At 43.7% G+C, this 72,089-nt stretch overlaps 1 protein-coding gene across 1 annotated transcript; it reads right to left on the reverse strand.

Moving 5' to 3' along the window:
* Positions 1-23,362: 23,362 nt before the first annotated feature.
* LOC307151550 (uncharacterized protein) lies at positions 23,363-28,296 on the reverse strand. Its single transcript, XM_079859650.1, has 3 exons — positions 28,123-28,296; positions 25,349-25,452; positions 23,363-24,997 (listed from the first exon to the last, which is right to left on the reverse strand). The coding sequence occupies exons 1-3, from the start codon at positions 28,204-28,206 to the stop codon at positions 24,019-24,021; spliced, it is 1,167 nt and encodes a 388-aa protein (XP_079715776.1). The 5' UTR covers positions 28,207-28,296; the 3' UTR covers positions 23,363-24,018.
* Positions 28,297-72,089: the final 43,793 nt, after the last annotated feature.

Consider the following 72,089-nt stretch of genomic DNA (forward strand, 5'->3'; position numbering starts at 1 on the left):
TGTATAGATATTAAATGTGTACATAATATAGTATCAAAATGTGTTAAAAGGTCAAAATATTTAATAAACTTAACTATTAGTTATAAAATATGTATCTAAGAACATTATTTACGTATTTAAATGCAATTCATATCATATAGTGTGACAAAATAATCATATGGTGTGACAAGAAAACCCTGTCACACCTTATGATTTTGTGTCACACCATATGAGGTTTTATGTACTTAGCATGACATTAAGCAATGTGCTTTTATGCTAACATGCTAAAACCATGCTAACTACAATATGACAATATAGTTTTGAAGGTAATTTTGACTGAAAAGTAATTTCATTTGGGCATTTTTGTGTAAAATGCGTCACACCAAAAGACAGCGCAAAAGGGAACTGAAGCAGGAGTGCCGGATATACTTGATTTTTTTTAAACCATGAAGAGAGAACTCTAATTGTAACTTTCATTGTCCTTCTGAGGTGTTGTTCTTCCTCCTGAAAGAAGGAGGACCCCCACACCCCAAAGATCTCCAAACAATTGCCCTTTTAAAAAAGGGAATATGGCGTCACACCTAATGATATCCATTTCCGGGACAAAACGTTTTAGTTAAGGGCTGATTCAAAATATTATGCCTGAACTTTTAGTCAAGCAGACTCACAAGTAGACATCTGGGATATCAATATATGATTTAATAAACAGAAAATGAAGTCATTTTCTTGTTTTTATTCAAAATCAAAATTTGTGAAATGTGCTTGGGACAGTCACGTCATATGAGTTTATTCTGGTTTGGCTGAAAATTGTGAAAAAATGGAAGATTAAACCCATGAATGCTCTGTATGTCCATATAAAACAGCACTTTCTGAACAATATCATCACAGTTTTTGATATATTTTTCTATAATTTACTTAACATTGACACATTTGACCAAAAAAAGGCCATGTAATGTCAACCACCCATATATATATATATATATATATATATATATATATATATATATATATATATATATATATATATGATTAATTTTTAAAAATGTCCTGGGCCAAACGTCCGACCAAATGTAGGCGATCTCTAAGTAGGAGCACATGCTGCACTACATTTTTGGAAAAGCCTTTGTGGTCTTCCCACCCCTCTCTCAACAGATCGAGGATGCCGCGAGGCTGTCGGCCATACAAGAGCTCGAAGGGGAAGAACCCTGTCAAACTCTGCAGCACCTCTCTCACTGCAAAAAGGAGGTAGGGGAGAAGTGATGCCCAATGTTTCTGCTCCTGATTCACAAATCGTCTCAGCATCGCCTTCAGGGTCTGATTAAAACGTTCCACCAAACCGTCCATCTGTGGATGATAAACAGACTTCCTGATGGGACGTATTTTTTATATTTTGTACACTTGCTGTAACGTATTAGACAGGAAGTTAGTTCCGTGATCAGTCAAGATCTCCTTGGGGATCCCTACTCTAGCCATAATCTGCACTAGCTCTTTGGCTATCACAGCGGCACTAGTGGACCTCAATGGAACTGCCTCCGGGTATCATGTTGTGTAATCTACCACCACTAATATATATGCGTATACCCGGAGTCAGAAGGTAGCAGAGGGCCGACTATGTCCATTGCAATGCGATCAAAAGGAGTGCAATGCGATCAAAAGGAGGCGCACTCGACCCGGCGCTACTCGCTGGCAGTCTGGGCATGTGGCTACATATTTCAACACATCCTTATGAAGTCCTACCCAATAAAATTGAGCCAATATTCACTCCCTTGTCTTGTCAGCTCCGAGGTGCCCCGCAAAAGGGATATCATGCGCCAGCCTCATGACCTCCAGTCGACAAGACGGGGGAACCAATAATTGTGGTACAGGCTGTCCTGTGCCTGTAGCAAGGTTTACCCTATACAGTAATTGCCCCTTGATAATGAAATGTGGAAATACTAACGCCCCAGCGCCTTCAACAACCTTACCTTCAATGGACCGGACCTGTCCCCAAGCGTGCACTAGTGAGGGGTCATTATTTTGGCCCCACACTATGTCCGCGCTTGAATGCCACATGTCCGGTATATTGAGAGGGGTGGGAGTAACATCTGCCCTTGATGGCCCAGTAACCTCGCCCTCTCGGTCACACTGCGTTCCGACCCCCTTTGACTGGCGTTTGTTACCATTGTAGCAGGCTCCCACAAGGCCCCAGCCTTGTCTCATTAACGCTCCCTCCCATTTCCGCATCCTTCTCTCTTTATTTGTTTTTCTCGGGCGGAACAGAGGAGAAAACATTTCCGTTTGAAAGGGAAACACATTACCAATCATTTCCGCTTCGTCTTTCTCTGCCACGTTTACGTGTGCTGTCAGGACTGCCATTAATTTCACCAATTCTCTATAGTTCGGCCAGTCTCGACCCAGAATAATGGGGTATGGTAACCTTTCCACCACCCCCAATATCAGGTGACGTTTTATCGGACTGACCGATAAGTATGCTTTGACTGTGGGGTATGTTGCCGTGTCTCCATGTATACAGGAGATAGCAACCTGACCTTGTGGCTGCCACAACACACCGCCCAAAAGAGATGCTCTAATTAAGGTCTGCCCACACCCTGTGTCCACTAATGCATGGGTTTTCACATTACCCAAAAGTACATTAATCATACATTTTCCCCATGCTTACCCGCTTCTGATGCCAGATTGCATGCGGCCACGTCACACTCCATCGCAGATGCACATGACTTGGTCTGATGACCTGGCTGGTGGCACCTAAAACAGGTAGAGGGAAAGGAGGGCACAGCTGTTAGATACCTGTCCCGCTGCTGGCATGGCAACGGGGCGGGGGCAGCACTACCCCAGCTGGGGGCCGACCTGGGTCTCCATGGAGGGGAGGCAAGGTTGCCCATTGGGGCCGGTGGTCTGGGAGGTCGTTGACCCGGTCCCGGTACAATTTTTAGGTGGGCTTGCGTGACGACGACGGGGATGGGGGTGTTAATAAGACGTGCGCGAAATGTGATTGGAAATATTTCGTGGGGATATCGCGGTGAAATGTGATTGTTGTCCATCATTCTGCGCAATTGTTGAAAAAGAAAAACGTCACGTCGCAACATTTGAAATATTTGCGTTTTAAACTATGAAGGCGAGCACTTTAAGCAAGAGTTATGTCGGTGGAGAAGTAGCCTACTATCAAATCCCATTAAATTTTTCACTAGAAAGTGAAACTAAAAACTGACCGATGAGAGCTGAATCTACTTAACATGTGCTGATAACGGATAGGCCTAACCTTAATTTATTTTCTTAATATTTCTCTTGTGGCCCATGGTGTAAAAAAATAGAATTATTTCGTGTTAAACAGGTTGTTTTTTAAATGGGGACTAATACAACATCTTCATCGCTGCGCGTCGGTTATGCAGTGATGCGCTATGAGATTATTGCGGGGCTAATTAATTGTAATATTGATTTGATAATAAAAGTAGCCTAATAATTGTAACATACCTTATGTTTGATTGTGTATATGCACATTAATTCTGGATGTGCTGGCGCTCGTTCTATGTTTGCAATGCATTTTAACCTCGGGGCTAGTAGATAGGCAATTAATGCATTGCGTACTTGGGGTGTCACGGTCTTCGGATTTTCCTCACATGTGTGTGAAAAGACGTTTAATAGCCTAAAGTAAAGAACAGTTCAGGCAGTTCTCGTTTATTGTTATCTTATTCATAAAGTTTTTAGGCGAACCCTGCACGAACGCTCAGTCACATAATCATCATTCAGATCACCGCAAGGGGGGCTTGAGATCATCTTAGGGGGGGCTAAGCCCCCCCAAGCCCCCCCTTGACCACTCGCGTAGCTACGGGTGGGCCTGGGTGGGCCTGGGCCCACCCACCTATCAGTCAGGCCCATCCAGTCAGTGGCCTCACAAGGTAGCCTAGGAAATTATGTTGCGATTATCACAATACCTGACCTATAAAAATAAATCTTAATGTTTCTTGATTCTTGTTTGGTTGTCACGGTGATGAGGAAATGCCCGCGTAGCGCATTTCAGTCAGATTGCGAACAGCCCATCCCCCCTTCACAACGACAAGCACATTTCACAGAAGGACACTGAAGTTTAGCTAAGTTATGTTAAACTAAAATGAAAGAGAGCAACTAGTTCGTGTCAAAAAGACAACGGCCGCCGCAGGAGGAAGATAATGCAGATGTTCAGGAAAATTGACTGAATCGTTGGACTATAACAAAATCATTGCAGTGTTCAACTCAAGGGGGTAACGTTAGCACACCGGACGCGTCGCGTCTAGGACAACTCTCACCTGAAAATCCGATAACGTCAGCAATTTTCATTCAAGCAGGTCATTTCTGTAAATCATTATAAAACTAAATGTATATTGCAGCCCAGGGTGAAGTCAGTATATGCATTAACTACAATTTGAGACAAATAAATGTAAATTTAATATAAAACTATGTAAATGGCGCTCTGTGGCGCGGCAGGATTGAACAAGGTCCTGAGCCATTGGTGGGCCCCGCGGACAGACGCCGCCGATGTGTGTACACCTATTTTTTGTGTACACTCATAGAGAATAATGTGTTCGAATTTAAAAGACGTGGCGCTGCGCGTCCGGTGTGCGACCTCCTAAGCCCCGTCGTCTCCTGTTATAAGCTAGTCATCAAAAGTAAGCCAATCTACGTTTACTATGTAGTTGCCTAGTAAATGTTGTTTATTTAACGTGGTTTATGTGGCCGCTGAGCCAGACTATGACCAAGCATTGTTTTTACACACTGTCCACTACTGTCCTGCTGATTTGACGATGGTGTTGTTTTGCATCTGTCAGATGCGCGTGTGTGTGTGGTGTGGCCTGGCCGCGCGCAGTGAAATGCTGTTCTTATCGTTATGTTCTTTCTTAACACTGCTTATGATGACATACGCTTGTGCTCTGATTAAACTGGTGTATTCAAGCAGGTGTAGTTGTGTTGGCCTATTTATTTTGATAACAGATGCATTTTAGGCTGTGCCCACCTGATTTTCTCTGGGCCCACCCACATTGTGTTTCCTGGCTACGCTACTGCCCTTGACGCCGGGCCTGCTGCTCCAGGGTGTCGGGGTTGTCGCACCGTACCCATCCTTGGGTCTCAGCGCCAACCACATGGCAGAACTGCTCAATCACAATGGCCTCTCCCATCTGTGCGGGATTGAGCTGGTGCACCATGTGATCACAAGAGTTTTTGCGCGACCACCCAGGGGGGTGTACTCGGGGACCTCTTATAAGCCCTGAACCTCACACGGTGAGTTTCCTTCGGAATGTTAAGATGGCGGAGAATGGCCAGCTTTACCAGATTGTATTTAGCGGCGTCGTCATCAGCCATTGCCTGGTATGCTGCCTGTGCCTCACCAATCAGGCAGGGTCCCAATTGGCTCGCCCAGAACTCTCGGGTCTATGACGCGGTGGTAGCCATCCGCTCAAACGCCACCAAGTATGCTTCCGGGTCATCCTCCACCGTCATCTTCTGTGTCCTCGCCTTCGGGGCCATCATTGTAGGTCCCGCTGATACTCTGGGCGGCATCCCTAGCCCGACCCTTTCAATAAGCGCGGTGTACCTCTCCTCTCTCTAGTCCATCTCCCTTCTGACAACCACGTGTGACAAAGTGGTAAGTGGATAGAGGTGAGTGCAGTGCAGATACAAATCACACAGACAATTACTAACAGGTGCAAGGGGTGTTTATTGATGAAATTCAATGTCCAGAACCGTAAAATGCAATAATCCTGTAAATAATAGTGTTGGAAGTGACTACAGTGGCATGTATCACTTCGGTTTAATTGTATGATCCCACGGGTTTGACCCGCAACCAAACCAAAGTCCAGTCCTATCACCCACACAAAACACCCACACAAAACACAGTTCCAATAATGCGTGATTTAAGTGCTTGTGGTGAAAAGACAGTACGTTAGTGCAAACAGCGAAGTGCTGGTGTCCGGATTTGTTGCTGGCCCTCGGCTGCAGCTCCGGGTGATGTTAGTAGTCTTTAACGACACAAATAAAGTTACAAGACAAACTATAAAAGCAACACTCACAGTTTGTTCACTCTTTCGGGGTTCCTTCTGGTTCTCGCTAACCATTCACAAAGGAAAAGATTACGTCAGCTATGACCCCTATTTATATCCTTGCACATGACCCCTACGTTAACGAGCGCCGTGAGAAACAGGGCACCCTTAAAGGAGGTGAACACAAGTCTCTCTCGGCGGTGAGCTGGGCGACCACTCATGATCGCCCCCCAGCCGTGAGGGAAGCAACGGTCGTTAGCATACGCGACGACAAGGAGCTCCCAGCACGGGTTAATGTCTCTAGGCTGGAGTATGGACTCAATGACCTCGGTCGAGAGACCTGATACAATGAGCTGGGCCCCCTCAGGAGCCAAGCCCACAGTCAACTCCGGACAGGGGTGAAGAGGCTCGGGTACCACCACCGCAGGGAGGACCCAATGAGATCTATTTGGCAGTAGCTTTCACGCTGCCAGAAAAATCTACTAAGGGGACCAGTCTCTCGAGACTGGCCTCTGGTCAGATACACCCCTGCCTTTCGCCGAGCAATCACTCATGATCGCCCCCCAATCTGTGAGGGAAGCGTCTTGTTGATAGCAAAAGCGTCGACAAGAAGCCCCCAGCACTGGGCCTTGGGCGAGGAACCAAGGTTAGTCCCACATGACTAAGGCACGTAGGCATAACCGCGTGACCTTGATCATGCAAAACGGATTTTCCCCTCGGAGAAAACCCCTTGGGTCCTGAGCCAACACTGCAGGGGTCTCATGTACAGGAGGCCAAAAGTATTACGTTGGGTGCACCTGTCATGAGACCCCACAGTCCGAAACTGTTTCACAGTGAGTGACTGGCCTAGTTTTTCTCTTCTTTTTTCTTTTTTTTTTTTTTAATTTCCATTACCAGAGTCTGCTCGGGGCCCACCACGGTGGGAAGGACTCCCTAAAAATCGAAGCGGACGAGACCTGAATTTTATAGCGTAACCTCTTTTCGATCTTACGCAATACCCACTGAGACACATTGAATTTTTTTTTTATTTTTTTTTTTCACCAGAAAATCTACTAAGGGTACCAGCCTCCCGAGGCTGGCCTCTGGAATGTTTTGAGAAGCAGACACAGCGCCCTGTAACGGTGCACCGGCAGGAAACGACTGGTCTGACCTCTCTAGAGCCCTCCTCGGAGGGGGAAAGCGTCCCTCGGGAAACACTCGCCGGGCCCTTCTACGCCCTGTTTTTGCAGGGTTAGTAGAACAGGCCCCTGAGGGCGCTGGGAGAGACAGGGCACCCTTAAGGGAGGTGAACTCAAGTCTCTCTCAGCGGGGACTTTTTTTTTTTTTTTTTTTTTTTTTTTTTAGCTTAAGTACTCGGCGGCTGGGGCTGCCCTCGCTCAGCAGCCCCAGAGATACGAACTTTGAGGGGAAAATATTTGTTTTATTAGGGAGCATTTAAAAGAAGTTTTTATCTTTTTCTTTCATAGATGTCTGACTCAACCATAAATGTCTTTCTGTGGCCACCAGGGCTCTGGAGAGTAAAATCAGCAGTCTGCCTGAGCTCACTGACCACATCCAATAAATTTTCTCCCCATCACACGCATCTTTTAGCAGGTCGGCTTGATAAGCCTGCATAATAGCCATAGTGCATAAACATGCAGCCGCCTGGCCAGCCGCTGAGTAAGCCTTCCCCACCAGCACAGATATATATATTTATTTATTTTTTAGTGGTCTGGAGGGAAGGGCCGGTGCTTTAAGTGACGATGCCGATTCGGGAGAGAGATAGGTCGCGAGCGTCTCCTCCGCCTTCGGCAACGTCACAAAAAACCTGAAGTTTAAGCTCAAATATATTACCATAAGCACTAGACTGTGGTGTGTATATTCTGCTTGAAAACTGGAGAAGCCCAGGTCTTCGGCACCTCAGTGTGAAGATCTGGGAAAAATGGTAGGCACCGGCGAGAAGGCTGAGGACGTGCCGACAGAAAACGGTCATCTAGTTTACTTTTTATATCTAGACTCCTGCCTGTCAGTTGGCCACTCGATGCTGAGCTTTTCACAGCACGAGATAATACATCAATCAGCTCATTTTCAGCAGTATGCTGGAGTGACGAGACTCCAGTCTTTCTGATGTGAAACTTTCGACATCCAGCTCCTCAGAACTGGATAATCTAAGCTCCTGAACATCGTGTGCCTCAACCCGGGCAAAAGTAGCCGCCTCAGTGCGCGCTTCCAGAGCCGGGAGAGAGGCACTGGATCCCGCCGGAGATAGCTGAGATAGGGCGGAGCCCGTCTCAACGTCGCCGGTGAGATCCATCTGCGAACCCCAAGTCAAGCGCCACCGCTCTGCCTCAACAGCAGCGGGACCCGAGCCTTGGGGAGCTCGCAGCAAACCACTCTCCTCGAAGAGCGATCGCCGCGAGCGCAGAGTTCTAGTGGGAAAGCGCTCGCAACGCTCACAATCAACCCCCTCGAGGGCTGACTGGGCATGCTGCACTCCCAAACAAACAACACACAGTTGATATGAATCCCCAGGGGGGAACACACTTTCTGTAATGCTGCTCGCTCGTCATTTTGACACTCATATTGGTTTTTATATATATATAGTGAAAAACTCCTGCCTAGATTTTCTTTTTACTCTAGAAACAGACAAACACAATCGACAGATTCAGACACACACAGAGCGCTCGCTGAAGAGCAGAAAGCTAGTAGCGTTTTGGACTCAGGGGATATTAATAGCTTCCTGGTCGGTGACGTCACTCGCTATGACATATCTCCATTGACTGATTTCATTCATGCTTCAGACGCGTCACGCTGGGGGCGTTCCCACAGCGTTTACGCAGCGGTAGTCCCTGAAGGGGAACTGGCATATTCATTGTTTCACATCATTTCTTTGCAAATGCATTAACTAAATTCAATTCACTGGTCGCTTACAAGGGCTTGAGAAGTGCAGAATAAGGGGGGTTTAATTTGAGGAACGGGTGTGCTTGTGTAACATGGAATTAGAGACATAAAGCTGGACAGCTTGAGATGAGAAGAGCTGGACAAGACGTATGACGTAAAACACTCTGAATTCTCATGTCTCACCAGGTCAGGACCAGGCAGCGTCTCTTAGCTGCTGGACAAACAAGGAGAATGAGAGGACAAACATAAAAGACACTCTCGATGAAAGACACAAAAGATAAAGGGATAGATCCGTCACTACTCAGTGCAGCATCCCCAGGCAGCGTGGCTGGCAGCTGGGCGGAGTGGAGAGTTAGGATAAAGAGTCTTGGGTCTGTGTTGGAGAGATGAGAATAGAGAACCCCCCCTTCCTCTTGGCAGGGCCTGGCTCGGCAGGTGGAGACTCAGCCAGAAGGGGCAGAAAGGTGCTTGGACCTGAAAAGAACCAAGGTAGATGGGATAGCAAGGTTGTTGTGTTCCACCATAAACTTGCATTGACGGCGTGTGCGTATTCATGTATTCACTTAACATTTGATAAAGTAACGTTAATACAATCAGAGGAAAAGGTGTAAACTATTATTGAATAGCAAAAGTGGGGCTTAATATAAAGAAGTTTAAGAACCCCTGAAATTTAGCATACAGGCTTACAAGCTAAGATTTGCAATATGATATTGACACAATGCATCAGGTGGAATTGTTTCTGCAAATGCTTGTTTGGTAGATTTGCTCAGCAACAAGAAGCTGGAAGGAAAGGGCAGTGAGCTTGGGCTGTAACTACAGGAAAAGAGTATACACGAGAACAACTTTGCTAAGAACGTCAAACATTTTCTTGACTCTCCGCTTTTTTATCTTTGATTTGTTGGTATAAATTTCAAGTTTGTTATAACAAATAAATATATTACGTTATGTTCAGGACATATTTACATTTAATATTCAGCACTATACTCTAAAGTGAATAATACAATACAGTCAAAACTGCTTGTGTGACCACTTTAAATTCTTCCCAATTATATTATATTGTACTTCACTTTACCTGACTAAAAGACCACCGTCTAATGTGACCAGATTTCTCTGAACGAACAATGGACTCAAACCTGTATCAAGCAACCATTTTAGTCAGCTTTTTCTTGAACATATTGAAACAGAAAGGAGAACTGGGCATATTCATTGCTTTCACATAAAAATGTCTTTGTAAATGCATTAACTAAATTAACGTCATTTACTGTCACAGTATTTTTAACATACATAATTACATAATTAACATACATAATTACAGGAAGGCATGTAGGAGAACATATACGGGCTCTCTCTTTTAAGAGACCCCCTGTGTTAAGAGAACACTATTTGACTGTCCCTTGAGTGCAGGTCTCTTCATACAGGTTTGACTGTACATGAGCAAAGATGCTTTCTAATTCTTTCTACTTTAGTTTTATATGCAAAACTCACAGCTGTTGTTAGGAATCAGATACACGTCTCTTCAGCCCTTATATAGTTAAAGAAAATCCATGAACAAATGAAGAGGGACCTATAAAGCAGCTTATGTAGAATACACTAGCCCCTCCCCCCACCATCCACCCATATTTATTTTCCTCCCCTAGTACGTGGGCGTTGGAACGTAACATTGGTTTACATAATGATGATCACGGCCACGGTTTCTCAAATACTACTGAATTTGTCCAGTGTGCATGAATTACTTTCCCAGGATTGGAGGGGGTCTGGTCCCCTGTATACAAGACCGACACAATCCAACCCAGATTGGTCAAAATCATCAGCTGCCCATTGTTCCAGTACCTGAAAGAGAAGGCAGGCAATGCCAGTCAGTATCTCACGGCGTCAGCAGAAGATGACTAGATTGTTTTCTGCTGTATCCTTTCAATCCTCAGCAGTGGTTTCAGAATGAGATTGAGGCTGTTACTGTGTTTTGTCATTGAGAGGAGTGCTGTCCACCCAGAGCCACACCCCTTCAGTAACAGCATCAGTCAGGCCCATCCAGTAGTAATTCACTGTAGTCCTGGATTTTTTCACTAAAAATCTCTAAACAGAAAACAAACTCTTATCAGTTATACTGGAGATCTTGAGACAAGGAAGACAAATCTGTCTCTAGAAAGCAGAAACAAATGAGCATGACTTTAGCATGGCAGCAGCCAGGGGCCAATGTCATAGTCAGCTAACCCTACTATGAGCTTTTTGAACAGTGACTCTGATTGCTGTGCTGTACCTGCTCTGTTTCGCTCTCTATAATCACCTGGTCTGCTCCCATTGACTTGCAGTTATTGTGGCTGGAGTGCCAGTCTTTATACTCAGTTGAGAAGAAGTAGCACTTCCCATTGAACAGTTCCCAGTTCTGTAGGCAGAGATGTTTACAAACCTGCTCTGCATAATGAGAGACGCAGTGGTCACAGATGTGAAGAAAATGGTTAAACATTTATAATAATAATAACTAACAATGTGACTGTGTATCTGTTCCCATTCTGAACTCTGTGAGTCTTTCTAAGCTTTGCATTTAGTATTGAATCTGTTGATCTTAGCCGTACATTCAGATTGCTCTGTGTTGAATCTATCTTCCTGACCCTGCAGGTTGCTCTAGTCTGGATCTCAGTCTTCAGTTGAAAAGCTAAGAGAAATGATTTTGTTTGTCAGCCCAAAAAACGGTGTGTGGACCGCCACTACAAATTTGTTAACTCAATTACAACTCCAGATATTCTGGGGAAGTGGGGGAGGAGTGATTACACAAATAAAACAAAAAACACAGATAATAAAAATCCTAATAAAACTAATTTACTTTCTAGTTTCTTAAAGTACTTAGTTGTGCTTTGTCTCATCGACTGGCTTTCCTTTTATGAATATTAGTCTGTAGCACTCACAACGTGTAATTCTGCTGCTTATTATTATGAAAATAATCCACCAGCATATTAAAGCTTTAGATTCCTTTAGGAAGCATTGAAATCGCCCCCCATCCCCAGCGCATCAAAAAAAAAAAATCAGTCCAGATGCTGGCATACCTTCAGCTCTTTGTTGATTTTTCCCAATCATTTAAGTTTATTCACACCCATATTTGCATTTACAATGGCACTGAGTGATTAGAATTAACTAGGGGTGTAACGATTCGTTTTAACAACGATTCGATTCGCGATTCATGGTTGTCGATACGATTCAAGGACGATATTGGTTCATTTAGAACGATACGATCCGAAACGATTCATTGACTTGAAATCGATTCAGTGACTTTTTAGCCAAAAATTCTTGTAAGGTAATTTGTGTTTTACTTGTTTGTTTATATCCATAATTAATTGATTAATTATGGATATAAACAAACAAGTAAAACACAAATTAATGTCAAATGCATTCACACTTTATTTTAATAGGTAGGACTGAACGATTATGACAAAAATGATAATTGTTGATTATTCCCTTGAAATTATAATTGTGATTATTAATTACGATTATCACAACATTGAATGATGTTTTGAATAGTTTGGCTATGGGACCCACATTTCCCCATGGTCATCAAGCCGCGACCCACCTTTTTAGGAATTTTATAGGCCTATTATAATACATTTGTTTACACAAAAATTGTTGACACACAAGTTCTGTCCCCCTTTACTTAACAAAAAATAAATAAAAAAATAAGAATATGACAAATACTGATAGACAGTAGGCACTGCGAGGTTAAGCTATTAAATAGCATTCCCAAACTAGTTTGTGTTAATGCAATCTTAGTATGAGCCACCACTGTCATATAAAAATATACAAAATAACCAGTAAGTGGCATTTTGTTATGGAAACAAACAACAATTAGGCTACCATGGTGATACACAATACTTAGAAGAACTGGTAAAGAAACATGGAAACTGCTCCTGATAAATAGCAACACACATGACGTACCAATAACGTAATTTATTGGTATTTTACTTTTATTTCTTAACTTACTAATTTACGACGTTGCATTCTCTTATGACTTTAGTGAAGTGATACAGCGCGCGCCGGCGCATTTGCGAGTGCGATGGAAGCAAGGGCGTAATTTTGGGTCTACCATTGGGGGGGTTAAACTCGCGGCATATTTATTCATTTATTTATTTATTGAATAATTTTCTTGCGTAAAAGGTAACATGCTAATTTGCCGTTCCTGTATTAGAAATACATTGTGATACTTTTACTGATTTAGGCTACTTAACGTAAATGCAGCTGTTCACGACTATTTATGCCATAATGACACACAGTAGTTAAATTAAGTGTTTAAGCACTAGCCATCAGTGGCAGCTTCCATTTAATTGATTTTTTTGTGTGTGTTCAATATCTTATGAAAAAAAAAATAACTTAAAGATTAATCAATTGCATCACTGTATTGGCACCTACATGCAGCAAATGTACTATGCACAGTTCAACTCTCAATACATTACACAATACAGGGTGGCACACTGGAGTGCAGCTTGCACCTTTATTCTAAACAGATTTCACATATTGATGAGCATCACCAAAACTCAGTGTTTCTCAAACTTCTTCTGCCATTCCCCACTTCGGAGGTAGGAAAGGGGTCCGAGCCCCACCTGTCCCCAATCACCCCAACAAAATGTTAATAAACTAGGCTTTAAGTTGAACTGTTAAAATGTATTTTATTAACATCACATTTTAAAAACTTAACATCAAATAACAGCATTAAAAACTTTCAAATAGAGAAAATGAAAGTGAAATTATATTATCACTTTGCATGAAATAAGACTCAAAAGTAGATAAAAAAAATTGTGTTTGCATTTAGCCTCTGATAACATCAAATTCAGAAACTGAGAAAATACAAGTGTGGACTAACGTTAGTTTTGCTTTGATTCATTTAGTCACTTTGCAAATTCCATGCAAAAAGAACAAAAAATAAATAAATAAATAATAATAATAATAATAATAATAATCTCAAATTGAGCCGGAGGTAGTAAATAGTAAAATCCTAATAAAAAAAAAACGTATTTTTTAAGTATTTTTGAATAAGATAACGTTAACGTTACCTAAAATACGTTGCACATACAGCTCAACTAACGCGATCGTTATAAAGGTGTTTGAACAACAAAACACATCCACTTGCACATATTTGACAATCGAAAATATATGATATATCCTGCTATAGCTAACAAATTTGTGAAATTTTGAATAAAGAAGGAAATAAAAGCAGATCATTGTGGCTGCGGTGTGACAAGCAATGAATGACGCGTCTCCATGGGAACCATAAAGTGATACTACGATCAAAAACGGTCGCCTTGAACAACTTTTAAACTTACGTGTGAAAAGGTTAAGCAAGGCTTACATTAAAATGTGTCTTTGTTATGTTTTGAGTGTATGGTCAATAAATAAAGGAATTAAATAGATGGGCACAAAACCTGTTTGTCGCGCCCCACTTGTCATGTCTCTATTCCCCACCAGTGGGCCGCGCCCGCGCCCTTTGAGAAATGCTGAGCTAACTTAACAGCTAACTTGGCAATAAGGGTACCTCCGTTTGGTCCGGATTTTTCCTCTTTTTGGCTGGTGTCGACCAACAATGAAAAATCGTTGTCTGGCTGGCTTTCAGTGTTGTTTTTCATCTTTCCATCCGTTAGCATGCACCGTCAGCTTTCTCCAACCATTTCGACTGCGCAAAATAGTGTGAAAAAACTTGGTACAGAAAGCGGATTGGGTAATACCAAGTAGTCGGTGCGGTGGGCGGGGGGGACATTACAGATTATTTAAAATATGATACTGTCTTTCTTGCTGGCAAATGAAATTAAAAAAGAAAACGAACAAAAGTATTAATTCGGAATATTTCATATTTATTTTAATCTGAATGATATGATGATATTGGGGGGGGTTATATTAGCTGGATCTGATTTTTGAGGGGGTCATGACCCCCGTAACCCCCGTGCAAATTACGCGCATGGATGGAAGAGTGCGCGCTCCTGCAGTACAGCGGCTGAGAGGACAGGAAAATCTGTTTTTCTGAGGTGAGAGACTTTGCGCCACTTGACTGTTGTCTTTGCGCTGCTGCTGGCGGCTGGCGCGTCACGCATGGCGACGACGACAAAGACAGGCAGACTGAATCGAGTCACGTTTAACGCCTTTATCATTAAAAGTGCAAAGAAAAAGCATCCATATAAAGTCTGACGTGCTTAAATCCAATGCGCTATTTCCTAGTATCGATACAATCGATTCATTACCTTTTAAAACGATATTAGATCGATATATGTCGTCCGGAAGGCCAACTTGCCGAGCACAGATCGATCCAGTTGGATCGTAGGAATATAAATCGATACATCGATGTAGTTGATGAATCGTTACAGCCCTAGAATTAACCAATGGAGCATGCATAATATTTTTTTCTGTTAGCACAGGTGATCTGCAAGCTGGAACATCTGGCCACAGAAAATCGACTGTGCTTTCACCTCGTTCCACTGGCTCAGCACTTTTCATCATAGTTACTGCATAAATGTTAACCTATATGTGGGGTTCAGGGGGCGGAGCTAGACACCAACAACCTATCATCTGCTGTCATCAATTAAATCTACCTTATTTAAACATTAGTCACCTCTACCTACAGTGCCTTGCAAAAGTATTGACCCCCCTTGGCGTTTTTCCTATTTTGTTGCCTTACAACCTGGAATTAAAATGGATTTTTATTTGGATTTCATGTAATGGACATACACAAAATAGTCCAAATTGGTGAAGTGAAATGAAAAAAATAACTTGTTTCAAAAAATTCTAAAAAATAAATAATGGAAAAGTGGTGCGTGCATATGTATTCACCCCCTTTGCTATTAAGCCTCTAAATAAGATCTGGTGCAATCAATTACCTTCATAAGTCACATAATTAGTTAAATAAAGTCCAACTGTGTGCAATCTAAGTGTCACATGATCTCAGTATATATACACCTGTTCTGAAAGGCCCCAGAGTCTGCAACACCACTAAGCAAGGGGCACCACCAAGCAAGCGGCACCATGAAGACCAAGGAGCTCTCCAAACAGGTCAGGGACAAATTTGTGGAGAAGTACAGATCAGGGTTGGGTTATAAAACATATCCAAAACTTTGAACATCCCACGGAGCACCATTAAAGCCATTATTAAAAAATGGAAAGAATATGGCACCAGAACAAACCTGGCAAGAGAGGGCCGCAACCCAAAACTCACGGACCAGGCAAGGAGGGCATTAATCAGGGAGGCAACAAAGAGACCACAGATAACCCTGAAGGAGCTGCAAAGCTCCACAGCGGAGATTGGAGTATCTGTCCATAGGACCACTTTAAGCCGTACCCTCCACAGAGCTGGGCTTTACGGAAGAGTGGCCAGAAAAAGCCATTGCTTAAAGAAAAAAATAAGCAAACACGTTTGGTGTTCGCCAAAAGCCATGTGGGAGACTCCCCAAACATATGGAAGAAGGTACTCTGGTCAGATGAGACTAAAATTGAGCTTTTTGCCCATCAAGGAAAACGCTATGTCTGGCGCAAACCCAACACCTCTCATCACCCCGAGAACACCATCCCCACAGTGAAGCAAGGTGGTAGCAGCATCATGCTGTGGGAATGTTTTTCATCGGCAGGGACTGGGAAACTGGTCAGAATTGAAGGAATGATGGATGACGCTAAATACAGGGAAATTCTTGAGGGAAACCTGTTTCAGTCTTCCAGAGATTTGAGACTGGGACGGAGGTTCACCTTCCAGCAGGACAATGACCCTAAGCATACTGCTAAAGCAACACTCGAGTGGTTTAAGGGGAAACATTTAAATGTCTTGGAATGGCCTAGTCAAAATCCAATTGAGAATCTGTGGTATGACTTAAAGATTGCTGTACACCAGCGGAACCCATCCAACTTGAAGGAGCTGGAGCAGTTTTGCCTTGAAAAATGGGCAAAAATCCCAATGGCTAGATGTGCCAAGTTTATAGATACATATCCCAAGAGACTTGCAGCTGTAATTGCTGCAAAAGGTGGCTCTACAAAGTATTGACTTTGGGGGGGTGAATAGTTATGCACGCTCAAGTTTTCTGTTTTTTTTTTGTCTTATTTCTTGTTTGTTTCACAATAAAAAATATTTTGCATCTTCAAAGTGGTAGGCATGTTGTGTAAATCAAATGATACAAACCCCTAAAAAATCCATCTTAATTCCAGGTTGTAAGGCAACAAAATAGGAAAAATGCCAAGGGGGGTCAATACTTTTGCAAGGCACTGTAGCTGTCCTGTGTTTTTTCATTTCTTCCTCCTCTAGCATCTCAACCGCCTTTGCATCGGTCTCCTCTGGGGGGCTAGTGATTCCACTTTCTCCAACCCTTTGTTAAGCTCCGCTTCATTTACCTCATAGAGGAGGGTGTAACAGTCTCCCTATCCACTCTTAGTGAGACATGCTACAAGATAATTTTTGAGGGAGGGACTAACAGACCAAACTGGTTTTTAAAATATAAAGAGTGTAAACAGTTCAAAGATAAATCTCAACACACCAATAGAAATGCTTTTAGTTTATATCAGATGACCCATACGAGTATATTTACATAGACACCACCCAGCAAAGCTTCAATATACAATAATATAAACCCCAAAGATTCACACAAAAGCAATACTGTCATTGATGAGTAGCAGCAGTAATAATGACTGATAACATTAGTTCTCAATTGTCCTGTGATCCATAGAGTTCATCCAATGTTTTGTATCATACAATGAATTGTTCCATTGGCAGTGATGGAGAGGAACAGAATAATAGTCCCGTGACTGAGATGAAGCAACAATTAGTAACAATCCACAATGACTTTCATCCAAACGAACACAGTCAGGCCTTGAAGACCCTGTCCATTAGGAACTCATGTTCCAGTTAGAATTTCAATCTTGAGCCTCATCACCAAACAGGAAAATAGATGATACTCAAAGAGTCCTTCTACAAACAAAACATACATACTAGCATTAACACGCTGGTTTCAAAACAAACAACATCTGAAAACCCAACTAAATACAGCTTACACATGAATAAACCACCGTTGACATAAATCAGAAAAAAAACACTTACTTGGTTGAGCTTGAAACAATAGTTTCTCAACCTGGACTCTAAACAGCTTGGGTGAACTAAGAGAGAAGAACCATGCTTCCCTTTCCACACCATAACCTGACTTCTTCTCTCACATGGCTATATACAAGAGAGCATGATACATGGAGCCCCCTACTGCATAGTAGTGGTACTACAAGACAACAGTAACCAAACTTTGGGTGGTTACAAGGGTTCTCCATGAGTCAGAGGGGACCCCCGGCCAAACCCTTCCATCTGCATGTATGTTTCTTTGGATTCTTCATTTAGGTCTGATGCCTCTATGTGAGGGTCCCCAAGCGGTGGCATCCCTCGTGTTTGTCGGGTCTCCTCAAAGACGGTGGCCCCTCTCCTGTTTGTCGGGTCTCCTCAGCGACGGAACCCCCCTTTGTTATGTTTGGCTTTGAAGAAGCGCAGCACCACGCACTGCATGTTTTAACAAATACTAACTTTGTTTTCTCTTTCTGGTTCGCAAACCTCGTATGTCGGGTAACCTCAGACACTGTACCCCTCTTGATGCCCCTACAGATGCCTTGACATGACTGCACCCAGTTAGTGTTAATTTTGTCACCTATTTTTAATTTAGTCTTAGTCTTAGTCTTGTGCCAAATGTCCTTGTTAGTTTTAGTCATATTTAGTCATTCACATATCTTTTTTTGTTAGTCAAGTTTTAGTCGACTAAAAGTCTTTTCATTTTAGTCTAGTTTTAGTCAAAAGACAACTCAAGGTATCTTAGTCAAGTTTTAGTCGACTAAAAGTCTCATCATTTTAGTCTAATTTTAGTCAAAAGAAACTCAATATATCTTTTAGTTGAAACTTTTAGTCTGTTTTAAAATAAATTATTTCTGAGATTATTTTTCATAACCATTTCAGTCAAATAGTGTTTCACACATCTCAAATATTGGTTAAATGTCATAATTACCTGAAACAATTTTTGAATGATTTTTGTTGAATGCAACTAGTTTGTTAAATGTGTCTGGTTATCTGATTTAAGAGAACAATTCACAAATAAGGAACTTGTTCTGAAGAGTATTTTATTTTGAACCAAAACAATTCAAAAGCTGGGGCCCAATAGACTCCGATTGACAAGTACAAAGGTTTAAAAATAAATAAAAAATAAACTATCTTAAAAGTATTATAAAATAAAACTTAAAATAATATAGGCCTACTGTAGGCTACTGTAAGGTTCAGCAGTTCTAAGCTCATCACATACAACAACAACATATATTGCAACAGACCAGACCAGAGCTGGTTGTTGCAGCAGTTCTCTGATCCACCAGTAGGCTACAGAAGCGAACTGTTTCTTTCGGACACGTTCGATACAGAGAACCGACAAGCTGGAGATACTGCGCATGAGTAAAAGCACCGTCTCTGAACCATAGAACCGAACTTTCTTTCGGCCAACTGATGCTGTGCTGATAAGAGCACGGGTGAACCGAGGACTTAAATGAGCGGCCGAATTCGGCGAAATGTAAGTTTACTTAATAACAAATAAAATCAAATTGATGAAGACCAGTTTATTCACTTTATATCTTTAAGACATGTTAAACATCCGTGTTTGCTCATCGCAGGGTTCATTTGCAAAGAGGATTATGACGATGATTATTCTAATATTATTTAACTTAAGTTATGATTACTTAATGCCTTTATTTGAATGTATTTTTATCCGCCGGGATGATAGAATTGACGTCATTATGCAAGGACGTAAAATAACTGGTGAACCGTTTTTTTAACCTGTTAACCGTTGCCAGAGCGCGGGCGCACTGAAGCGGTTTTATTTATACATAGTTTAAAGTTACTATCAGATTTAATGTTATACCTTGACAAACTATACATCATTAAAAAGATATAAGACTCAAGTTTCAGAATTTGACCACTATTGTATTCTGAGAAACTTATAGCGACAGTTATTTTTTTAATTTGTGTCAGGAGTTATGAAATGAAAAAATGAGTCGATACCTTTGATATGAATTATGCGCGTCAGCCGCTTTCATTCATAAAAAAACTCCCGTGCCGTCGCCATGACAGCGATACACAAAACAACGTCCTGCAGGGCTTTAGCTCAAAAATGTGCAGATTTGGAGAAATATTGATATATTCTCATAGGTTTACATCAGATTTCTATAGACAGGAATAATATTTATTGAATTTATACCCAAATGCGTCGATGTAATCATTATGAGCGTTTGCATAACTCTGATACTGTGTTTTCAATTCATACCAGCAGCCTGAGGGCGCCCTCGCCGCCCTGTGCACAGTATAATCCATAGAACACATGAAGAAGTGCCATAATCATGTGACAATCCAGGAAGCCTCGAACACAAACACACAGCTAACAAGAGATCGCGCTGCAACCATGGCTGTAACATGCAGATACAGACATTTTGAAGACAATAAACATGTTTGCTATGATATTTGAGTTACCTGTGTTTTTCAATCCATGCCAGGTATTTCCATAATACCATAATACCATACCATACATATACATAATAATAGATTATATTTATAATGTAATGCTAATCTATATAGAATCGTTGTGCAGAACACTATCCAATAGTATATTTTCTGTCTGATTTTTTATCTGAAGCCAAATTAGATCACAGAAAATTATTTAAAATACTCGATTTGCTTTATAAAGTAAGTTTATAAGCACAAACATGGTTTTAATCTCATAAATTGTCGTGTATTGATGGTGTGCTAAGCTAACATGCTAGCTAGCCTAGGTGCACCTGCCAACTAGAAGTTATACTTTTATTATTTTTTGAATGCTTACTGAAATGTTTCTTTATTCAAGAAATGCATTTGATACAGTTTAAAATGTGTGGTGAACTTTGAGAAAAGAAATTAGGGACTGAAACCCTATGAATAGCCTGTGAATAGCCAGTCGTTAGTAACTATAATGCAGACAAAAGAAATGCATATTTACATCCATAACCAGGCTGGAGAGGTGTGAATGTTTGCAGGGGGAGACTGAGACTGAATGGGGCTCGTTTGCACCACAAAACAATAGAGACAATATACTGGATAGATGCTTAGAAGATGACAATAAACATCAGTAGCATTTTAGCGTCAAATCAAAATAAAGTCACATGACATGGTCTTGAAAAACATTTCACTAAATACAGAGTTTTGGACTTATTATCTTAAGATTTTAAACATAAAATGTTTAGACATGTGGCAAAAATGTTTAGACATGTGGCTTTAGCTGTAGTGCATTTCTAGATTGCTCCAGTGCCAACTTCAATTTTATTTTCATGAGGATGTTTCATAAAAAATAATTTCTAATAACTTTAAAAAACTTTGAAGCTATTTATAACAATTTTTGTCATTATGACAATAATTACTTCTACATTTACAATAAACTGCCAGGTGTCAGCTTTCAAATGAGATCATACTTGTGCTTTTAGTACAAAGGGTTCATGAACTGTATCTGTTTCAGTTTGGGTATGTCATTTCTTGGGATTTTTCAAAAGTGGGGTTGCAGCTTAACAGGTTAACCTGCTGAGCAACAGCGCCAGCGCGAACTCATTCATAAAATTTTGAAGGCGTGACAGATGAGTATTCTATCTCATGATGAAAAAGTAGAGACGATTGAAGACGAAAATGATGAGAGATTGTATCTTAGTTTATATTTTATGCAAAACATTTTAGTCTCGTCTTTTTTCGTCAACAATAATGCATATTAATTTAGTCTTAGTCAGCGTTTTTGGACATTGGTGCAGTCTCGTCATCGTCTCGTCTTAGTCATGGAAATTTTTTTTGTTGACGAACATATTTAATCTCGTCTCGTCTGACGAAATTAACACTACACCCAGTTACCTCCAGACCCTCATCTCTCCCTACACCCCTACTCGACCTCTGCGCTCCTCCTGCACTAGAAGACTGGCTCTACCTCCTCTACACTGGGGCCTCCAGAGCCCGCTCCTTCTCCATCCTTGCCCTGCAGTGGTGGAACGACCTTCCTACAGATGTCAGGACTACCCAATCCCTGACCACCTTGAGGCGCCTCCTCAAGACTCATCTCTTCAGACAGCACCTGTAGAACTCCTCTTTTCATCTGGACACTTATCACTCTTCCTTAAATTCACTTTACTGGCTCTTATCTGCTCCCTATTTTATGGCATTTAACCCTGTACTTTAGAGTACTGTAATCTGTCAAGTGTCATTTAATCTGTAGTATTTTGTATCTAATCATATCTTGATGTAACTATCACTGACACTTATCTGATCCATTATTGAATCGTATTCTGTCAGACTTATACCTACCAGAACCAAAATGATTGTATTGTATCTTGCTCTTAACTATATTAATAATTGTACTGATTCTCAAAATGTATTTCTTGTCTATGACGTAAGTCGCCCTGGATAAGGGTGTCTGCTAAGAAATAAATATGTCGGGTCACCTCAAAGACGGTGCCTCTCCTCCTGTTTGTCGGGTCTCCTCAGCGACGGAACCCCCCTACTGTATATGTTGGGTCAGGAAGAGCCGGAACCTCTTTTGTGTTAATAATACTAATTTATGTTTTCTCTTTCCGGTTCGCGAGCCTCTTCTTATGTTGGGTATCCTCAGAGACGGTGCCCCTCTCATATGTCGGGTCACCTCAGAGACGGTGGCCCCCCTCCTGTTTATCATGTCTTTTGATCAAGTAAATGTTGGTCCTTGAAGAGGTGGAGCCCCTCTCTCCATGTGTATATGTTTACCAACTCTGTCAATAAACACTATCGGGTGACATAGCTCCGCCCCGTCAAGTATTGATTACATGCTTCCATGTGACTTGGATCTATTGCTTAGTAACCACTGACAGACTGTGATTGCTTCGAGTAATCACAGAGCTCAGCCACCAGGTGGTGCAGAGGAGCAGGCCATCTTTGCAAACCCCTTGACAAATCTCCTGTAGTAACTGGAGGTATTGGAAACCACATGCCCCAGGTACTTTACCTTCTCCGGGTCCATCGTCACCCCATCCCTGGAAACCACATATCAGTCAGTCTGTCTGTGTATCAGTCAGTCAGTCAGTCAGTGTATCGGTCAGTCTGTGTATCAGTCAGTCAGTGTATCGGTCAGTCTGTGTATCAGTCAGTCAGTGTATCGTTAAGTCAGTGTATCAGTCAGTCAGTGTATCGGTCAGTCAGTGTATCGGTCAGTCAGTCAGTGTATCGGTCAGTCAGTCTGTGTATCAGTCAGTTAGTGTATCGGTCAGTCAGTGTATCGGTCAGTCAGTCAGTGTATCGGTCAGTCAGTATATCGGTCAGTCAGTCTGTGTATCAGTCAGTCTGTGTATCAGTCAGTTAGTGTATCGGTCAGTCTGTGTATCGGTCAGTCAGTCAGTGTATCATTATTTATTACTGTTACTATTAGTTTTTTTGTCTGACAAATTAAAGCATTGATATTTACTGTACAACAAAATAAAGAAATGCACAGGAATGCTGTTTTGCTGCAGTTTAATGGTGATTACACAGAGGAGTATGGCAGTTCCAACAAGGTAGACACAAGAGGGGGACACACACCTGCTGCTTACACTATACAATAGCTTGCTATGTATTTAATTTAGTTTGTTCTTGGTAAGCTGTATATTAAGGTTATGCTTATTGAGGCTATATTAACTTTTTATTAACACGTAATATATATTTAATAATGACTTTATAAAGTATTATTAATTTTGTAGACATTTATCAGACACCTTTATCCAAGGTGACTTACAAGGTTTATCAAGCTGTAAAATGCTATAAAAAACATCAACAATACTACAACAAATTCAGCCACGGATAAGAGCAAACCCTGACCAACTTTATCCCTCCCTAATCCTGCAGTGCTTGGCCAATTATACGCTGCCCTTTGGGAACTCCTGGCCAAAGCTGTTTGACACAAGTCTCTGAGTCGCCTATAGTGGTGCACCTTCCCATCCGGGTGCTTTTAGAGTGTGTATTTTTTAGCCCTGCCAATTTCTGACTGACCAGACTGATTTTGTTCCACCAAGGCAGACAGACGGACTGAAACCAACTTAAGAGACTAAAAATAAACATTAAAAATTGAGCAAGTAAAAAAGAAAGCAAGAAAGCTCAGCTCATTTTTTCATCTCCTTTTCTTTAGCTCTCCACTTGGCACTCGATGCGCTGGTTGAGGCAGTTGTAGCAGTCTAGGTGTCTGCTTCGGCAGCTCTTACAGGCAAGTTCCCTGGCATTCTCGCATGGCAAGCACTCACTCTGAACTTTAGAGCAGTTGTCGCAGTACACCTTTTGGCACTTTAAGCAGTCATTTCTGTGTTTCAAGCAGTCCCTGCATTTCAACTGTTTCTCCTTGGGGATATTGTCGCAGGTGCACTTCCCTTTAAATTCTGTGCAGTCATTGCAGGTATTCTGGTAGTCAACAGACTTGCATTCCAGGCACTTCCTCATCCTGTCTTTGCAGTTGTTGCAGAAGGTCGTCTTGCTCAAGCATTCTGTGCAGGCGGTCACGGCTTTACAGTCGGGGCAGGACAGCTGCAGCTGGTAAGGGCACTTCTCGATGGTGAAGCCCAGGTTCCTCAGGTTAGAGAAACCTTTCTGGACCAGTGTCACGTCGTCCTTATTGAAGAGCTGGGTGTAGGTGAAGTACATGTGCACATTGTCCGCATTGCTCCACAGAGAGAAGGGTGTCTGAGACAGGGGCTCGTCGATCTTTCTACCGCATGTGTCACTGAAACATTGCTTCAGGCAGGGTGAGTTGGTGGTGTAGAAGACCACGCAGCCGCCGCCTTGCAGGGTCTGCTCTAGCTTCAACCCCAGCCACTCTGCCCCCGTCATGGGCTTGGGTTCCTGGCCTGGTGGCAGGTCCCATCCGTTTGTTGGATTCTTCAGGATTTTGAACTCGGAGCAGTCGGCGCTGGGATCCGGACGCACTGCTATGTAGTTGGCTCTCAATGGGGTATTGAAGTCCTGTACCAATTTGGTGACTCTAGGCTGCTGCTCGTTCCCCTTCTCCAGGTACTGGACTGGACTGTTACCCTTGCACTGGTCGGGGGTCAGTCCGATCATGAAGCTCATCTGGTCCAGGTGTCCAGGGTTGTCTACATTCTTAAGAAGGAAACTGAGAGAGAGAGAGAGAGAGAGAGAGAGAGAGAGAGAGAGAGAGAGAGAGAGAGAGAAGGCTTTAGTCCACAACAGTGACTCATCAGTATAAAAGTGGAGAAAAACATTCTGACCAACCATTTTGTCCCTACTCTCAAGAAATCAGTGAACTAACAAAGTACAGAATGCTGTGTAGTGATTTATTACTTGAAGTGAGAAACCTCAAAACCCTCTACAAATGCATTTACATTTTCCTTAATTTATTTAGGGGGATATTCAACTTTTTCCAACTTTACTTTTACATATACTGACCAATGTGTCCCTATCCCTGTGACCTTACTGAATGACTTGCATTTCTCTGAACACTTACTCCTTCACCAGTGTCCTCAGCACCTCTGGCTTGATTTGTTCAGCACTGCCAAGCCCAGTATGAAGCAGGAGCAGCACGGTTACCCAGCTGATATGCATCTTTAACTATAAAAAGAAAAAATATTGAGCCAAGATCATTGTATGAATAGAATTTTTGAAAATAAGAATTATTTCCTAATATCAGGCAATATTTTTTACATTTAAAGGGTAACTAAAGGTGTTTTGTGTGTGTGTTTCATGCTCCCATGTGTTGCTGTGGCACACGCTCTCTCAAAAAGATGTGAATATTCTGCCTGAATAAAGGACATTAAAAGTAAGAATAACATGTTGTTCTAATCATTCCAATACCTTCAAGCATTCTCTGACTAGCACAGAATATAGGAGAGAAAGTTCAAGCAAACATCAGGCCCCATTCTTCTCCCTCCCTTCTAACTGAAGGGAACAGAGTACCATAATGTATTTAAGGTAGTACTGATACCAGGACTTATTTGTGCTGCTTTTTGTCGGACGTGCATGTGTTCCATCGTTCCGTCAGAAAGCTCAGAACAATCGTTGAATTGGATGCCAATCATTATTAAACCAATCGGTTAAACCTAGGGGCGGGGCTGTAGTACTTAGGCCAGCGCCAGCAAAATGGTTGGTCAGAATTTGAAAGACATCAAAAGGAACAAACAGTCTAAACCGTCTCCAATTCCTCGCGCCCCGCTGACACGCCCAGTTGCTAATACCTAGAATATCAAAATCGACTGCTGGCGGTAGATCCTTTTCCTATTTAGCACCAAAACTTTGGAACAGTCTTCCTAACATTGTTCGGGAAGCAGACACACTCTGTCAGTTCAAATCTAGATTAAAGACACATCTCTTTGACATAGCATTCACATAATACATTATAGACTTCTATAATTCAATATTAGGCTGCATAGATTAGGTCAGCCGGAACCGGGAACACTTCCCATAAATCCTGATGTACTTGTTACATCATGAGAAGAATGGCATCTACGCTAATTTTAGTGTCTTTGTTTATCCCAAGGTTTTCCCGCAGCCTGCCGGATCCAGGCTGTATCCAGATCTGACGAAGGACCTTCGCCTGGACCCGATGTCAACGCAGTGCTGAAGTGCCAACTAGTCTCTCCCTATGGAGGATCCCTTTCCCACTCTACAGATAAAGCGTCGTCGGGAAAACTCAATTTGCGTATCTACCCCGAATTGATAAAATAAAATAAAATTCTGAATCAAAACTATAAGGAAACACCAGTAATTTGTTTAGGCTTGGTTTGTAGAGAATTCCAAACCTGCACACATATATTCAAACGCACATAACTATTGAACCCGTTCTTAATGCGCATGTGAACGCCATCAGCGTTTCTCAAAGGTTTGCGTTTAAAGTCTGTGTAGAGAGAATGGTGTCGTCTTAGCGGCCCCGTATTTAATAACATATGATCATTGCGACGGAAGCGAATCAATCAAATATAACTTTATTAAAGAACTGCTATAAAGCCAAAACAATCTTACGTTAAATTATACATTTATCTCTGTAAAGCTGCTTTGAGACAATCTACATTGTTAAAAGCGCTATATAAATGAAGATGACTTGACTTGACTTGACTTGATATGTGATATGGCGAATGATGGTAAAACAAAGATTCAAAACAGAAAGATATACGGAGATACGGAGATTACAGACGCAAACCAACTCAGTTGCAGCAAGGCAGACCTTAGCTGAGTACCTGCACTTTTTGTTGAGGATTTCACCAGTTCATCAAAGGATTGTCTGTACTACTGACATTGTTTGAGTTCTTTCAGTCAAACAGGATTTTTGAGTAAATGATCTGTTTCTAAACCTATCCTTGAGAATTAGGAGTAATTAACAGTACATAAGAGTCTCAGAAAAACTTGGTACTAAATACTATCTTAGCATATTCTTAAATTGTATCCTTAAGAAAAAATACTGTAAATTCCAATCAGGACTTTTTGCCTTCTGAAAGGAATAAAGCACCCAGGATCTATAAAAACTCCCTAGTGTAACACACATAGGACTAGTGAATTTGAGAATGCTGTGTAGTATAGTTTAGCTTTCTCTCACATATGCACACACAGCAAGAGACACACTTTCTGAACAGTAGTACACTCACACAGACTACAAAAACCAAAAACACACACATACAATGTGAGTACAAGGAGTGCTGTAGTTAAAATGCAAAATGTTTATACAGCATACAATATTTATTTTACAACGTCAACCCTTGATCTATTCTCATATACACACACACACACACATACACAGTCGCCTCCAGAATTGTTCACGTCCTTAATACAGTGTAACTGGTTATAGCAAAAAAAATGCACGTGTACATTCAGTATTTGTGAAAACAAGAAAATTATCAGTATTGGACATGACAAAAACATATCTGACCAAAATAATTGCATATCTTTCTAAATACACAGTGCTCAAAGTTATGCACACCCTGTAAAATGAAATGCAGTTATTTTGGACAGACATGTTTTTGCAATGTCTATTAGTCTGAATGTACACTTGTCTTTGCTAAAACCAACTTTCAGTGACATTACATCAAGGGTGTGAATAATTCTGGAAGCTACTGGATATATTTATTTATTTAAGACTTAAAGCACCTCTCGCCACCTGGCATCAGAGAGCTGTACAGAGCATTGCAACATTACTGTGTATTGTTTTTAAATGGCCAAAATGAAGCAAACAGAAGCACATTAGAAACGGCCACCATCAACCACTAATCTAAAGTGTTTCCACAAACTTACCTCTGTTCGGTGCTCCAAGTAAAACTCGTTTGACTGCAGCTCTAATGCACAGCGATCTTTCAATCCTTCTTTTATACTGTACATATCCCTACTTGGAACCAGTCCAAGAGACTTTGTCAACTGATAAGGGGAGAAGTTGTAGTTGTGTAGGCAGGGGCGCAGATAGGATTTTTTAACTGGGCGGGACCAAGCTGTCAGCAAATGATTTAAACTCAATTCGTTATTTTGCGTAATTTGGGCTTTAACTAGTGCTCAAGTAGGCTAGTTACTTTGCGTACTTTGGGCTAATGAAATATGCAATTTTGCATATATTTTCGGTAGATAGATCTGAACATATGATAAAGCCAGGTGCAAAATTATTTTTTCATTTTGTTTAGACACAAGAGGAAAAAAAAAAAAAGGAAAAAAAAGAGGGATTTCAGGATATATGCTTTCATTACCGAGGAAATCAAAATATAGGATACTGTCCATAGCCTTAAAAAAAAAAAAAAAATTTAAAATGTCACATAAATCAGGCCAGGAATGATTTAACAAATCCCTCTGAAAATATCTTCAGAATACTGCTAAGTGTATAACTGGAAAGTTTGGTGTTCATAGGTGCTACATAGGCTGAGATGTATCAACTGGAGAATGACAAAAAAACAAATTTTGAGAAAAAGGCGTTTAAAGATTTGTAATGTAAAAATTCTTATTTTTTTAGTGGAAATAACTATTTACAGACACAATATCTTATAAAATCATTAGCAACAACAATACAAACCACCTAAATCACATTAAAACTTATAACACAGCATTTATGGCCTTCAAATAAACAGAAAAACAGTCAAAAACACATTCTGGAAATGTCAGAGCACGTCACGTGATGCATCTGAACGAATCACGTTGCCAGAAATTGACATCAGCCAATGAGATTTTGGTTTAAAAGTTAAATACCCATTGTGCCTTCACGATTGGTCGCTGATAAAAAGGAAATTACCATATTTGGATCCGACAACATTGTACAGCGGAGAGAGAGCTTCACAACGGTATGTGTGACGACAGGGTGCAGACAGCGATCGCGGAGCAACATGTTGAACGCCAACTTTTGTAGAATTTAGTCGAAATCTACAGATGCAAATAGACAGTGTAGTAAAATAAAGACCTAAATGTGTATTTTGGTTTTATTTTTACCACAAGTCTGAAAGAAGACATGTTATTGAAGACAAATACCCCAAAATCTCAAAATTGACATGTGAAAAAAAAACTGTTTTTGCCTGCCGTGTCTCGCCTTAACAAATCTAATCTTCCACATCTGGGAAAGTCAACAGGCATAGGATACTTACATTGTTTGGTTTTTGAAAAAACGAGGTGATTGGTTTTTGTCTCTTCATTGCCTAGTTTATGTGGCATATGCAGTCGATTTTTTTCAGTTCAGAAAATCACAGACTCAGCTCAGTCATAAATGGTATATGATCACTATGGTTACCACTCCTACAGGCACGAGGTCCCACCTTTGTCGCCTCTGATCCTAGACCCTTCTAGCCAATCAGAGGCGAAAAAGGCGGGACCTTCCCCTGCCATCCTGGGAAAAAAAGATTCGCTCCCCGGGCGTCTCTCAGGAGTCGTAGTACACACACAGAGAGAGAGTGCAAACACTGGTTAATCGTCTGTTTTACCGATTTTTGTCGCCTTTCGTTGGGATAGTGAGGGCGGGGAACGGATCGGGTCACTGTGAATCTGGGGGGGTCAGATCGGGTCACTATGAATCTGGGGGGGGTCATGTCCCCCCGTCCCTAGTGCCATCTGCGCGCCTGTGTGTAGGTGGATATTTGTTTTAACTTGTGCAATGCATGGATTTTCCATGAACTGGGGGGTGTAAAAATTACATTAACATTGACCTTAACTGTGTGTGCATTTCACAATTTTATTTCTTTTTTGACATGTTCCATGTGTTCATATTTTAATTTATTCAAATTTTGCACTTGTGCTTGTAAGGCAGCGATGTGTATATACAGTGGATGTCGCTTATTAGCAACCCTGATAAAGACACACTTTCGGTTATTAGCAACATTTTTAAAGGAACCCAATCATGTCCAATTTTACATTTATTCATATATATATATATATATATATATATAATTGTGAAAGAGTGGTAGTGTGGTGCTGCTGTACACTGGTATTTTCTTGTCAGGAACTGGAACAACGACGTCACTGATTCAGGTGAATACTCATATACACATAACCAAACTTATTCTATTGCGTTTGTTTGCCCTGTACGGGCCACTAACTATCTCACTTCTCCCCTATCTATGCTACTGTGAGGCGATCAAGTTGTGACAGGCTTTGCCTGACAAGCGTCCTAATTCCCACAGGACAGGTAAACTGGGTTTGGGCTCCTTCTGATGGAGCTCACCAGTAATACAGGTAAGTAGAGGTTGGGGCTCCCTCTGGTGGAGTGAGCCAGCAACACAGGTGAGTTGAAGCTGAGGCTCCCTCTGATGTAGTGAGCCAGGAACACAGGCAAGTAGAGATACAAATGCCCCTGGATCCGGAACAAAGGTAAGTGGAGGATGGACTCCCCCTGGTGGAGTGCGCTGGTGACACAGGTGACAGATAGTGTTCACTGAAGACGGTCGCCAGGAGCACAGGTAGGTGGTGGTCGAGCTCCCTTAGATGAGTGACTTCCTAGAACACAGAGAAATAGAGAACAACACCACCCTCTGCAGGAGAGTGTCTGAGTGACCGCAAGGAAGTTCCCCCATGTACAACAGTGTTCCCGCTTGAGCCAGGTTCTAACAAAAACACGGATGGAGCTGAATCTTTCCTTAACAGCACTGACATGACATTTTGTTTTCCTTCCCAAGGTTGTATGAATGGTGTCACGTGTAATTCATAGTAATAAAGAATATTCCATACCACGGCTGTGTCACAGTTTATAAAAGTATCGCTGCTCCTGCAGCTTGTAATCCAACCGTGGTCAACTAGTCCTGGTCCTTAAATCACACTCGGCGTGTGATCGCTGCCCCTGCAGCTGGAAACCACGCATTGTTTTCTTTTCTTTTTACCAGTCCCGGTCATATAAATAACACGCTTGGAGTGTAAGCGCTGCTCCTGCAACTGGTAAACAAACGATATTAAGTATCGTGACTGCGCCACACAGGTACCTCAGCCAACCCCACGGGTCACTTAATATAAACGGTGTAGACAGTGATAAACAAAATACATGAATTAATTCTCGAACTGCAAAACAAAACCAACCAGTTCAAAAACAAAAGTCTATCTCAACAAGAGGGAAGACGCTCAACACTAGACTTTCAAAAACAGCTACGTTTGCAATGAAACATACTTACTATTTCTTCCCCAAACAGTGGAGTCTTACTTCTAGGCTTGCACAGGCAGGACAACACGGGCGGAGTTCCCCACAATCCTGATTGTTCTGCCCTGCTTCCTTTTAAACCGTTAATCCCGCCTATTCAGTCAAAACTGAGGTTTCTGGGTTGTGTAGTTTTTCATCCGTGACGCAATTTCTTAAAGGCGCCACTGTTCCTTCTTCACAGTATATATATATATATATATATATATATATATATATACACTGCTCAAAAAAATTAAAGGAACACTTTGAAAACACATCAGATCTCAATGGGGAAAAATATCATGCTGGATATCTATACTAATATGGACTGGGTAATGTGTAATGAACGAAAGGATGCCACATCGTTTGATGGAAATGAAAACGATCAACCTACAGAGGATTGAATTCAAAGACACCCCGGAAATCTAAGTGAAAAAATGATGCAGCAGGCTTGTCAATTTTGCTGAAATTTCATTGCAGCAATTTAAAATGGTACTCAGTAGTTTGTATGGCCTCCACGTGCTTGTATGCATGCCTGACAACATCGGGGCTCCTAATGAGACGACAGATGGTGTCCTGGGGTATTTCCTCCCAGATCTGGACCAGCGCATCACTGAGCTCCTGGACAGTCTGAGGTGCAACCAGGTGATGTCAGATGGACCGAAACACAATGTCCCAGAGGTGTTCTATTGGATGTAGGTCAGGTGAGCATGGTGGCCCTTCAATGGTATCATTCCTTCATCCTCCAGGAACTGCCTGCATGCTCTCGCCACATGAGGCCGGGCATTGTTGTGCACCAGGAGGAACCCAGGACCCACTGCACCAGCACAGGGTCTGACAATGGATCCAAGGATTTCATCCCGATACCTAATGGCAGTCAGGTGCCATAGTCTAGCCTGCAGAGGTCTGTGCGTCCCTCCATGGATATGCCTCCCCAGACCATCACTGACCCACCACCAAACCGGTCATGCTGAACGATGTTACAGGCAGCATAACATTCTCCACGGCTTCTCCAGACCCTTTCCTGTCTGTCACGTGCTCAGGGTGAACCTGCTCTCATTTGTGAAAACCACAGGGCACCAGTGGCGGACCTGCCAATTCTGTTGTTCAATGGGAAATGCCAATCGAGCTCCCTGGTGCTGGGCAGTGAGCACAGGGCCCACTAGAGGCCGTCGGGCCCTCAGGCCACCCTCATGAAGTCTGTTTCTGATTGTTTGGTCAGAGACATTCACACCAGTGGCCTGCTGGAGGTCATTTTGTAGGGTTCTGGCAGTGCTCATCATGTTCCTCCTCGCACAAAGGAGCAGATACCGGTCCTGCTGATGGGTTAAGGACCTTCTACGGCCCTGTCCAGCTCTCCTAGAGTAGCTGTCTGTCTTCATGGAATCTCCTCCATGCTCTTGAGACTGTGCTGGGAGACACTGCAAACCTTCTGGCAATGGCACGTATTGATGAGCCATCCTGAAAGAGCTGGACTGCCTGCGCAACCTCTGTAGGGTCCAGGTATCGCCTCATGCTACCAGTAGTGACAATGACCCTAGCCAAAGGCAAAACTGGTGAAAAACAGTCTGAAAAGATGAGTAGGGAAAAAATGTCAGTGGCCTCCACCTGTAAAACCATTCCTGTTTTGGGGGTTGTCTCACTGTTGCCCATCTAGTGCACCTACTGTTAATTTAATTAACACTAAAGCAGTTGAAACTGATTACCAACCCCCTCTGTTACTTAACTGACCAGATCAATATCCCAGGAGTTTAACTGACTTGATGCTATTCTCTGATTAAAAAGTGTTCCCTTAATTTTTTTGATACTAGTGGGGACTAGTGTATGTGAATATCGCCTGTGTTTTCTACTGTATGTATTGGTTGTGTTTTATGTATTGAAAACTCTGAGCAGTCCCTGCTCCTCAGTCTCTGAAGTTGTTACATTTGTGTGGTGGGAAGGAGCCTGGCTATATAAGCTTGGAGGGGGAGTATTCGCGAACTCTGATCCCCAGCTGTGTTGGGGAGAGAGGTACAGCTACTGTACTACACAGAGGGCCCTGCGACAGGGGCAGACCCTGCAGTGCTGACTACAGCCTCACTGTACTGATGCTAGTGACAGGGACAGACCCTGCAGTGCTGACTACAGCCTCACTGTACTGATGCTAATGACAGGGGCAGACCCTGCAGTGCTGACTACAGCCTCACTGTACTGATGCTAGTGACAGGGACAGACCCTGCAGTGCTGACTACAGCCTCACTGTACTGATGCTAATGACAGGGGCAGACCCTGCAGTGCTGACTACAGCCTCACTGTACTGATGCTAGTGACAGGGGCAGACCCTGCAGTGCTGACTACAGCCTCACTGTACTGATGCTAATGACAGGGGCAGACCCTGCAGTGCTGACTACAGCCTCACTGTACTGATGCTAATGACAGGGGCAGACCCTGCAGTGCTGACTACAGCCTCACTGTACTGATGCTAATGACAGGGGCAGACCCTGCAGTGCTGACTACAGCCTCACTGTACTGATGCTAGTGACAGGGACAGACCCTGCAGTGCTGACTACAGCCTCACTGTACTGATGCTAGTGATAGGGACAGACCCTGCAGTGCTGACTACAGCCTCACTGTACTGATGCTAATGACAGGGGCAGACCCTGCAGTGCTGACTACAGCCTCACTGTACTGATGCTAGTGACAGGGACAGACCCTGCAGTGCTGACTACAGCCTCACTGTACTGATGCTAGTGATAGGGACAGACCCTGCAGTGCTGACTACAGCCTCACTGTACTGATGCTAGTGACGGGGCAGACCCTGCAGTGCTGACTACAGCCTCTCTGTACTGATGCTAATGACAGGGGCAGACCCTGCAGTGCTGACTACAGCCTCACTGTACTGATGCTAATGACAGGGGCAGACCCTGCAGTGCTGACTACAGCCTCACTGTACTGATGCTAGTGACAGGGGCAGACCCTGCAGTGCTGACTACAGCCTCTCTGTACTGATGCTAATGACAGGGGCAGACCCTGCAGTGCTGACTACAGCCTCACTGTACTGATGCTAATGACAGGGGCAGACCCTGCAGTGCTGACTACAGCCTCACTGTACTGATGCTAATGACAGGGGCAGACCCTGCAGTGCTGACTACAGCCTCACTGTACTGATGCTAGTGACAGGGGCAGACCCTGCAGTGCTGACTACAGCCTCACTGTACTGATGCTAATGACAGGGGCAGACCCTGCAGTGCTGACTACAGCCTCACTGTACTGATGCTAATGACAGGGGCAGACCCTGCAGTGCTGACTACAGCCTCTCTGTACTGATGCTAGTGACAGGGACAGACCCTGCAGTGCTGACTACAGCCTCTCTGTACTGATGCTAATGACAGGGGCAGACCCTGCAGTGCTGACTACAGCCTCACTGTACTGATGCTAATGACAGGGACAGACCCTGCAGTGCTGACTACAGCCTCACTGTACTGATGCTAATGACAGGGGCAGACCCTGCAGTGCTGACTACAGCCTCTCTGTACTGATGCTAGTGACAGGGGCAGACCCTGCAGTGCTGACTACAGCCTCACTGTACTGATGCTAATGACAGGGGCAGACCCTGCAGTGCTGACTACAGCCTCACTGTACTGATGCTAGTGACAGGGGCAGACCCTGCAGTGCTGACTACAGCCTCACTGTACTGATGCTAGTGACAGGGGCAGACCCTGCAGTGCTGACTACAGCCTCACTGTACTGATGCTAATGACAGGGGCAGACCCTGCAGTGCTGACTACAGCCTCACTGTACTGATGCTAATGACAGGGGCAGACCCTGCAGTGCTGACTACAGCCTCACTGTACTGATGCTAGTGACAGGGACAGACCCTGCAGTGCTGACTACAGCCTCACTGTACTGATGCTAATGACAGGGGCAGACCCTGCAGTGCTGACTACAGCCTCTCTGTACTGATGCTAATGACAGGGGCAGACCCTGCAGTGCTGACTACAGCCTCACTGTACTGATGCTAGTGACAGGGACAGACCCTGCAGTGCTGACTACAGCCTCACTGTACTGATGCTAGTGACAGGGGCAGACCCTGCAGTGCTGACTACAGCCTCACTGTACTGATGCTAATGACAGGGGCAGACCCTGCAGTGCTGACTACAGCCTCACTGTACTGATGCTAGTGACAGGGGCAGACCCTGCAGTGCTGACTACAGCCTCACTGTACTGATGCTAGTGACAGGGGCAGACCCTGCAGTGCTGACTACAGCCTCACTGTACTGATGCTAGTGACAGGGACAGACCCTGCAGTGCTGACTACAGCCTCACTGTACTGATGCTAATGACAGGGGCAGACCCTGCAGTGCTGACTACAGCCTCACTGTACTGATGCTAGTGACAGGGGCAGACCCTGCAGTGCTGACTACAGCCTCACTGTACTGATGTTAGTGACAGGGGCAGACCCTGCAGTGCTGACTACAGCCTCACTGTACTGATGCTAGTGACAGGGGCAGACCCTGCAGTGCTGACTACAGCCTCACTGTACTGATGCTAGTGACAGGGACAGACCCTGCAGTGCTGACTACAGCCTCACTGTACTGATGCTAATGACAGGGGCAGACCCTGCAGTGCTGACTACAGCCTCACTGTACTGATGCTAATGACAGGGGCAGACCCTGCAGTGCTGACTACAGCCTCACTGTACTGATGCTAGTGACAGGGGCAGACCCTGCAGTGCTGACTACAGCCTCTCTGTACTGATGTTAGTGACAGGGGCAGACCCTGCAGTGCTGACTACAGCCTCACTGTACTGATGCTAGTGACAGGGACAGACCCTGCAGTGCTGACTACAGCCTCACTGTACTGATGCTAGTGACAGGGGCAGACCCTGCAGTGCTGACTACAGCCTCACTGTACTGATGCTAATGACAGGGGCAGACCCTACAGTGCTGACTACAGCCTCACTGTACTGATGCTAGTGACAGGGGCAGACCCTACAGTGCTGACTACAGCCTCACTGTACTGATGCTAATGACAGGGACAGACCCTGCAGTGCTGACTACAGCCTCACTGTACTGATGCTAGTGACAGGGGCAGACCCTGCAGTGCTGACTACAGCCTCACTGTACTGATGCTAATGACAGGGGCAGACCCTGCAGTGCTGACTACAGCCTCACTGTACTGATGCTAATGACAGGGGCAGACCCTGCAGTGCTGACTACAGCCTCACTGTACTGATGCTAGTGACAGGGGCAGACCCTGCAGTGCTGACTACAGCCTCACTGTACTGATGCTAGTGACAGGGACAGACCCTGCAGTGCTGACTACAGCCTCACTGTACTGATGCTAGTGACAGGGACAGACCCTGCAGTGCTGACTACAGCCTCACTGTACTGATGCTAATGACAGGGGCAGACCCTGCAGTGCTGACTACAGCCTCACTGTACTGATGCTAGTGACAGGGGCAGACCCTGCAGTGCTGACTACAGCCTCACTGTACTGATGCTAGTGACAGGGACAGACCCTGCAGTGCTGACTACAGCCTACAGAGGGAAAAAAAAGAATGTGAGAGAAATAAAAATGGAGTCATCCATGTAGTCAGTCTAAAACATAATACAATTTTATTTAGTGCTAAAGAAATAATTACACAATTTATTTCTTGTATTTTTGGAATTTAAGTGGCAGAAGCTATACTCTAGAGCCTGATCTAACACAAGTGTGGAGTTAGGAGACAGTATATTTGTGTGGAACTCGATGTTGTTTCGTATTGTAACTACTTCAGTCGCTGTATTCACGCAGATGTACTGTTAAAAAGAAAGAAAGAAAAAAGAAAGAAAACCTAAATGCAGCATTGGAAGATACCGACTGGCAGCACCGGATAGCAACCCAAGTCACCTGGCAAAGCTTGTTGTTTCCTCCGGCAACGAGGGATTTGCAGTTTACAAAGAAGACGTGAGTTTCCCTGGGTGAAAGGAGAAGCGGCATTTTCCAGCCTCCACGCGCCCTAGCCAGGTACAGGCCTGCTACGTTGTTTTTTTTTGGACTCTAGCAAAGCACGTACGTTAGTGGTTCAGTCATACGTGTTTATATATATATATATATACTGGTATATATCTATAAGACCTCTGTTCTGTTTATTTTGAGTCTCGTTTTACTTACAGCTGTATTATAGCAATTTATAATAGAAGTGTATTTGATTTGCTTTTGAAATAGTCACATAGGAAAGTAACCCTGTTTCAAAAGGTTAATTAATATAACTTACTGTTTAGTTTTGAAGGCAGCATAAGTTTATTTTGCCCTTAGAGTTATTAAATAGTTTACTTTCATTTTTTTTTTCTCTTAGACTTTGCAGTTCATGTGTATTGTTTATAATTCAACATGGAGTGAGGTAACCAGTGGTGTACCACAGGGATCAGTATTAGGTCCTCTGCTATTACTAATCTACATTAATGATTTAGATTCTGGTATAGTAAGCAAACTTGATAAATTTGCAGGCGACACAAAAATAGGAGGAGTGGTAAACACTGTTGCAGCAGCAAAGATCATTCAAAATGATCTAGACAGCATTCAGAACTGGGCAGACACATGGCAAATGAAACTTAATAGAGAAAAGTGTAAAGTATTGCATTCAGGCAATAAAAATGTGCATTATATCATATGGGAGATACTGAAATTAAAGAAAGAATCTATGAAAAAGACCTAGGAATTTATGTTGACTCAGAAATGTCTTCATCTAGACAATGTGGGGAAGCTATAAAAAAGGCTAACAAGATGCTTGGATATATTGTGAGAAGTGTTGAATTTAAATCAAGGGAAGTAATGTTAAAACTTTACAATGCATTAGTAAGACCTCACCTAGAATATTGTGTAGAATATATTCTACACCCAGAATACCTCACCAGGTTTAAAAGGCATGTTGTTTGCAGACAGGCTAAAATAATTGAATCTATTCAGTCTTGAACAAAGAAGATTTCACAGTGATCTAATTCAAACATTCAAAATCCTAAAAGGTATAGACAATGTCGACCCAGGGGACTTTTTTGACCTGAAAAAAGAAACAAGGACCAGGGGTCACAAATGGAGATTAGATAAAGGGACATTCAGAACAGAAAATAGGAGGCACTTTTTTACACAGAGAATTGTGAGGGTATGGAACCAACTCCCCATTAATGTTGTTGAAGCTATGCACCCTGGGATCCTTCAAGAAGCTGCTTGATGAGATTCTGGGATCAATAAGCTACTAACAACCAAACAAGCAAGATGGGCTGAATGACCTCCTCTCGTTTGTAAACTTTTTTTTTATGTTCTATGTTCTTAAGGGTTAACTCAGTGTGTTGCAACAGCCTGGAGGTATAACTTCTGAAATATCATTACTTGGAAAAAGGAGTGATAGAATTTTACAGTTAATGTCTGTATTGAGTAAATTTCTCATACAAACTGATTCTGCAAAAACATCCTGTTGAAACAAGTTCAGGAGGAAATACAACACCCAGCTTCTAGGAAGTGGTGGTGGTGGTGGTGGTGGTGGCTAGTGAACCTCTCACTAGCACTCTCTTATGCCCAGCTCCCAGTCATTCTTTTTAAGTGTACTCGTGCTAAAATGTCTCTGTCCAAACAAAATCTTCACTTTTATGGAAAAATATTTCCATAAATTTCTGCATAGGAAGAAAAAAGAATCCTGTTTGAAACATCTATTGAAAAGATGCCCAGTTAGTAAAATCCGAAAGCTTGATTGAAAACTGCCAGAAATAGCCAAAAATATGATTATAAAATAGCCCAAAAGTATAAACTATTTACCCCAAAATGTTGTTCTTATGTGCTCTAAACTTCCTGCAATGCCATGTGACACTGTAGCAATTGCCCTGCTACTTAATGTGGGTGTATATTGCACCCACCTGTTCCTCTAATTGGGGTGAGTAGCCAGGCCAGATTCTTCTTTATTTTTCCCACAGTTCCTAGCAATACTCCCTCTGTTCATCCTATCCTCCCATTGACTCATTCAAATTTCCATTCGACCAATCTCAGAGCTCTTCATAAACCAGCACCTGTATGAAAGCTGGGTGATTAGTGCAGTTTCCTGTTTTCTCTTGAGGAAGCCATCTTAAATACAGCATTTAACACTTAATAAAAAAACACACACTTGCTCTCCAGGAAGGCGTTTGTTGGAAACGAGGCATGCACAATATGATTTATAAAATAAACAGGTACGTTTATAATACTGCAATAAAACAAATTTGCTCGAGTGCTCACGGATAATAATTGAAAGAGCAGATAAAGGGGGTTTTAACTGTATAACCAAACAATAAACCACTACCTGCAGGAGCACAACCTGCTACTCCTGTCCCTCTCCAAATGAACTCCATCCCTGCCACACCGTTATGTAAAACAATGGCTCTGAAATAAGACAGCTACCCGTGATGTCATGTCTAACTAACTTGCTTGATTTTTTTGAGGATGCAACATCGACAATGGATAATTGCAAAGCATACGACATGGTTTATTTAGATTTCCAGAAAGCTTCTGACAAAGTCCTGCATAAAAGATTAATCCTCAAACTGAACGCAGTAGGGATTCAAGGAAATGCATGCACATGGATTAGAGTGTGGTTAACATGTAGAAAACAGAAAGTATTGATTAGAGGAGAAGCCTCAAAATGGAGCGAGGTGTAATGTTTCCTGTCCTGTGTTTCCCTTGTCTTGTGTGCACTTTTGTTATTTCCTGTTCTGTGTCATGTTTTTGTAGTCCTTTGTAGTTTTTCTTGCTTATTAGTTCTCCCAGGTGTTTCTAATTAGCCACACCCCCTTGTTATCTTGTTTAGCTTGTTTGTCTGTGTATTTAAACCTCTGTGCTTCAGTTGTTGGTTGTCGGTCGTTGTTTAATGTAGCTGTTACCATGTTCCTGTCCTGAGTTCCGTGTTCTGTTGTCTGCCTGGATTACCTGTTTGTTTTATTAAAAGTAATGCTTGCACATGGATTCTCTCTCTGCGTCATTCCTGCCTCATCGTAACAGAACGACCGACCAACGATGAATCCAGCAGCATTAAGGGGAAATCTCCAGCCAAGTAGGCGGCCACGCCTGATTCTGGTTCCCAGGATGGCCGCCTCCATGTTTCCTGAGTCTCTTTCTGTTCCTGAGACCGTGTATGTTCCTGAGTCTGAGCCTGTTCCTGAACCTGAGCTGGCTCACGTCACTTCTGCTGATCCAGAGACTGTTCTCGTCACGTCTGCCGATCCAGAGACTGTTCACGTCGCTTCTGCTGATCCAGAGACTGTTCACGTCGCTTCTGCTGATCCAGAGACTGTTCACGTCGCTTCTGCCGATCCAGAGACTGTTCACGTCACGTCTGCCGATCCAGAGACTGTTCACGTCGCTTCTGCCGATCCAGAGACTGTTCACGTCGCTTCTGCTGATCCAGAGACTGTTCACGTCGCTTCTGCTGATCCAGAGACGGTTCACGTCGCTTCGGCTGATCCAGAGACTGTTCACGTCGCTTCTGCTGATCCAGAGACGGTTCACGTCGCTTCTGCTGATCCAGAGACGGTTCACGTCGCTTCTGCTGATCCAGAGACGGTTCACGTCACTTCTGCTGATCCAGAGACGGTTCAGGTCACTTCTGCTGATCCAGAGCTTCACGCCAGTCCAGCTAAGCCTGCACTTCACGCCAGCCCAGAGTCTCCTTCGCCGCTGGTCCCGCCCAGCTCAGAGTCCTCTTCATCGCTGGTTCCGCCCAGCTCAGAGTCCTCTTCATCGCTGGTTCCGCCCAGCTCAGAGCCCTCTTCGCCGCTGGTTCCGCCCAGCTCAGAGCCTTCTTCGCCGCTGGATCTGCCCAGCACAAAGCCCTCTTCGCTGGATCTGCCCAGCACAGAGCCCTCACCGCTGGATCTGCCCAGCACAGAGCTCTCACCGCTGGATCTGCCCAGCACAGAGCTCTCACCGCTGGATCTGCCCAGCACAGAGCTCTCATCGCTGCCCAGCACAGAGCTCTCATCGCTGCCCAGCACAGAGCTCTCATCGCTGCCCAGCACAGAGCTCTCATCGCTGCCCAGCACAGAGCTCTCATCGCTGCCCAGCACAGAGCTCTCATCGCTGCCCAGCTCAAAACCTTCTTCACCGCTGGTCCTGCCCAGCTCAAAGCCCTCTTCGCCGTTGGTCCTGACCAGTTCAAAGCCCTCTTCATCGCTGGTCCAGGACTCTTTACCGGGGAGCCTCCCCAAGAAAATTTTGGGGGGGGCAATACACCTCCGGACCAGTCCGATCCGCCCTGGCCGCCTGAAGGTTCGTGGCCGCCCGAAGGGTCTTCTCCGCCGTGGTCGCCCAAAGGGTCTTCACCGCCGTGGCCGCCCGAGGGGTCTTCACCGCCGTGGCCGCCCAAGGGGTCTTCACCGCCGTGGCCGCCCAAGGGGTCTTCACCGCCGTGGTCGCCCAAGGGGTCTTCACCGCCGTGGTCGCCCAAGGGGTCTTCACCGCCGTGGTCGCCCAAGGGGTCTTCACCGCCGTGGCCGCCCGAAGGGTCTTCACCGCCGTGGCCGCCCGAGAGGTCTTCGGACAAGATGGCCGAAACCACGCCTGTGTCTTCGGACAAGATGGCCGAAACCACGCCTGTGTCTTCGGACAAGATGGCCGAAACCACGCCTGTATCTTCGGACAAGATGGTCTCCTCTGAGCCCGTGTCTGTTCCTGTGCCATGGTCGCCTGAAGGGTCGCCTCCTCCCTGGCCGCCTGAAGGGTCGCCTCCGCCCTGGCCGCCTGCACAGCCTGTTCCGCCCTGGCCGCCTGCACAGCCTGCTCCGCCCTGGTCACCTGCACAGCCTGCTCCGCCCTGGCCGCCTGCACAGCCTGCTCCGCCCTGGTCACCTGCACAGCCTGCTCCGCCCTGGCCGCCTGCACAGCCTGCTCCGCCCTGGTCACCTGCACAGCCTGCTCCGCCCTGGCCTTCTGCCCTGCCGTAGTCTTCAGGCCCTCTTCCGCTCCACGGGCCTGGCCCCCGTCCCGCCCCCGGATCCGCCTCAGACCCACCACCCTCCTGGACTTTTATTTTCTGAGGAGTGTCTGGAATCCACTCCTTAGGTGGGGGGCTATGTAATGTTTCCTGTCCCTTGTTTCCCTTGTCTTGTGTGCACTTTTGTTATTTCCTGTTCTGTGTCATGTTTTTGTAGTCCTTTGTAGTTTTTCTTGCTTATTAGTTCTCCCAGGTGTTTCTAATTAGCCACACCCCCTTGTTATCTTGTTTAGCTTGTTTGTCTGTGTATTTAAACCTCTGTGCTTCAGTTGTTGGTTGTCGGTCGTTGTTTAATGTAGCTGTTACCATGTTCCTGTCCTGAGTTCCGTGTTCTGTTGTCTGCCTGGATTACCTGTTTGTTTTATTAAAAGTAATGCTTGCACATGGATTCTCTCTCTGCGTCATTCCTGCCTCATCGTAACACGAGGTAACCAGTGGTGTACCACAGGAATCAGTATTAGGTCCTCTGTTATTCCTAATCTACAGTAATGATTTAGATTCTGGTATAGTAAGCAAAATTGTTAAATTTGCAGACGACACAATCATAGGAGGAGTGGCAAACGCTGTTGCAGCAGCAAAGGTCATTCAAAATGATTTAGACAGCATTCAGAACTGAGCAGACACAGAGCAAATTACATTTAATAGAGAAAAGGCTAAAGTACTGCACACAGGCAATAAAAATGTGTATCATAAATATCATATGGGAGATACTGAAATTAAAGAAGGAATCTATGAAAAAGACTTAGGAGTTTATGTCCTCAGAAATGTCTTCATCTAGACAATGTGGGGAAGCTATAAAAAAGGCTAACAAGATGCTCGGATATATTGTGAGAAGTGTTGAATTTAAATCAAGGGAAGTAATGTTAAAACTTTACAATGCATTAGTAAGACCTCACCTAGAATATTGTGTTCAGTTCTGGTCACCTTGTTACAAAAAGGATATTGCTGCTCTATAAAGAGTGCAAAGAAGAGCAACCAGAATTATCCCAGGTTTAAAAGGCATGTCGTATGCAGACAGGCTAAAAGAATTGAATCTATTCAGTCTTGAACAAAGAAGTTCCCTTTCGAGGGAACTCGAACTGCGTCTGTGACGACACTAGGGGAACGCCCTTCAGCGTAGCGCGTCTGAATTTATGAATGAAACCGAATCCAATCCTATTGGCGTTGCGTGATGACGTAGCGTGTGACGGCATAAGCGGATGTATACAAAAGCACGCCGGCACACAGAAATGTCAGCTTTTTGCTATTCAGCAAGCGCTCTGTGTGTGTGAAACAAGTCTGTCCTATTTGGTGTTGTATGTCCTGTTAAGTCTGCATTACAATATAGAATCTAGGGGCTCGGATCTCGCGTTTGCTGAGGCTGCGCGTAGATTACAAGTCTACTCTGCAATCAGATTCTGTGGCTGGGATCTCGCGTTGGCCGAGGCGGCGCGTAGATCTAAGCTTTGCATTGCAATACAGAATCTAGTAGCTCGGATCTCGCGTTTGCTGAGGCTGCGTGTTGATTACGAGTGTACTTTGCAGTTTGCAATAATTCTGTGTGGGTGCGAGCCATGCAGTCAGTCCCTGAGGGGTGCTGGCTGTGTTCATTGAGAAATATCTCACCGCACGCTGTGCGTTTCGGGTGTTTCAGCCGCGCCTGCTGACTTTCTTCTCGAGAGATGAAAGCCAATATATTGTGAAAGACTCGAATCTCGCGTTTGTTGAGGCAGCGCGCGTTAAGGGTCTGCAATAAAAGGGACATACGCTATCTGGAAAATAATACTGTGGGTGCGAGGCATTCGCAGTCAGCTCCTGAGGGTGCTGGCTGCTCATTGTGAAATAACTCGCCGCACACAGTCGTGCGTTTCGGGTGTTTCAGCCTCGCGCCTATATTGACTTTCTTCTCGAGGGATGAAAGCCAATTTGTAACTGCTCGTATCTCGCGTTGCCGAGGCAGCGTGTAGGAGATCGTATAAATAAATAAATAAATATATGAACTATCCAGTGGTTATGGCTGCATTTAATTCTGAGGAATTAAAATAATTAAAATATTCTGACTTTAAAACTTGGTTAGATATTTTAATTCAGCATACCATCTGAAGGAGAGTGTCGCTTCTAGAGGTCCCCCTCAAAAAAAAAAAAAAGCAAAAGCTAAGCTTGGGACCCTAGGCGGCGCTCTCACCCACAGCCTCCCGAGAAAACTGATCTGAGGACCGTCTTTCGGTCTAGGATGGCGAAGGGAAAGAGGTCCTAACTCTCCTATGAGACCTCGGAGGGCCGCTGAGAGCGAGCGATCGAGGTCCCCTCTCTCATTGGGCCCTCAGGAAGCTAGCGTCAGTATCCCTGCCGTCTCTGTCGCTTCGGGGCACACTAGCTTCCAGCGAGCACACGCTGTCCTGTCTGCCCCAAGGGCTTGCAGCCAGACAGCGTTTGGGTTCGCACACCGTGAGTCGTTGTCGGTCTTTCCCTGACGGTCCTCCGCTTCAGGGTGCCGTCAAGGACTCGCACATAACACTGGACACCAGCCCTGAGGGTGTTCCCTTGGGAAATTTCGCAGAGGCATGGTAAGCCTCGCGAATATTTCTCCATGTGTCCTGCGCACTATAGAAGTTGGGTACAGACAGTAGTTCCGGGTCCGCCCACCAAGGTAAGTATCAACGAAAAAGGGTGGTCTGGACTACCGTGCACCCAGAGCAGGGTCTGGTGTTAGAACAAGAAGTTTACTCGCTGCTGGAAAAAGGGGCCATAGAGCATGTTCCCCCACCAGTCAGGGAGTCCGGGTTCTACAGCCGGTACTTCATAGTTCCCAAGAAGGATGGAGGGTTGCGTCCAATTTTAGACCTGAGGCACTTGAATCGGTCTCGGAGGAGGTTCAGGTTCATGATGCTCACTATTCCCATCATCGTGAGTCAAATCCAATCCGAGGATTGGTTTGTCACGATAGACCTAAAGGACGCCTACTTCCACATCTCCATCCTTCCATCTCACAGGAAGTTCCTGAGGTTTGCTTTCGGGGGCGAAGCTTTCCAATATCGGGTTCTTCCGTTCGGCCTAGCACTCTCCCCTCGCACATTTACCAAGTGTATGGATGCAGCTCTAGCACCCCTGAGGCTCGAGGGCATCAGGGTGCTCAATTACATCGACGACTGGTTAATATTGGCCCAGTCGCGAGAGCTGGCGATTCGGAATCGAGATGTTGTCCTCGCCCGCATCCAGAGCCTGGGGTTAAGACTCAACACGAAGAAGAGCGTGTTGACACCAGCCCAGAGAACCACGTTCCTGGGAGTGGTGTGGGACTCGGTCACGATGCGGGCTCAGTTGTCTCCTGCTCGGATCGAGTCTATCCTGACCACAGTGTCCAGGTTAAAGCTAGGCCAGGCCGTCACTGTCAAACACTTTCAGAGAGTGTTGGGTCTCATGGCAGCAGCGTCCAGCGTGATACCTTCTGGCCTGCTACACATGAGAGCTTTACAGTGATGGTTGAGAACCAAGGGGTTTTCCCCGAGGGGAAACCCATTCCGCTTGATAAGGGTTACGCACAGATGCCTTCGTTCCCTGTCAATTTGGAAGAAGCCTTGGTTCTTGTCCCAGGGTCCCAATTTGGCAGCGTTATGTCGCTGAGTATCTATTTCGACAGACGCCTCCCTCACGGGCTGGGGCGCGGTCATGGACGGCCGTTTTACGAGAGGCCTCTGGCAGGACCATCATTCCTCTTGGCACATAAATTGCCTAGAAATGTTGGCAGTGTTCCGGGCTCTGAGGAGCTTCCTGCCAGACCTCCATGGTCGCCATGTCCTTGTAAGAACCAACAACATGTCGGTGTCTTATTTGAACCGCCAGGGGGGTCTGAGGTCGCGCCCTCTGTGCAGACTGGCGCATCAGATCCTCCTGTGGTCCCAGCGGAGACTATTGTCTCTCAGGGCGATGTATGTCCCAGGGAGCAGAATCAGGGAGCAGACGTACTGCCGAGGCAGGGGCTGAGGCCCGGGGAGTGGCGACTCCACCCAGAGGTGGTGGAGGCCATGTGCGTGAGATTCGGCCCAGTGGAAGTGGATCTGTTCGCGTCTCAAGAGACGTCCCACTGTCCACTGTGGTTTTCCCTCACGCACCCAGCCCCGCTGGGGTTGGATGCCATGGTACAGACGTGGCCGAGGCTACGTCTGTATGCTTTTCCCCCAATCGCTCTGCTCCCAGCAGTTCTGGAAAGGGTCCGTCGAGACAGAGTCAGTCTACTTTTAGTAGCCCCGTTTTGGCCGGCCCGTGTATGGTTCTCGGACATCATTTCATACCTGGCAGGCCCGCCATGGCAGATCCCTCTGAGGAGGGACTTGCTGTCCCAGGCGGAGGGCTCAGTTCTCCACCCTCGACCCGAGCTGTGGAAACTGTGGGTCTGGCCCCTGAGGGGGCACAGTACCTAGAAGCCGGCCTGTCAGCTGGAGTGGTCGAAACCATATTAACTTCCAGAGCTCCCTCCACGAGGAAGTTATACGGCCTTAAGTGGAATGTATTTTCCGTTTGGTGCAGAGAGCGTGATTTGGACCCAGTTAACTGCCCAGTGGCTTCAGCACTGGAGTTTCTCCAAGACCGCTTTTCTGCCAGGCTTACCCCGTCCACACTCAAGGTTTATGTGGCTGCCATTGCGGCTTTCCACGCTCCTCTGAGTGATGGCCCGCTGGGGAGGCATCACCTGGTCGTACGCTTCCTACGTGGAGCCTGGAGGATGAGACCTGCGACTCGCACCAGAGTTTCCTCTTGGGACCTGGCAGTGGTTCTCGAAGGGCTGGCCGAGGCTCCCTTCGAACCACTGGAGTCGGCTGAGGCCAAGAACCTTTCGTTTAAGGTGGTCTTGTTGTTGGCCATTACTTCTCTGAGGAGGGTAGGAGATCTCAAGGCGCTCTCTATTTCCAATGGGTGCTTGGAGTTTGCTCCAGGCAACATTAAGGCCATCTTACATCCCAGGCCCGGCTATTTGCCCAAGGTGCCATCTAATGTGGCACGGCCCATGGTTCTGCAGGCATTTTATCCTCCACCTCATGTGACGGCGGATGAGGAGAGACTTCATCTGCTCTGCCCTGTCAGAGCACTGCAGTGTTATATTCAGAGGTCCTCCTCATGGCGGAAGTCAGACCAGTTGCTGGTGTGTTTTGGGTCGCCCAAGAAGGGGCTTCCCCGCCTCTAAACAGACCATCAGCAACTGGATCGTTCAGACTATTTCCCTGGCCTATCAGGTGCGCAAATTGCCTTCACCTATGGCCGTGAGAGCTCACTCCACCAGAGGCATGGCATCCTCTAGAGCCCTCCTTTCAGGGGTTTCTATCCATGACATATATGAGGCGGCTGGCCTGGCCACTCCGCACACATTCATGAGGTTTTACAGTCTGGACCTTTCCTCTACACCCGGTGCACGAGTGCTTTCGTCCTAAGTTGTGCCTGAAGACAGCTTCACACTAGGATGAGCGGGGTTCGTTGTGGTATAGTGGGTATCTCGTTCCCCTAGTGTCGTCACCGACGCAGTTCGAGTTCCCTCGAAAGGGAACGTCTCGGGTTACTTGTTCCCTGAGAAAGGGAACGAGACACTGCGTCGGTTCGCCACACCTCACCCCGCCCGGAGCACTTGCTTTCATAGCAAAAGCTGACATTTCTGTGTGCCGGCGTGCTTTTGTATACATCCGCTTATGCCGTCACACGCTACGTCATCACGCAACGCCAATAGGATTGGATTCGGTTTCATTCATAAATTCAGACGCGCGACGCAGTGTCTCGTTCCCTTTCTCAGGGAACAAGGGTTACATACGTAACCCGAGACGATTTCACAGTGATCTAATTCAAACATTCAAAATCCTAAAAGGTATAGACAGTGTCGACCCAGGGGACTTTTTTTAAATTGAAAAAAGAAACAAGGACCAGGGGTCACAAATGGAGATTAGATAAAGGGACATTCAGAACAGAAAATAGGAGGCACTTTTTTACACAGAGAATTGTGAGGGTATGGAACCAACTCCCCATTAATGTTGTTGAAGCTATGCACCCTGGGATCCTTCAAGAAGCTGCTTGATGAGATTCTGGGATCAATAAGCTACTAACAACCAAACAAGCAAGATGGGCTGAATGACCTCCTCTCGTTTGTAAACTTTTTTTTTATGTTCTATGTTCTTAAGGGTTAACTCAGTGTGTTGCAACAGCCTGGAGGTATAACTTCTGAAATATCATTACTTGGTAAAAGGAGTGATAGGATTTTACAGTTAATGTCTGTATTGAGTAAATTTCTCACACAAACTGATTCTGCAAAAACATCCTGTTGAAACAAGTTCAGGAGGAAATACAACACCCAGCTTCTAGGAAGTGGTGGTGGTGATGGGGGAGGGGTAACCTCTTACTAGCACTCTCTTAAAAAAGAAAAAAACCCTCTTAAGATAAAGGGGGTTTTAACTGTATAACCAAACAATAAACCACTACTTGCAGGAGCACAACCTGCTACTCCTGTCCCTCTCCAAATGAACTCCATCCCTGCCACACCATTATGTAAAACAATGGCTCTGAAATAAGACAGCTACCTGTGATGTAACTGAATGGATGTCTGTAAAATAGCGATTCAAAATCTAATAATAATACCATGAAGCAATCGCTGAAGTGTACATTAATACATTAACAATAGTATTATATGGAATGTTTGCCGTGATTCTTTTGCCCCAGAAAACCACGTTGGGCCGGGCTAAATACAATAGAAGTTAGAAGAGGGGATGCCCCTCTTTGGGTAACTGCCAAGAAATAAGTGGCCCTACTCGATTTAACCCATTAAATTCAAGGCTAATTATTCAACGTAGATAAATACATTTATGCAAATAAGAAGATGATTGAATAAGAAGCCAATCTTTAGCCTTGTGAAAAATGTCTCAACAAAAAAAAGCCTCCATCCTTCCCCTTCTTGATGCTTAGATACTATTTTCAACCTGCCTGCTGGTGACTATCTATGTTGTCTGAAGTGAACACACGTACTGTTAACCCCTTGTGATCCCACTGTAATTCGTTGTCCTGACCACCGGTGGCATTGCACAGGGTTGACCGAGGTCGGGACGAAAGGCTAGAAGGCGGCCAGACTGGAAGTTCTGGTTTGGACGGCCATTTGAGCCCCCTTTCTGCAATCAGCTGCATTGTGTCTTTTCACATGGGGCTGTTTCTTCATTCGGTCTCTCTGTCCTGGGATAGCAGCTGGAAAGGAGACGTGCTGTTGGAGTGTGTATTGACTTCCAGAATCCTGAAATGGCGGCTGCCTATTCCCAACCACTTCTCCCTTCTCTTCTTCTCCCCACTCTGGTGGACCCATGTGCGTCTGGACCCCTTCTCTTCCCATCCCAAGGCATTGAGCGCTGTGTTGGATTCTATGTTGGCTTCTGTGTTGGCTTGTGTTGGATTCTGTGTTGGATTCTGTGTTGGGTTCTGTGTTGGCTTCTGTGTTGGCTTGTGTTGGATTCTGTGTTGGATTCTGTGTTGGATTCTATGTTGGCTTCTGTGTTGGCTTGTGTTGGATTCTGTGTTGGATTCTGTGTTGGGTTCTGTGTTGGCTTCTGTGTTGGCTTCTGTGTTGGCTTCTGTGTTGGTTTGAGAGTGTTTGCTCGTGGGATTGCTCGTGGATCGATTGCTCATGTCTGCCTTGCTGCAACTCTGAGTTGGTTTGCGTCTGTATCTCCGTATCTCCGTATATCTTTCTGTTTTGAATATTTGTTTTACCATCATTCGCCATTGTTTATACTACTAAATATAACTTACTCAACATCACATATCAACCTGTGATCGCTAGCTTCAATCTAATTAATTACTAGCACAAAACGCTAGTATTTCACTAGCCTGTTAGCGTGCTGTCCGTGCGCTCTATTTACATCTCCCTCGCACGCCCGCGTCTTTTCAAATCCATCAAACAACTGCGGTAAGTAGAATCATTCAACAAACACGGTGAGTCATGTCTAATCCTCTTATTGTCACTTGCACCTCATGTAACATGCATAGTATAGCTCTCTCCGTCTGCATAGGATTTACATGTGATAAATGTAGGGATATAGTCAGGCTGACGGAGATCTCAGAACTAGAGACACGCATCCAAACTTTAATTGAGGATAGCAAGAGTGCAAGGGCTTTAGATACTGCTTTGGATGCGACTAGCATAGAAAACACCGCACACTGTTCGGTCCCGGCTGTAGAGCCCGTGCAGCAGGCTTGGGTAACGGTAAGACGGCATATTTGCAGGACAAAACACCACTCTTCCGTTCCGATTACAACATTAAACAGGTTCTCCCCACTCAGTGAAACACCCACTGAGAATCCTGCTGATTGTGCCCTAGTTATTGGTGATTCTATTACACGGAACGTGAAAATAGAGACACCAGCCACCATAGTCACATGTTTGCCGGGAGCCAGAGCGCCTGACATCAAAGCAAATTTAAAAGTGCTGGCTAATGCTAAACGTAAATTCTCTAAAATTATTATTCACGTCGGCACTAATGATGTTCGACTTCACAGTCGGAGATCACCAAAATTAATGTTAAAGAGGTGTGTGAACTCGCAAGTACGATGTCAAGCACTGTAATCTGCTCTGGCCCCCTTCCTGTTCGCAGGAGTGATGAGATAGTTAGCAGACTGTCATCACTAAATGGCTGGTTGTCTAAGTGGTGTCCGCAAAATAATATAGAATTCATAGACAATTGGAAAAGTTTTTGGGGCAGACCTGACCTGTTGAAAATGGTAAATGGTAAATGGTAAATGGACTGCATTTATATAGCGCTTTCACAGACCTATGGCCACCAAAGCGCTTTACATTGCCTCACATTCACCCATTCACTCTCTCATTCACACACCGACGGCGGTGTCAGCCATGCAAGGCGCCATGCAAGGCGCCATCCAGCTCGTCGGGAGCAGCTGGGGTAAGGTGTCTTGCTCATGGACACCTCGACACTTGGTCAGGTGGAACCGGGGATTGAACCACCAACCTTTCGGTTTGTAGACAATCTACATGAACCACTGAGCCACTGAATACCATCTCTTTCAAAAGAGATGGTATTCATCCCTCTAGTAATATGGCTTATAGTCTTAGAGCACAACCATGACAATATGCGGCTCAGGTCAGGAAGCAGACAGACTGGCTTAACCGACCGTCTGCTAGCTGTCTCCCGTCACCAAGGTCAGATAAATCTCATCACATAGAGACTCTTTCACCTAGATATCATCATATAGAGACTGTGTCTGTTCCCCGAATTAGGAAATATAAAACATTTCCAAACCCATCTAAGGGGAAAAATTGAATCGATGTTCAACAATTAAAAAACAGATATAATACAAATGAACAAATTATAAAGCTTGGGTTGCTGAATATTCGATCTCTTACTTCAAAAGCACTTATTGTTAATGATATGATTACAGACCATAACCTAGATGTGCTGTTTTTGACAGAAACCTGGCTAAAACCAAACGATTACATTACTTTAAATGAGTCCACCCCCCAAGATTACGGTTATAAACATGAACCTCGTCTAAAAAGCAAAGGCGGAGGTGTTGCTGTAATTTATAGTAATATTTTCAGAATTACTAAGAAGTCTATTTTCAAATATAATTCTTTTGAAGTACTGGTGCTTAATATAACAATATCCAGCGTAAAAGATAAAACACGTTTGAGATTTGTGCTGGCTACTGTATACAGGCCACCAGGGCACCATACAGACTTTATCAAAGAATTTGCTGATTTTCTATCAGAGTTAGTACTGGCTGCAGATAAAGCCCTAATTATTGGTGATTTTAACATACATGTATGTTATAGATGTACTAAAGATTGCTTTGTTAATACCCTTCCTGATCAGTTTCATCATCTCAGCATCCCAGATAGCTTGGATGAACTCGATATTGCGACAGAAACTTTAAACTCTCTCTTTTCCAGCACTTTAGACACAGTTGCTCCTTTGCGCTTAAAGAAGATTAAAGAAAATAGTCCAACGCCGTGGTACAACGAGCACACTCAGGCCCTTAAGAGAGCAGCCAGAAAAATGGAGCGCAACTGGAAGAAAACAAAACTAGAGGTATTTGGCATTGCATGGAAAGAGAGCTCGATCTTATACAGAGAGGCATTAAAAGCTGCTAGATCTGCTTATTTTTCAACCCTATTAGAAGAAAACAAACACAATCCTAGGCATTTATTTGAAACAGTGGCAAAACTAACGAAAAATAAAACTCCTAGCCCAGACGTTACCATGCTGCACAGCAGTAATGACTTTATGAACCTCTTTACTTACAAGATTGATAATATCAGGGAGAAAATTAGAACTATGCAACCGTCTACTACAGTATTGCATCAGGCAGTGCATTGTAGTCTTCCTGATGAAAATGATGAACATTTTGATTCATTCATTGCTATAGGAGAGGAAGAATTTTCTAAATTCGTTAAATCATCTAAACCGACAACATGTATGTTAGACCCTATACCGACTAAGCTAATGAAAGAGATGCTTCCTGAGGTCATAGATCCTCTTCTTAATATCATTAATTCATCTTTGTCTCTAGGATACGTACCAAAAGCTTTTAAGCTGGCTATGATTAAACCGCTTGTTAAAAAACCACAACTTGATCCTACAGAATTAGTCAATTACAGGCCGATCTCCAATCTACCTTTTCTGTCAAAGATACTAGAAAAGGCAGTATCTTCACAACTATGTTCCTTTTTAGAAAGAAATGATATCTGTGAGGATTTTCAGTCAGGATTTAGACCGTACCATAGTACCGAGACAGCTCTCATTAGAGTCACAAATGATTTGCTTATCATCCGATCGTGGTTGTATCTCTCTATTAGTGTTACTTGATCTTAGTGCTGCATTTGACACTATTGACCACAACATCCTTTTAAATAGACTTGAAAAATATGTTGGCATTAGTGGAATTGCACTAGCATGGTTTAAATCATACTTATCTGACCGTCATCAGTTTGTAGCAGTAAAAAAAAAGAGATTAATCTTATCGATCAAAAGTTCAGTATGGTGTACCACAAGGCTCAGTACTAGGACCGCTGCTGTTCACTGTACATGTACATGCTATCATTAGGAGATATAATTAGGAAGCATGGCATTAGTTTTCACTGTTATGCTGATGATACTCAGCTCTATATTTCTTCACGCCCGGATGAAACTTACCAATTCACAAAATTATCGGAATGCATAGCAGATATAAAAAACTGGATGACTAGCAATTTCCTACTACTTAATTCTGAAAAAACAGAGATTCTAATAATTGGACAAAAAAATTCCTCACGAAATAACTTAGAATACTGTCTAACACTCGATGGCTGCTCTGTCACGTCCTCGTCATCGGTTAGGAACCTGGGTGTGCTCTTTGATACCAATCTTTCTTTTGAAAGTCACGTGTCAAGTATCTGTAAAACCGCATTCTTCCATCTTAAAAATATATCTAAATTACGTCATATGCTCGCAATGAAAAATGCAGAACAATTAGTTCACGCATTCATGACCTCAAGGTTAGATTATTGTAATGCTTTACTGGGTGGTTGCTCGTCACGCTTAATAAACAAACTACAGCTGGTCCAAAATGCAGCAGCTCGAGTTCTTACCAGAACCAGGAAGTATGACCATATTAGCCCAGTTCTGTCAACACTGCATTGGCTCCCTATTAAACATCGTATATATTTTAAAATATTGCTGATTACTTTCAAAGCACTAAATGGTTTAGCTCCCCAGTACTTGAACGAGCTCTTAACGCACTATATTCCTTCGCGTCTATTGCGATCTCAAAATTCCGGCCAGTTGATAATACCTAGAATATCAAAATCGACTGCGGGCGGTGGATCCTTTTCTTATTTAGCACCAAAACTCTGGAACAGTCTTCCTAACATTGTCCGGGAAGCAGACACACTCTGTCAGTTTAAATCTAGACTAAAAACACATCTCTTTGGCCTAGCATACACATAACACATTATAGACTTCTATAACGCAATGTTAGGCTGCATAGTTTAGATCAGCCGGGACCGGGAACACTTCCCGTAAAACCCGATGTACTTGGTACATCATAAGAAGAATGGCGTCTACGCTAATATTAGTCTCTCTGTTTATCCCGAGGTTTACCGCTGTCCACCTGAACCAGGCCGTATCCAGATCTGATTAAGGACCAGCGTCTGGAAACGACGACACCGCTGTCCTGAAGTGTCCACTAGTCTCTCCCCCTCTCCTCTCCGACTCCAATCAGCTGGAACTGGACAAATATTCTGATTCATTCTGACTTTGACCTGTAATGCTGCCATCATAATCATTCACTGTTCACTCGTTGGCCAGAGGAGAACTGGCCCCCGACTGAGCCTGGGTTCTCCCAAGGTTTTTTTCTCCATTCTGTCACCTGATGGAGTTTTGGTTCCTTGCCGTTGTTGCCTTGTGGCTTGCTTAGTTGGGGACATTTAATATTCAACATATATTACTGATCTGCCTTAAGGTGGACGATGATGCAATTTTGTGTACTATTTCCATGTTATCACTGTGAAGCTGCTTTGATACAATCTGTATTGTAAAAAGCGCTATATAAATAAAGGTGACTTGGATTCTGTGTTGGATTGTGTTGGATTCTGTGTTGGCTTCTGTGTTGGCTTCTGTGTTGGCTTGTGTTGGATTCTTTGTTGGCTTCTGTGTTGGCTTCTGTGTTGGGTTCTGTGTTGGCTTCTGTGTTGGCTTCTGTGTTGGCTTGTGTTGGATTCTTTGTTGGCTTCTGTGTTGGGTTCTGTGTTGGCTTCTGTGTTGGCTTCTGTGTTGGCTTGTGTTGGATTCTGTATTGGCTTCTGTGTTGGATTCTGTGTTGGATTCTGTGTTGGATTCTGTGTTGGCTTCTGTGTTGGCTTGTGTTGGATTCTGTGTTGGCTTCTGTGTTGGCTTGTGTTGGATTCTGTGTTGGGTTCTGTGTTGGCTTCTGTGTTGGCTTCTGTGTTGGCTTGTGTTGGATTCTGTGTTGGCTTCTGTGTTGGGTTCTGTGTTGGCTTCTGTGTTGGCTTGTGTTGGATTCTGTGTTGGCTTCTGTGTTGGGTTCTGTGTTGGCTTCTGTGTTGGCTTGTGTTGGATTCTTTGTTGGCTTCTGTTTTGGGTTCTGTGTTGGCTTCTGTGTTGGCTTCTGTGTTGGCTTCTGTGTTGGCTTCTGTGTTGGATTCTGTGTTGGCTTCTGTGTTGGATTCTGTGTTGGCTTCTGTGTTGGCTTGTGTTGGATTCTGTGTTGGCTTCTGTGTTGGCTTGTGTTGGATTCTGTGTTGGATTCTGTTTTGGCTTCTGTGTTGGATTCTGTGTTGGATTCTGTGTTGGCTTCTGTGTTGGCTTGTGTTGGATTCTGTGTTGGCTTCTGTGTTGGCTTGTGTTGGATTCTGTGTTGGATTCTGAGTTGGATTCTGTGTTGGCTTCTGTGTTGGATTCTGTGTTGGATTCTGAGTTGGATTCTGTGTTGGCTTCTGTGTTGGATTCTGTGTTGGCTTGTGTTGGATTCTGTGTTGGCTTGTGTTGGATTCTGTGTTGGCTTCTGTGTTGGATTCTGTGTTGGGTTCTGTGTTGGGTTCTGTGTTGGTTTCTGTGTTGGATTCTGTGTTGGATTCTCTGTTGGATTCTGTGTTGGATTCTGTGTTGACTTCTGTGTTGGCTTCTGTGTTGGCTTCTGTGTTGGCTTCTGTGTTGGATTCTGTGTTGGATTCTGTGTTGGCTTCTGTGTTGGCTTCTGTGTTGGCTTCTGCCTTTTTCAGTGTGCGAGACTGTTTTGTTTATTTCTCTTTGTTTCAACCTGGTTTGATCATCGGTGATATTCCCTGTTTTTTTGTGTAATAACTGGACGTGATTTGATCTGCAGCATCGGCACACGCTTTCTATATTTTTTGTTGTTCAACTGTGGCAACGGCCCCCCACAGTTTTTAATCGGCTACCTGGCAACCGACTGTGCTTCCCCCCACAGGTTTTGAACAACCGCTAAACACCTCCCCTCAACGGCCACTGAACATCCATCTCTGTGTTGTGTGTGGCATCATTTCCGGTCCTCCAGGAAGCTCTGCCCACCCCTATAAAAATGTACCACTGGATTTTGGAACAAGTGTGAAAAGTACAATTTTACTGTATAATATATTTTAATATATTTTTAATATATATTAAAATATGAATAATTCCATACCTTATAACATATCACTGCTCAGAGCATGAGCAAAAAAACATATTTTGCCATAGTGCATCTATTTCTTAATTTTACAGTATACCTTAATATTTGTAGATTCAAATATGTATGTGTTATTTTAAAATTTAGAACAAAACAAATATTTTCAATCATTCCAACAGTCACAAGAATTTGACCCACATACCTCATTATGAAGTGTATAGTATTTGGTCTTGTTAATTAAAGACATTTAAGAATAAAATTTTAATGTTTTTCTTATATTTAGAAGGTTTTATGAAAACGCCTCGGTTACGACTGTAACCTCGGTTCCCTGAAGAGGGAACGAGCGTTGCGTCGAGAATGACGCTATGGGGAACGCTTTGCGTGATGACGTCTTGAAGCACATGTAAAATCAGTCCAATGGTGTGGCGGAACGTCAGAGGCGGGTGACGTCACGTACCAGGAAGCTATAAAAGCCAGCCCGAAACAGAAAACGAAAGCTTCGTAGAGTCTGAAGTCGTGCTGACAGGCATAAAGGAGATATGGCAAGGTGACGCAACGCTCGTTCCCTCTTCAGGGAACCGAGGTTACAGTCGTAACCAAGGCGTTCCCTTTCAAGGGAACTCGCGTTGCGTCGAAATTGACGCTATGGGGAACGTCTATACCAACGCCACCATAGCTACAAATGTCTGTCCTGTGTGAAATCAAGTGAGCAGCACTAGGAAGACAAAACCTGAGACCCTGGAGTAGAGCCTAGGTCTAAAGAGTAGAACCTGACGAAGGTGTGCGGTGAGGACCAGCCTGCCGCATCACAAACATCCTGTAAAGATACTCCTGATATAAGGGCCTTAGAGGCCGCCATACTCCTAGTAGAGTGCGACCGGACAGCCAAAGGAGAAGGCTGCCCAGCCGCCTCATAAGCAAGTGAGATAGCCTCAATCACCCACTTGCTCATCCTTTGCTTAGACACTGGACCTCCCTAGTTAGGGGACCCAAAGCATACAAACAATTGAACACTTTTACGCCACAGGGCAGCTCTGTGGACATAAGCGTCTTACTTCCGAACTGGGCAAAGCAAATTATTCGCCTCCTGGTCCGATTTCGAAAGGGAGGAGGACAGAAGGCCTCCGAGTGCTAATTGGGCAGTTGACTGGATCCAACCGATGGTCACTACACCAAGAAGTGAATACTCTTCACTTCAGGGCATAAAGTTTCCTCGTGGAGGGAGCTCTGAACTGTAGAATGGTCTCAACAACCTCAGTTGAGAGACCTGACTCTATGAGCTGGGCCCCCTCAGAGGCCAAGCGCACAGGTTCCACAGTTCTGGCCGAGGGTGAAATATCAAGCCCTCTGCTTGGGACAGAAGATCCCTCCTGACGGGTAACTCCGGAGGATGCCCGTCGAGGAGAGACACAAGATCGGGAAACCATACTCTGCCCGGCCAGCGCGGGGCTATAAGAAGCAGGCAAACCCGGTCCCTGCGAACTCTCTCCAGAACTCCTGGGAGCAGAGCAACTGGGGGAAAGGCGTACAGACGTAGCCTCGACCACGTCTGCACCATAGCATCCAGTCCCAGAGGAGCTGGATGCGTGAGGGAGAACCAAAGTGGACAGTGAGACGTCTCTCGAGACGCAAACAGATCCACTTGAGCTTGGCTAAACTCCCTCCATATCAGCTCCACCACCTCGGGGTGGAACCTCCATTCCCCGGGCCTCAGCCCGTCTCGACAGAGTGTCTGCTCCAATATTCTGAACCCCGGGGAAGTAAGCTGCCCTGAGTGACAGCAACTTCCCTGGGACCACAAGAGGATATGGCGTGCCAGATTGGATAATGGGCGTGAGCGCAAACCCCCTTGGTGATTTATATAGGCGACTACCGAAGTGTTGTCCGTATGTACTAGCACATGGTGTCCCCTGAGATCTGTGATAAAGCTCCTCAGAGCCCGGAAGACAGCTAACACCTCTAGGCGATGATATGCCAGGAACGATGATGGTCTTCCCACAGACCTTGAGATGAGCGACCCTCTAGGATCGCTGCCCAACCCGTGAGGGAAGCATCCGTCGTTAGCAGTTTGCGACGACAAGGAGCTCCCAGCACTGGGTCTTGGGACAGGAACCAAGGTTTCTTCCACATAAGCAAGGCATGTAGGCATTGCCGCATGACCTTGATTGTGCGAAATGGTTTGCCCCTCTGGGAAAACCCCCTGGTCCTGAGCCACCACTGCAGGGGCCTCATGTGCAGTAGTCCAAAAGATATCACGTTGGAAGCTGCTGCCATGAGACCCAACAGTCTCTGGAACTGTTTAACAGTGAGTAGCTGGCCTAGCTTTAAACTTTTCACAGCTGTAAGGATGGAATCTATACGTGGCGGTGACAGGCGCGCCTGCATCGACACTGAATCCCAAACCACGCCTAAAAAAGTGGTCCTCTGAAGTGGAGAAAGCACACTCTTCTTGGCGTTCAGCCGTAACCCCAACTCTTTCATATGGGCGAGAACAACATCTCGATGTTGAACCGCCATCTGATGCGACTGAGCTAAAATCAACCAATCGTCGATGTAGTTCATGATGCGAAAACCCTGGAGGCGCAGAGGCGCCAGAGCTGCATCCACGCATTTGGTGAAAGTGCGGGGTGATAAAGCCAGGCCGAATGGAAGAACTCGATATTGGTATGCTTTGCCCCCGAAAGCAAACCTCAGGAACTTCCAATGACACGGACGGATGGAAATATGCGTTCTTGAGGTCTATCGTGACAAACCAGTCCTCGGACCTGATCTGTGGCACGATTAGTCTCAATGTTAACATTTTGAACTTGAGCTGAATGACTGACTCATTCAGAACTCGAAGATCTAAAATGGGACGCAATCCCCCGTCCTTCTTTGGAACTATGAAGTAGTTCCCTGTTGGAGGGAGGTACATATTCTATGGCCCCTTTCTCTAACAGAGTGTTTACTTCCTGTTCCATAACCAGAACCTGCTCGGGGCCCACCACTGTGGGCAGGACCCCCATAAACCGAGGTGGGCTTTTCTTGAACTCTTTTTCCACGGTCTGCAGGACCCATCGAGAAACATTTGGCAGTAGCTTCCACACTGTCAAAGATTCTACTAGAGGTACCAGTCTCTCAAGACTGGTTTCTGGATTTTGTTGTTGTTGAGTAGTCGGTTCGTCGCCCTGTAACGGCGCACCGGCAGGGAACGACTGAACAGACTGCTCTAACACCCTCCTCGGAGGGGCGGGCATCCCGAGGCCACTACGTTTCCGGGTGGTCCTTGAGATATGTGCTCGCCGGAGACCGCTGCGCCCTGAAACACCGGAGGTGGCAGGGTTGGCAGAACGGTGCCCTCAAGTAGTCAGTTCGTCGCCCTGTAACGGCGCACCGGCAGGGAACGACTGAACGGACTGCTCTAAAACCCTCCTCAGAGGGGCCGGGCATCCCGAGGCCACTACGTTTCCGGGTGGACCTTGAGAAACGTGCTCGCCGGAGACCGCTGCGCCCTGAAACACCAGAGGTGGCAGGGTTGGCAGACCGGTCCCCTGAGGGTACCGAAGAGAGACGAGCACCGTAAAAAGAGGTGTTAACCGTTCTGCTTCGGGGGGGACTACCCTCATTTGTCCTGAGCCCTCGGACATCAGGACTTTTTCCCAGCAGCCTTCTTGGCAGTAATAACGGTCCGCAGATCCGTTTTACCCCTCGACGACTGCTGGGTTTGAGAGCGCCCTCCGTGTCCCCGAGATTTTTGTGGGGGAGCACGGGAAGAAACGCTCTGTTTCTGAGTGGCACGGTGCTCAGCGCTCTTTTTAGATGAGTGAGGCTGCTCCCGCTCAGCAGCCTCAAGAAAGAACGGCGGGGGAGAAGTTTCTGAAGTGCAGCTGCCTGTTTTGAAGCTTCTTGTGACTTCGCTACAGCACTATTAACTGCGTCTCCAAATAAACCTTTAGTGGAAACCGGTGCATCCAAAAGAACATGTTTTTCTTTGTCCTTTATATCACTTAGATTGAGATACAGTATCGGGACCAATACCCCCGCCCTCCTCAGAATCACCCAATAATTCAGCCTGGTATGCTTGCATTAACCCTCTGAGGTCGGCAAACGCGCCGGCGCGTTTTGCTGGATTTTCTCCACATTGTAGCACTATAAACTTAAATTACTCCGTCATTTATGGTCATACAGAAAAAAGAAATATAAAAAAAGAATCTGTGATATTTCTACTTTTGTATGTGTCCACTTACAATCAAATCAAAACATTGTGCTTTTGTAAAATAAAGAAAATAAACAGGGTGTGCGTTCTGCCTCTCCGTCGCGGTGAACTTTTTTTTCTTGAGCACGTCTATAAACTGAAACAAAACTCAGCGAATACTTGTCACACATTTATGAGCCATACACCTTTATAAACATTTAAGTGTGTACTTTTAAATGATCGGGTTCAAAACGAAAACAAATATTTTCTGTTTAAGTAATTTGTATAAAACCAACAAGATGTCCAGCTTCTCAAACGCGTGCTCATTACAGTTAATTTGGCCACGCCTGTAAGGACCATCCATTGGCCCAACGACGGAATCCAACGGCCTGGCGAAGGTTTAAAGCGTGTATGTCTTTTCAGCGATCCAGCGAAGTTCACTTAATTTATTGGAACTTAGTTTTAGTATTACTTTAGCTCTATGCGTAATCTGACTCCAATTTCAAATGATAATCAAATTTAGATCGTATTTCTGATTAGAAAATAATCATAAATATTGATTATGAATTAATTTAGATCTTTGATTACTCTGAGTATCCCATACTTTCAGTTATTAAATCATTATGGACCCGAATGCCGCTTAGAGATCACGTTGGCCAAATCGTGTTTCTCACGGACACAAACCAGTTAATTCTGATTTTAGTCAGAGGATGTAGAGTTTGCTAATACCTCTAAAGTCGGTCGCCTACTGCTTACTCGGACTAGAGAGTGTAGTTTAATTTAGCCACTTCCATACAACTTGCTAAACCAGTGATAGACAGAAATCAAAAGGTCTTCATGATGACGTGCCTACTGCTCCGTTCATACATGCGCCTTTAGTTTGACCTACCTTAACTAAGATTTGCGGTAGCACCAGCCTCCTTAATATATTAAAATAATGATTTCAGAATACTTCAGAATAAATCAAGATGTAACATTTATTTGTCAGGTAAAAATGTATCATGCCAATTACAGAAGTAAATGATTAAAAGCCAATTCAGAAAATACATGACATCATTTACTCAAAGATGACTCTAAAAGTAAGCAATGTTCTCCTGACAAAGACACACAGTAATGTGTCAGGATTTTCCAACAGGAAAATACTGACATGCATCACTGTGTGGGGGATGATCCTGGTAAAAGATTCCCAAAGGTTGCTCTGTTCCCTCACCTTAAATACCAGACCAGAACAGAAGGGGGTTATACAAATGTTGTTTAGAGTTGGTTGGGCCAATCCATGTACCCCAGGGGGGTAGCACCTGATTTCTTGAGATATCGTAAAGAGATATCAGCCAGAGAGATACAAGATTCTCCTAAGTTCTCAATCTTTCTCATTAAACCAATGACTGCAATGAAATTAAGACCATTTTACCAATCGCACTGAGACCCTTAAAATGACACCAAACATGAAAAGGAAAAACAACACATTCACAAGATACACCATAAGCGATATATGGACATTCTTAATGAACTTTCAGTGCCTTGAGGAGGGAGAGGGGGGATGAGTTGAAGTCAAACAAAGGGACAATGAGATAGTTTGGGCAGGACAAGGTTCTGTGCTCTGTCTTTGTTATCTGCTGTCCAAGGGGCATTTTATGGCTTTATTGCAGGGTGCGTTTTATTTAGCAGGAAAATCAGTCCTTACAGACGGCCCCTGGCCCCTTGGGACAGATTTAGATCAGGCCAAAGGGGACATTTTTTGGACATTTTCCTGTTTCCACATTTTCAGTGTTCATAGACCTGACCACTGTAGTTTGCAGTGTTAGTCGATTGGTGCAGGAATCCAGTCGTCACCTGAAATAACAACATTACGACAGGTTGAACTTTAAAATGAAAGCATGGTAGAATGCATGGATGCTGCAGCAGCCGGACTGGGTGTCACATGACCCTCTTGGCCGGGTTTGCTTCCACCTGTACTTGGCTGCGTTGGTATTCAGTCTGTAGAATGATCTCGTTGTATCAAGTCTGTTTGCGTTGGTCAGCATGATCAGAAAGTGTCATTGGAAAGTGTCATTATAACGCGTTGCGGAAACATCTGTGTCCTCCCTAGGATGTTTTAACTGACCCTTTGAGAAGTCCTCGGTCACCTTCAAGCAGAAGGTTTCATTTGCCGGGTAGATCAGAACTCCATAGTTGAAGGAATCATTTCACTGATGATGCTCCATTTCGTGTGAGACACCTGAACAACTTCTGAATGACCATGCAATAATTGAACACTGATGTATTTGTGGTTATTGTAAGATGAGAAAAAATGTATTGGATAAACACAAAAACACAAGATAACAAAACATGATGTACTCAAACATGCGAAACTCAAAAGTCAAAGGTGCGAGTGGTAAATATGGTCTCTTTTCAGAATCATATATTTAATGAACAGGTGTAATTTGATCACCAAATTCTTCACTACCGCAGTGATCTGGTAGTGGAATTTAGACTTGGTCTGGATGAATCAAGGAAGGGTAGCAGAAAGTCATCATAACTAGTATATTTACTAGCGGTATGCATAATTAGAATAATTAGAGTATATCACATAATTAAACATGGAAATACACAATTTCATAATTGTAAAATTGTCTACATTAGTTGTTATAAGTGCAAATCATCAATGAAACTTAATGTTTTAATCGATTCAATTAGAGAATGAAATGTATAGAAACAGAGATTTAAATTCTCTGGTTTAACTTTTGTAATCATCCTCTGTGCATTTGATGTACAGGCTGTATAGATGACAAATAGAAATGCCTGCATTTTAGATTTAACTGTTTAGATATTGTCATTAGTCATTTGTTGGAAACTAGGGGGCCCTCCTGGTTTTCAACAATTGCCAACGACTGGACATAATAAATATTTTGTCCAAAGACCAGCTGTATTAATGGGTCTCAGTTCGATTTTTTATGTGGGTTTAAATCAATTGATGTGTGACCACAGCCATGCATGTCCTATGCACAGTATTTACATACAGGAAGTTGACAAGTCTGTAATGTTGAAAAGAAATTATTAAAATAGTTTCCCTTATCCTATATGTATGAAGGTGAATGCTGTATTGTAGATTTGCATTATGTGAATAATTTTGGCCTGGATAGTCTTATGATCTATGCCAGGTAGAGATGTTCTAAGATTGTCGTAGTGATGGTGTGTATTGTGTATGTTTGTGTATAGGAGATGGGTGGTGTTTTATCCTACCATAATTTGTGTTGCATAATTTAGTTCCGGTGCTACACCGGGGAGGCCACATACAGGAGCTGCTTCTGTAGTGTTATGAGGTGTGAGCGGCCCCTTGAAGTTTCTCCACCCCCATCTCCTACATGTAAAGTTGTGTGTCCTGCTTAAGGCAGGCGAGACCAGACCCTTGCGGAGTCTGGTTCTGAAGAAAGTCATTTGTCAGCCTGTAAGGGAAATAGACCTAGAGGGGAAAACACAGTTTAATCTTGAGCCTTTATACAAAATGCATTAAGATAGATGGTCGATCTCAATACTTATTTGATGGCCTTAGCCAGACAGTTGTTACTGATGGCTTTGATCTGTTAAGATTTTACACCATTAGAAGAAAATTTGTTTTTGTTTACAATGACATGTATCATTCTCATGATCATGTGTTTGCAAAGAAAAGGTCAATTAAACAGTGATAATGGTCAGATCTTACTGCTATTGCATCTAAACTCACACAGTCTGCTGTGTTGTGAGCATTAGGACCCTCAGGTCTGCTAGGGAAATCTCTTTGCATGATGCTGTTTATTTACACTAGCCAGATCTGTGTTTAGAGCAATTAGATCACCAGGTGTGGTGCTTGTTTGTTTTAGCCTTTGGAATTTATGGTGCCATTCAACTCTTGACCATTTGGATCTCTGTGGTCCATAAAGACTGTAGATTTTCTGCCTGATATTTACATGTCACACAACTGTTCTTACATGTCCAGTAAAATACCTTCCCTGATCAGATTCCATGTGAGCTGAAGCCCCCAGAGGGGAGTTTGATAACACTTGCACCACTTCGTTTGTGGTTTTGTTGCAAGAGAAAATTAAAATTTGTACCTCCCCTTGTTACTGGGTTAAAGATCTATTAGATCAAAATAAAATCATCCTGTGGATTTGGATGGATATTTAAGACATGGCAATCAGGTTGATCATTTTAGTTGGTATATACTGAGCATTGCAATTTCTCTCATTAAAGATTCTTGCACAAATAGAAGGTAAAGAAATTCTTTCTGATTCATTCTTCCTTTCAGTTTCCTTTCTTATCCAATACTTTCTCTAACCATCTATTATCTCATTCCTCCCAACACTAGTAGTGTTCCTCTTGTTCCCTACATACACGTACCATCTTTCTACATTCTGATTCTTTTCATTCTCATTAAACATTCTTTCCTCTTCCAACCCAATGCTGAATCATTACGAGATTAAAGCCATGCTTGGCCATTACAATATAATATATATTACAATCTGGTCATAATATAAATTATATTTTATAAAATTGTATAAATCATACCAATTTTATTTACTGGTCTCGGGGGTTTTTACTGAGTAATTTGTCCAAACTGACTTGTTATCTTCTCACTGATCTTTTAGAAGGTGATTGGCCCTGCAGCTCCAGCTGTGCTGGCATGAGCATTGTGTACACAGCAACAACCCAAACTGGAAACCAGTTACAGCTGCTTTGATGCTGTGAACATTCAATGGACTGCATGCATTGAGAAACATGGGTCAAATTCAGGACCCCAGGAAGAATAGCTGCAGCACGGCTGTAGCTAATGGGGATCCTTTCAATAAAAACTAAAAAAACTAAAATCATTGCTCAATTTAAAGATTTTTGTGACTACAATTTAGAATTGGACACAATTATCTTATTTTAGGCTGAGATGTTATCAGTTGCATTCTTTTAAGAATCTTATTTGAATATGAAAGAAAGGTTGGACAAACAGGTCTCATGGAGGGCGCCAATATTGTTTTATGGTTTGTTGCTTTTGTCAGTCTCTTTTGAGACCTCGAAAACATACAAGAATGCAGTGATTGCAAAGTCTGATAAGACCACATTAAAAGCTATGTTTTATCAAACTGAGGCTTAAATGGTGTTGTTTAAACCATATTTGGGACATCAGTCATGAACTTTTTGACACTATTGAAAGATTTTCAAAGAACAATGATTACTTTGATGTAATTCATAGTGGTCTTTGTCTAAATTATCTCATAAGATAAGGACAAGCTGTGCATGTCCTCTGACACTATCAGGCCTAGTTACAAGCCTCTAGTAACACAATAATTGTCATTATATTGTATGCATCAGTTGTAAAATTTAGCGTAATTTTCCAAATTTCAGCCTAGGACTTCTGCATAGCAGCTGTTCTCTAGGACTGGGAGATCATTTTCTCAAATAATTTCTTTTGAAATATTCTAATTGCATTGCACTGTTTTGTCCAACTTTACACTTCACACACAAAGGATTCAAGTGAGACATTTTTACTTGTTATCTTTTAGCTCATCAAATCACAAGTTTTTTTTTTTTCACAAGTTAGCGTGACCATTTTCTTATTTCCAGTGTTGCAATGTTGTTGCAACAAAGCAAATAATTAAATGTACCAACATTATTTACCTCAGAATTTAAGTTTTTAGTTTTCAACCCTCTGTTGAGTACCAGAATAAAATTTGGATGATGTTATCCCAATTTAGTTTCATCACTTGTTGCCTGGGCAAACAAGGAGGTATTTAAAGTTAAAGCAAGGGAAGTCATTTCTCATCTACACTGCCGCTATCATGTCCCTGATATGTGGTTTTATCTAATTCTTAAGCCCCACCGGATTTTGCGTTCTCCGGTCTAGCTGGGTATGCCGACCCATTCTACAAATGTGTCTATATGAGGTGCGTCTGAATTTTCCCTCAACACTTCTAAAAGGCAAAAGAGAATTGACTTACCAAACGGCTGAAGAAAGAGAAGGACATCTTACTTCTCTTATTTGTTGCAAGTCCCAATATTTCGCTGAAAAGACACTCGCAACCTGGAGAATCACGGAGGGACTGTCACCACTTTGTAAGGACCATCCATTGGCCCAACGACGGAATCCAACGGCCTGGCGAAGGTTTAAAGCGTGTATGTCTTTTCAGCGATCCAGCGAGGTTCACTTAATTTATTGGAACTTAGTTTTAGTATTACTTTAGCTCTATGCGTAATCTGACTCCAATTTCAAATGATAATCAAATTTAGATCGTATTTCTGATTAGAAAATAATCATAAATATTGATTATGAATTAATTTAGATCTTTGATTACTCTGAGTATCCCATACTTTCAGTTATTAAATCATTATGGACCCGAATGCCGCTTAGAGATCACGTTGGCCAAATCGTGTTTCTCACGGACACAAACCAGTTAATTCTGATTTTAGTCAGAGGATGTAGAGTTTGCTAATACCTCTAAAGTCGGTCGCCTACTGCTTACTCGGACTAGAGAGTGTAGTTTAATTTAGCCACTTCCATACAACTTGCTAAACCAGTGATAGACAGAAATCAAAAGGTCTTCATGATGACGTGCCTACTGCTCCGTTCATACATGCGCCTTTAGTTTGACCTACCTTAACTAAGATTTGCGGTAGCACCAGCCTCCTTAATATATTAAAATAATGATTTCAGAATACTTCAGAATAAATCAAGATGTAACATTTATTTGTCAGGTAAAAATGTATCATGCCAATTACAGAAGTAAATGATTAAAAGCCAATTCAGAAAATACATGACATCATTTACTCAAAGATGACTCTAAAAGTAAGCAATGTTCTCCTGACAAAGACACACAGTAATGTGTCAGGATTTTCCAACAGGAAAATACTGACATGCATCACTGTGTGGGGGATGATCCTGGTAAAAGATTCCCAAAGGTTGCTCTGTTCCCTCACCTTAAATACCAGACCAGAACAGAAGGGGGTTATACAAATGTTGTTTAGAGTTGGTTGGGCCAATCCATGTACCCCAGGGGGGTAGCACCTGATTTCTTGAGATATCGTAAAGAGATATCAGCCAGAGAGATACAAGATTCTCCTAAGTTCTCAATCTTTCTCATTAAACCAATGACTGCAATGAAATTAAGACCATTTTACCAATCGCACTGAGACCCTTAAAATGACACCAAACATGAAAAGGAAAAACAACACATTCACAAGATACACCATAAGCGATATATGGACATTCTTAATGAACTTTCAGTGCCTTGAGGAGGGAGAGGGGGGATGAGTTGAAGTCAAACAAAGGGACAATGAGATAGTTTGGGCAGGACAAGGTTCTGTGCTCTGTCTTTGTTATCTGCTGTCCAAGGGGCATTTTATGGCTTTATTGCAGGGTGCGTTTTATTTAGCAGGAAAATCAGTCCTTACACGCCCACTCGCGCAAAAGATATTCACATGCAAATCTCCACATGGAACGCGAACGCGCTCGTTACCTCAACAACAAAACACCAAAACACTTCACTTCACTTTTTCGTCGAGTTTGAAAGACGCGCCTGAGCTTACATTGGATTTAGGCTACCTCAGAAGAAGAAGAACGCAATTTGAAGACAAGAAAGATTTAAGGTAAGAAATTCTTACATATTAGTTTGTTATTGTTGCATAAATGTCACATTGCAGTTGAACTGTTGCTAGATATATGGGGAATATTATAATATTTAGACCCGTGTTTACTGTTAGGCCTACTGTGTTTGTGGATATCTGGTCAAACGTAGATATGTATAATGTTTTATATTTGAGCGCGATCGCGTTTGAATGTATCAGATTTTGCAGCGCGATCGCGTTTGAATGTATCAGATTTTGCAGCGCGATCGCGTTTGAATTAGGGCTGTCACGATGTTAGATTTTTCACACCACGGTTATTGTGGCCAAAAGAATTCACGATATCGATATATCGCGATATCTATAGAATCTAGGGGTAGTTATAGGGGTAGTTATCAGTCAAATTAATTTTTACTTTATTTATATAGTTTTTCTTTTTTACCCAACAAACATAAGGATACTGATAAACACAAGGCACATGCATTTTTACTTCTTGCGTACTCAATCTATGGCAAATTTTTGTGAAGGAAGACAAGCATGTGAAGTTTATCTGGTTTCAAACTGAAGCCAAACACTGTCTGAAGGTTTACTGAAGAACTGAAAAGCTCTTAAACCTATTGTTGCACTGGCGCCAATAAAGTCATGCAGATAGTAGATTTGAATAAAAAAATCAAGTGAAAATACAAATACAAAAATAAGATGAGTAAAGAAAACGGGGTACTTAATTTTAATAATCACCCTTTATTAAATATATGAACACAGAAACCCCCTGTTAACAGTTAATGTCACGTTCCCCATTCCATGATGACTAGTAAAATAATAGCTGCGTCGCGTCTATGACAACTCGAGGTATCGCACACCGGACGCGCACTTTCTCAGTTTATGGCCAGCAATATCATTATGTTTAAGGACATTATGGAATTGAGATAATGTCTGTACTATGTTATGATTATACTGTACAATTAAATACAATAGTTGCTGAGTCTGTGATCTGATCACTTTTTTCTGCGCTCTGTGTCGCGGCAGGATTTTGAACAAGGTCCTGAGCCGTTGCTGGGCGCCGCGGGCAGACGCCGAATAGAACCGCGCTTTGCTTCTCGTCCGGTGTGTGTACACTCTGAATGTGTTCGAATTTTAAAGACGTGGCGCTGCGCTTCTCGTCCGGTGTGCGACCACCTCTAAGGTGCTGTTTTCTTTGAAGCCGACGAACTCTGTTGTTAATACTGGCGAGCTCAGCTTACTTTTTTCGGGTGTGGACAGAGCGTTTCACTCTAGCTGCGCGGGCGCGGACGAGCGCTGCGTCTAGAAAATGCCAATATCGCCCAATACCGGTATATTGTATTGCTCTAAATTAACACGATGTCGATATTTCATGCTTTGAATATCACGATTATCGTCAATACCGGTATATTGCGACACCCCTAGTTTGAATGTATCATTTTAAAATTTGAAAAGCAAAACACACCAGACGGCTTCATGTTTTTACTATTATCTCATTTCATATCATCATAACGAATGGAAACATTTGAAGTAACATCAATACATTTTTCTCTAGCTTGGTTGTTACTGAAATATTTTGGAAGATTTATACTGCTATCTATTGTTAATATTATTTTACCCAGCACTGTGCATAGCCTATGCCTACAAGGCACAACAAACCTGGTGTTCATTATTTTATATATTGTTGGAAACATTTGTGTGTGTGTGTGTGTGTATTCTGTGAATTTTAAAAAGCAATTTTAACCAGAAAAATCTAATATTTATTTCCAAAATCGTGCAGGCCTTTCTCTTGATATCAGTATGTTCACTTTTTTTTCAGGGCCCAGATGCCACTGAGTCCTGCCGACTTCAACATTCACATGAGTCTCTGGAAAATGAACATGGTAAAGTGAAAATAAAACACCTTGGAAATGAAAGGTACAATGTTTTTAGGAATGGCACAAAGGTCTCTGTCTTTCAATAAGTGCTTTTTTGCCATTTGTTGTGTCTATTTGGATTATGTTGTGTAAATAAATCCAAACAATTTAAAAGCCATTCTTTTTTAAATCTCCTCATTTACAGTATTGTGCAAGGTTGCTCAGAATGAAAGGGGCCTGATAGCTCCTAATAGGGCCGTTAGGGGAGGTTCTTTGTCTTTCTCAGGTGAGAAAAACCATACATATTAATGAGTTCTCGCATAAGGCTTATTCACACAAAACACGTCGTAAAATTTTTAAATCAATATATTGTCTTCTCTGAATGAGCAGTCAGGGTGATTTTCACATAGTTTTGCAGCAAATATTCTAGGCTATGTCATACAATTTTCAAAAGTCTTGTGAAGAAATAATCAGTAGGGGTTTCATGGCCTTATTTCAGTGAGAATTTTTTTTTGTATTTTCACAAACCACGCATAAATGTCATTATCTCAAAACTACAAACTTTTACATACATGCTGTTGATATATTATTGTAGCAGAGTTTGTGCTGAATACAGTGTAATTAGACTTTAGCCATGAAAATGTCACAAGTAACAGAAATAACCAGAAATGTCAGAGCATGTCAGAACACCTCCAGGGCCCAGAAAACACCTCAGACCTCAGAGGGTTAATGATATGGTGTGCAAACATGCTGCAGCTTGGCCGTTTTTTTGTTTTTTTGGCGGCATAAGCTTTATGAACCAGGGAAGTGAATTTTACTGGTTTGGATGGTAATGCAGGAGCCTTCAGGGAAGATGCCGTTGCTGGAGAGAGATAGCTCGCAAGCGTCTCTTCCACCCTCGGCATCTCCCCATAACCATGCTCTTTATAATAGTGAATGGAAGAGTAGTGTGATGTTTGTGCAGTATACACTTTATATGACACTGGTTTCCCCCACGATCTCGACACCTCGGTGTGGAGATCGGGAAAAAACGGAAGGCTTCTGCGCTGAGGCTGTGCACGAGATGGCAGCTCGTTTTTTTTTTTTTTGAACGAGCGCCCTGCCGATCCTCTGGCCACTCAATAGATAATCGCTCGACAGCTCTCGTAACAACATCGAGCAATTCTTCAAACGCATGAGACTGAGGTGGCGAATCCTCAGACTCAGCGTCAATACTAACAACGTCAAACTCCTCAGAGCTGGACAATTGCAGTATTGGTGCCTCTATCGGGGGGGAAGAAACCGCAGCGCGTGCTTCCACACCCTGATGAGAGGCACTGGATCTATCAGAAAGAGGCTGAGATAAGGCAGAGCCCGTCTCAACATCCACTGATAGATCCATTTGCGAACCCCAGGTCTGAGATCGAGCCCTGGGGAACGCGATCCTGGTTAAATAAAGCCAGGCGGGATCTGAGCGTACGCATAGGGAGCGCGTCGCAATGCTTACAGCCAGCACCCTCGAGTGCTGACTGGGCATGCTCTTCACCCAAACAGACAACACAAAGAGTGTGTGTGTGTCCACTCGTTAAATAGCGCGGGCAGGGGTGAACACACACTCTAAACTGCTGCTGCTTACTCGCCATAATTCTGAATATATATATATAAAATACAATATAGACAGACAACAACAAATAACAGGGACAGATTTCACACAGAGCGCAACTGAAGAGTCAGAAAGCTTTCGTTTTCTGTTTCGGGCTGGCTTTTATAGCTTCCTGGTACAGGACGTCACCCGCCTCTGACGTTCCGCCACACCATTGGACTGATTTTACATGTGCTTCAGGACGTCATCACGCAAAGCGTTCCCCATAGCGTCAATTTCGAAGCAACGCGAGTTCCCTTGAAAGGGAACCATGTATATGTCTAAACATTTTAAAGTTTGTGAGCAAA

The sequence above is a fragment of the Squalius cephalus genome, assembly GCF_949319135.1.
Source record: "Squalius cephalus genome assembly, chromosome: 23".
In the NCBI taxonomy this organism is placed as follows: domain Eukaryota; kingdom Metazoa; phylum Chordata; class Actinopteri; order Cypriniformes; family Leuciscidae; genus Squalius; species Squalius cephalus.

Coding starts and splice junctions, on each gene's coding strand:
- LOC307151550 (XM_079859650.1), bottom strand. CDS start 28,206: ATGTACAGTATAAAAGAAGGATTGAAAGATCGCTGTGCATTAGAGCTG. Junction 25,453..28,122: donor ACTTGGAGCACCGAACAGAG/GTAAGTTTGTGG, acceptor TTCTTTTTATAG/TTAAAGATGCATATCAGCTG. Junction 24,998..25,348: donor CTGAGGACACTGGTGAAGGA/GTAAGTGTTCAG, acceptor TCTCTCTCTCAG/TTTCCTTCTTAAGAATGTAG.